General features: G+C 39.1%; 2 protein-coding genes across 8 annotated transcripts; both read right to left on the bottom strand.

The window, feature by feature from the left end:
• Window positions 1–225: 225 nt before the first annotated feature.
• LOC131678281 (metabotropic glutamate receptor 1-like) lies at window positions 226–52,648 on the bottom strand. 7 transcript variants are annotated; one of them, XM_058958322.1, is made up of 14 exons: window positions 52,497–52,648; window positions 37,399–37,840; window positions 27,279–27,551; window positions 27,093–27,191; window positions 26,398–26,587; window positions 26,113–26,192; window positions 25,704–26,039; window positions 17,848–17,935; window positions 15,176–15,345; window positions 15,001–15,080; window positions 12,744–12,909; window positions 2,359–2,491; window positions 1,711–2,305; window positions 226–1,654 (listed from the first exon to the last, which is right to left on the bottom strand). In XM_058958322.1, exons 2-14 carry the CDS (start codon window positions 37,699–37,701, stop codon window positions 646–648), a joined length of 3,522 nt encoding a protein of 1,173 aa, XP_058814305.1. In that variant the 5' UTR covers window positions 37,702–37,840; window positions 52,497–52,648; the 3' UTR covers window positions 226–645. The 7 variants fall into 7 exon arrangements, with proteins under 7 accessions (XP_058814305.1, XP_058814331.1, XP_058814312.1 ...); XM_058958348.1 differs by having other exon boundaries at window positions 37,399–37,836; window positions 52,497–52,645; XM_058958329.1 differs by having other exon boundaries at window positions 52,528–52,644.
• An 8,426-nt stretch (window positions 52,649–61,074) lies between these two features.
• Window positions 61,075–63,542, bottom strand: LOC131678323 (nose resistant to fluoxetine protein 6-like). The gene is made up of 4 exons (XM_058958388.1): window positions 63,267–63,542; window positions 62,867–63,212; window positions 62,191–62,806; window positions 61,075–61,868 (listed from the first exon to the last, which is right to left on the bottom strand). The coding sequence occupies exons 1-4, from the start codon at window positions 63,508–63,510 to the stop codon at window positions 61,086–61,088; spliced, it is 1,989 nt and encodes a 662-aa protein (XP_058814371.1). The 5' UTR covers window positions 63,511–63,542; the 3' UTR covers window positions 61,075–61,085.
• Between the last annotated feature and the right edge of the window lie 8,547 nt (window positions 63,543–72,089).

A 72,089-nucleotide genomic window follows, 5' to 3' on the forward strand; every position in this document is an offset into this window, starting at 1 on the left:
TAAAAAAATAAGCATGGAAAAGGCTTAACAATATTTTTTATTCTATTCCTTGAAAGTTTGAAAACGATCGGTTGAATGAGTGAATTTTGACGAACCTTTCCTTGTGACGCAGTTTGATTGCGTACCAAGTTGCGTACACACTTTACTCCCTTCTCTCTTTGCTTTCTTTCCTAAATGAATTGGGGAAATCTTTTAAAATACATTTTATTGACAGAGTACTATGATTCATACAATTATGCTAAAAACCGTTTATGTCACAGCACACCTACATCACATCCTAACACAACACAATAACGAAATGCTTCTACGTAACGACGCTGAATCCCTCTGGATAAAGGTACGTCATCTCTATCGTTTGTTACCATTTATCTGTCAGTGTCATTCCAATCTTCGGATCGAATGACAGGTCTCGTGCTAGATTGAAATGATAATTACTGAAAGATAAATAGTAAACAAACGATAAAGATGGCGAATCTATATCCAGAGTAATTCAGCGTCTTTACTTTTCCGAACTATGGTGTAAATCAGATGCCCGACTCTACTTAATCACAATCACTCGAAAAAAGCAATTCGTAGCTGACACATTGCAAACCTCAATTTCACGAGTCCTTGAGCCGCCCAACACGAACTCTACCGGGTTCCGTATCAGAAATAAATTACCTGCTGTCCATTGGTCGGCTTCGGTAGCTTGATGGTGATGCTCTTAAACTTACAATCACACGACTCCGACATGGTACTAATCGAACATTCGGACAGACTTTCTTCGCTGATCATCGTCTTCGCGTACTTTCCGTAGACTGTTCGATTCGTTCCTCCATTACCAAATTGACCAGTTGAGTTGTGGATCAAGTAAACTCCATTCGCAGATGGTTGTTGCAAATGCTGATTATTCACAGATGATTCGTATTCATCAGTATCCGGATCGACTAGATCGTACTTGCTACGAATAGACTCAAGCTGAGAACAATGGTAGCAACTCTCCCGAATAGTAGTTTTCTCGGAAAAGTCGCCTGCGTCTCCGGTGGAAGCTTTTCGAAAACAGTTCCGATCAATGTTGTTATTTAGCATGTCTCCGTCGGCCATTAGAAGATGTTTATCAGTTCTCGGAATTTTTCTTGCAGTGGTCTTCAACGGAGAGAGGCTGTAGCGCACTTGTTTAATGGTAGACGATATTATTCGTTGACGTGGTGCCGGGTTAGGCTGTTCCGGTTGGCGTTCCGTTTCGTACAACTGCATCTCCAATAGTTTGTTCAGTAACTCGAGAGACGTTTGACAGGATGCCGATCGAATGATCGGTTTCGTAATCGTATCGAAACTGTAGTCTCGGTAGTCGTCTGGTGGGCCACTGGAATAAGAAGACGACGTCTTGTGAGTGATTGCTGAGGCAACGCGGGAACCAATGTGACATCTTATGGTTTTGGATGTAGTGAACAAAGCTCGAATGTTCTTTTCCGGTCGGATAAGAATGATGTACAGTTTTGGGAGAAACAGGAACAGCAGTGTTACCATAGCTGAAAGTGAGATACAAATGCACATTGTGATGATCTTCGATTCGGAACCGAAGTATATGGGTACGAAGGCTACCCAAATGACGCAGGTTGTGTACATAGCGAAACCAATGAACTTCGCTTCGTTGAAATTTTCCGGCACATTACTGAAATTAAATTAAAGCCATTATGGAACGCTTATCTAAATGTCACCGCATCTTACCGAGTTTTCCAGGCGTACAAAGTACACAATATGATCAGCAAAAAGATAAATGCAAGGGGCACCAAAATTCCCTGTCTGGTTGTGTTACAGGCCAACACCGTTCGTTGTCTCGTTGGATACTGATGTTCCGTATTGGGAGGCTCTAGAATTAGCATAAAGACAGCTATGGCAATCTCGATCGAAATAAGCAGCCCCGTTATGACCAGTTGGGCTGTGGCAGACATGAATTTTGGTTTTTTGGTAGGAAACCGTTTCTTGGACCCTGCCAGTATTCTAGCTATTCGGTTAGTTTTCACCAACAGTGAAGCGTAGATCATCGCAAAAGAAATTCCGGGCATTGCTCGACTTATGAGACAGGAAAATGGCGAAGGTTTTGCTAGGATGGCGAAGATGGTGCTATGCGATATGATCATCCCGACCAATATGAGATAGCAAAGTTCTCTGGTGGACGATTTCACTACAGGTGTGTCGTTGTGGCGAACAAAAATACCGAAGACCAATCCGGTACCTATGAAACCTAGCACAGAGAAGCAAATGGCTACGATTGCCTCGGTGTCGCCCCACTGAACATGTTCGATCGGGATGTGCAGACATACTGAAATAATATAAATTAGTAGAAATTATATGATGGATTAATCGGAAACAAACCTGTTTTGGACTGATCCGGCCAGTAACCCAAATCGCAGTTTCTGCAGTGTGTCTCGTTGTACAAAAATTGGTGCCGTTCGCACGGAACGCAAACCCAGCAGCACTGCTTCTCCTGGCCACCGGTTTGGAGGTTCTGAAATGAATTTTGATGATCAGAGAAAAACACGTCTGCTGTAGTTTTAAATACAGTCAATTCTGTTTAGGTGGGACTATTAGCGATAAAAAGCAGTAATTGCATACATTGGACTAATCGCATAATAACGGTAAACTTCAGAACATCGTATTGCCTTCGATTAAAATATATCACTTCGCACAGATCAAAATAACCACAAGCTAACGATTTTTGGTTGAACGATTCTTTACCCATACTAAAATTAAACAGATGATAAACGGTGTTGGACAATTAACAGCCAACATCCAGTAGATTTTTTCTGGCCGCTCTGCGTGCGATGAGTTCAGCGCGGGAGTAGTTTCTCCGGAAAGGTCTTCCAGGAAGGTTGAAATCAAGCTTTGCTAATACCACAGGGGAATCTTTATTGTCTGTAAGTGCAAGACTCGTTGCAGAATAATTCACCTTTTTCGCAGCACTGATAAAAGCGCAGTCTTCTTCGCATGGAGGCAGTTGTAATCGATCTTACCAGGGCAGTCAAAGAAACGCAAACCTGACGAAATTCTTCTGTACCCATTCAATATGATTAATGCGGACGGTGTGACACGCTGCTCAAATAATAGCTCCGTATTCATTAAAATGACGAGTGTTGCGTTTGATGAGTGTAAGTACAGCGTAGACTTTAGCTATGAAGAAATATATGCGATAAACCGTAGTTTACGGTCGAGAGTGATACCTAGATCCTTGACGGATGCGATACATTGAACAGGATTAGAACACATCAAGTATTCGAAAACAATCGGCGAGTGTACTCGTGAAAAAGTGATTATGCTGAATTTATTCTAAAGCGCTTTTTCGCACTCGCCAGTAATGAGTACCGCTGTTACAATAAATTGCTGTACAAAGGATATGTGAATCGCATCCAACAAAACTTACGACGAAATCCGAAGGGATTCTGGGCTTTTGTTAAAACGAAGAGAAAGGAAACGGGTCTTCCGTCTAGGATGGTCTACAATGGCGAAGTAGCGACTACAACGGCGGAAAAATGCTTCCTATTTGCCAGTTACTTCTCAAGTGTCTTCACGACTGATGTGCCATCTGCCATCGAGCTCGAAAACGCGACCCGTGATGTTCCCATTGGTGCGGTGGATATGGATGTATTCACTATTTCAGTACAATCGGTTCTCTCTGCAATACGGAAAACGAAATCGTCTTATGCTCCAGGACAAAGTGCTATGCCGTCTGCTTCTGAAAAAATGTTCCGATATTTTAGCGATCCCACTGACGCACCTTTTCAATGTGTCGCTTCAGCAGCAAAAATTTTCCGATGATTGGAAGTTTTCAGTTATGTTTCCGGTACACAAGAAAAATGACAAAAGCAACATCGTGAACTACCGGGGAATCACTTCGCTGCGAGTTGAGTCAAAAATCATCGAATAGCTTATCAACGAGGTGCTGTTTTTTGCTAGTAAACATTACATAAGCCCTTATCAGCACGGATTCCCAGGTCGATCGGTAGAGACGAATTTAGATAGCTTCACATCGATTTGCATTGAAAACATATTCAGGAAACTCCAGGTGGACACGGCCTACACTGATCTCAAGGCCGATTTCGACACAGTTAACCATGGGATACTGCTAGCAAAGCTTGATAAACTAGGATGTACCTCGAGATTCTGCCACTGGCTTCGATCCTACCTTGTTCACTGCGAGTGCGTCATGCAAATTGGTGACAACGTGTCTGAATCCTTCTGTAATAATTCCGGAGTTCCCCAAGGTAGTACACTAGGTCCATTACTATTTTCATTGTTCGTGAATGATGCGGTCTTCGTTCTAATGCGTGGAGGGAAACTGTTTTTCGCCAATGACTTGAAGACATTTCTTGTGATAAGGAATGAAACCGATTGCCGTGAGTTACATTTTACAATTGGTGTCAAAGATACATGTTGATCCTTTGTGTTACGAAATGTTTTGTCATCAGCTTTCATCGTACAAGAGACATGCTTAATTTTAACTACAACATTGCCGGAACTCAGCTGCAACGCGTTGACCACGTAAAAGATCTAGGTGTTATTCTCGATGAAAGGCTAACTTATACCAATCACCTGTCAGCGACTATCGACAAAGCAAATCGACTTCTAGATTTATGTGCAAAATTTCTAGCGAATCCCGGGATCCTCTGTGTTTTAAGGCTTTATATTGCTCACTGGTGCGCTCTCAGTTGGAATTTGCAAACATCGTCTGGTGCCCTTATCATGCAACGTGGAGTGAAAGGATTGAAGCTGCCCATCGCAAATTTATACGATATTCTTTACGTCAATTGCCTTGGAATGATCCGTTGAACCTGCCACCATATGAGAACCGTTGCAGACTATTAGGATTACATACTTTGCAAGAACATAGACATGCTTCGCAGGCCATTTTCATATCAAAGCTTCTGTTGGCTGAGTATGATGTTCCCGATCTCCTTGGGCAAATCAACCTCTACGCCCCAACCCGTGTTGTTCGCCCTCGGACATTGCTACACATCGAAATGCGAAACACTAACTACGCTGCTAATAGTCCGATTTTAGCGATGGTTCGTCGCTTCAACGAGCTTGCCGAACACGTTGGCCTCAATTATAATTCATCACAATTTCGTCACCGTTTGCTGTTACATTAGGTCAATTATTTTTAGTTTAGTTCATTAAGACTTAGTGCCAGATGAACACAAATTTTAAATATAAATACAAATTTCTGAATGTTCATACTCATTCGTTTTTGTCATATCAACTCATGACTTTTTCGAGGTCCGTTTACAATGGGAGACAGTCTAACATAATTGTTATAACACAATACATATTCAAATCATCTGCATACATCTACTTTAGACGACCACAATTCACTGCAGAGGTCGTTCACAAAGAGCACAAGAAGAAGTGGTTTGAGATGATTTCCTTGAGGAACACCCGATGTAATGATGAATGGATCGGAGAGTGTAGTTCCGAGTCGCACAGAAGTACTGCGATTTGAAAGGTACGATGAGAACCAATTAGTCAGCCAGTCTGGAAATGCATTATGCCTCAGTTCTTCCACAGCAAGCTGATAAGGAACACGGTCGAAAGTTTTCGAAAAATCTACACACACCACATCGATCTGTTGCCGTTTTTCCATCAGCATCAACACGTAGCTCATTAGTCTAGCAGTTGTCGAGCGCTTTGTTACAAAATCATGCTGGTTTGAGGCCTTCAAATGGTGAGATAACATTCTACTCACTGGTTTCCTATCTCATGCCACCACGGGAGTCTATCGAGCACAATTAGTTATTAGACTGGCGTCGGCTGGGTGCTGTCCGCTTTCTAAAATTTTAGTAGTTGTAGTAGTGGCATGAGAGGTACCAACGAGCGGGCCTCTAAACTCGTGCCGTAAAAATTAGGCCCCAATCCAAAGTGTGACACGTGAGCACAAATCGGAAAACTGCTATTCGTGGGAACAAATCGGAAAACTCTAAGAACACTGTAAATATGAGTTTGGAGGAATAAACCCCAACCGAAAAAGACTAAAGGGCATGATTCTAGACAGATCCAAAAAACTGAGCAGCGCACAATCTTCAACGAAATGGACAAGTCGTACTCTATGGCTATCATTCCTGATGGGTAGCCTGAAAATAATCTCTGCCACGAATAGCTGAATGCCTCCATGCACGCTGATCGATAGCGTCATGGAGCAGAGTTCAAGCAATCCAAGACCAAAGTTTAAGAAGTGCACATATGCACTTGCAGAAAAAGATACAGCTAAGTGGCTGCAAGATGCCACAGCTGCGATCAAGCCCCGGGAAGCCTCTTTATCGGAAGCCGTCGTCGCAGATTCCAAAACAGTCGCTTTACATCGGATATTTTCCTGACAGCATCGATAGGAAAAGGGAACATCCTCCGCCCGGCGCAGAATCAGAACGACAACATATACACAGGACGCTGGAGGATTCAAAAGTGAAACAAGATCCTTAAAACGGTAGAGCTCCTGTTGGCGGTAGATGAGGCTTCAGTGAACCTGATAACCTCCCAACACAACCAGCAGAACTACGTATTGGGAAAGACTAGAACACCAGTTGTAGGGTGCCCGGTCTTCACCGAAAGTGGAAATTCTAGGAAAGCATGGCCTGAAAAAGCTCTTGTAGGTGACCTGACACGGAACACTTCACGACAGACTTCTGATCATAGCAAGCCTGCAGCAAAGGTAACAAGTGCATCGGTGGCAGCCTTCTCACGTGCTATACACAAAAGTAACCTACCGTATGCGGCTGCCGAACTGATACGCGAGGAGAGGATCGAAAACTCCCCGTAAGCGAAGGTACAAGAGCCAAAACATATACTTGGCCAAAGAACGCCACTGGAATGCCGAGCAGCACACAGGCTGCAACTAGCCGAAATAAAGAGGACGAAGTATTGGCCCCAAAAATCGACGGCAGAAAACCACCGAAACAATGAGCAGCATTCGCTGCATCTAAGTGCACATTCATCACGCAAAAGTTACCACAAGCGTCATTGTCGGGAGGTTCACCAAAGAGCGCCGAGACATCGCTCTTCTACAGGAGCAGTGGACAAATAAACGCAAAATCTTTGGTTTAAATTCCTCAGGTCACAAGTTAGTATATTGTAAAGACCAGCCAACTCCAAGAGCTGCCGTTTTGCTCAATGGAGCATTAAATTCTTTCCTATTACAGGAGTCATTCAACGTGACGTCGTTACAATAACAGTGGAGGCACCGACGACTAGGGGCAAGCAGGAGATTGTGATCGCATCTGCCTACAAGCCTGGCGATGCGGATACAGCTCAACCTTCCGATGCCCTCATGAAGTACTGCAAAAGCATAAACGAGCCCGTTATCATTGGATGCGATGCCAGTCGGAACAGTCGAGAAGAACAGGGAGTAAGATCCAATCTGCAGCTGATATGGATAATGCCCTCTTGTAACGAGATCTGTATGTCGTGATGTTCTTTGGTGGAACGAAAATATAGCAATACTTAGAAGGGAAGTTAGGCGTTTGTTCAATAAAGCAAAGATTATGGTAACCAGTCCCATATGCACATCGCACACAATGTTCGCTCACGTAAACACGTGCACATGTTCGCCTGCATAACCTAACCCCATGTACGTACACGGTGTGCGTACACGTAGGTTTGAGGCACTAGTTTTCTCTTTCTCACTCTCATCATCACTAGCGTTGACTCTTTTTGTCTTGCGCAAATCGTTCTCGTGTACGCGCCCGGTATACGTACACGGATGTTTGAACTAGAGTTTGTACACCTTTCGCTTGAGTTCGATGAACCTGTACATCGAGACGAATGATGTTTGAGGTTGAACGCGTGCACGAAATTTTGTACACAGGTACAAAATTGTCGATGTTAATTTTCAGAAATCGTTACATAACTTTTACAAATTATAAAATAAAAGAAATCCCTCTCGTCAAAACATAGCCAACGTGACTATGATTATAAAAAATATTAGTTTTCTGATTATAGATTATCCAATTTGCTACAACTTTACTTAAGCGGACCCATACAGTTGCAACATCAGCATCATCAATGATGTTTCAAGGTCGCGAGATTTGTCTTTTCGTCTTCAAAAGTAAAATTGAAAAGTCAAAACATGTATCTTCAAAATATAAAAAAATCTAAATCCATTGAGTACTTTACAATTTATTCCCAAAAAGTGCTCAATTGTAGGCCTCGCGAGTTGAAGACCCACTTAAGAGCCATAATACTCAAAGAAGAGCAGAGGTGGAGGAAGAAAATTTAAAAATTAACGCAAGCGACTATGTGACGTTGCTACTGAGGCAAACACAATAGTGGTATTTTGAATATGCTTTACATTCAAATATTCAATACCGTAATATCAAAAATCAAGAATTAAACGCGTACTTTTCGTTACACAACATTTTTGTTGAAATTTAAAAGTGAACCCCAATGTCGTTGCAACATAAAAAGAAAAAAATGACTCACTCATAGTCGTTAACCTTCCAACAGTCGCGCTAGTGCACTGACTGCACGCTGATCTAAAACTCTAGCGAAATCGTCATAAAGCAGCTGCGGCTGTTCGTTCAGTGAGCCATTTGCGCGACTTCCGAAGGGTTAATCAAAAGTGGAAAAAATATAATTGCTTCACACTACAATATCTATCCATTCTTTAATCATTTGTTTTTCTTAATATGCAATTCGCTGAAATATGAAACGCAATCCAGAATGCAAATAAAAAATTAAATACATAGGCTGATGTAAAATTTTACGAAAAGGATATGAAATCACTCCAAAACTGATTGGTGTCCGTCATAAGGTGTACGGTAGGAGAGAGTAAGGACACTTGATCCTTGGGGATATTTGATTCCCTCGCCATATCTCCTAATCTATCCGCATAAAGTTATCACAATATAAAAAGAAAATGAAGTATTTTGTAGTTTATGATGTTTAAAAAACAAACCTGATGTATTACATTTGGTTTGGAAAAGTTGTATAATATTTTAGAAAATATATGTTTAAATCCATCTTGAAGACCTATTCACAATTTTTTTGAATGGTTGTATGAGATCGTAGAACTCATTATTTATAAATATTTTAAAGTACGAGAAATTCGTAACTTTTGTACACCTCATACAACAGGTACTTTTGATCCCTGTAACACAGGCTATTCTTGATCCCTATCATTAATTCCCTCAAAAATTTTCGAAATGTATAGAAATAGAAAAACATCACTTTCGTATCTGTAGGTCATAGTGTGCTTTGTTTCTTTAGCCCTAGTAGGCGGAGGATCAAGTTACCAAACGTTTTTACAAAAACCTCGTTTTGGCATGATTTTCAAAACTGTTCATATTACTGACAGGACATAATATTCGGATTTACACATTATTCATAGCTCTTACAATTCGAATTGACTACAAGATGGCGAGTTCTGCAATTCAATTTTTTATTTCATTGAAAAGTTATGAGAAAAAAAACAAAAGTGGGATCAAGCGTACCCACTCTCCCCTATAGGTGTAAGTCGATTATTTCAAAGAGATTGGCCGTTTGTCAGGTGTACCAAATAATTGCAGTCATTTGATTTAAACATGGTTGTGGATCTAATTACACAACCATTAGTTCCATTGGAGGAAAACGATGGGTTACATCCATATTGATTTTTATAGCACACTCGATATCCACTATAATTCAGCAGAAACCGCGTGGAGTGAATCAAATTGATCACCGCTTAGCGAGGTCTCGAGCCGAACCGTTTACAGTTTGAAACCTAATGAAAACGCCTTCTGTATAAGTATACCACAATCAAATTGTTTCATTATCGCTTCTGTAGGGACATTACCGCACTCTGCTTCAGTCAATCGACAGCGAAAATTGCATCTTGTTCGCGAACGGCCGCAACGGAAACAAATCAACTTATTCAGTCAATAGGAAATGTCGAAAACTTTGACGTCCACAGCTACCCTCGTGGAGAACATAATTTTCCGTCGGAAACCAAGAAGGAAATTGTCAATATTTAAATTATGGTGTACAGTACCTTCGTTCAAATCTTCGTTTATTTCTGAGAAATTACTTTTCACGACATAAATATAGCTCTGGTGAAATCGAATCTATGTAGATTATTCGATTTTATCAATATTTGAGTGAGGACTTTTGTCTTAAATCAAGAAGGATTATTTTTACTGTCTTAGAAAAAAAGAGTAAACATTCGCTTTTGGCGTAGCTTCAAAGTTTCTCCCGCACTACAAGAGGTTAGCCGCGTTATAACTATATAATAACTAAGTTACAACTAGCATAAAACCCTATTTTATGATGCCTTTCGCAGACACGGGCAATAATAGTTTTCCTCTACGATCCAGTAGATATAAAAAGCTTGTAGCCACCCTCTTCAACGGGATAAAGTCGTCTGTCAGCGAAGGCGACACCGGCAAAGAGATAATTAAATCATTTGCATATTTGAAACCCGTTAGTTGCCATACATTCGCTTCTCGTTTCGTTGGCTAATCATTTTACACCTTGGATGTGGGTAGGTATATCTAAAAGATCTCATCATGTAGTGTGACATTGTTTTGTTCATACATTGTTTTTTTGCTTCATTTCGATTGGCTTTAACCTTTTTAAAACCAACCAACTACAAGGTATAGTTGAAATACTCGTATCTTTCTTGATAATCGATAGCAAATGCTTTTTATTATCATATACATAGTAGAATTAAACGGAAGACTTTGTCTTAAGTGTATTAAGTTAGTTCGAAATTTTTTCGGTGTAATCAAACCGGAATGATAACAGAATGTACAGGCTCACCGAGAGTGGGGTTTACAGGGGCTCTGATTCTTTTGTGGGTGTGTCGCTGTTTTTTATATAGTGTTCCATGTATAGTCCTATCTTTGAAAAGGAACTGCGTTGGTTATGTGACAAATTTGTATCAAATCTTATTTCATTTAAATGAGCAGTAGTCTTGCTTTTAATATTTTCTAAATAACACATTTTTGTAGTATAACATTTTAAATGTTCGTTGATCTGAGGGAATTAGGGGGGATAGCCACCAATGGACTCAAATTGAGTTGGCATTTATTTTAACTGAGCAAACTAATTTCTTTATCTGTTTAGTGTTTATTTGGCTGACTAGAGTACTATCCTTAAGATATTTAATGTGTTTGGGGAAGACGCATGGTATTGTCTAAGTGGAATTCAGCCGTGATTTGCTGGTTGGTCCCCACCCTCTGTATAACTAGCGAATTTGATCCACTAATTAGAACGACTGCACGGAGCCCCATTTTATTAAAATACCACATTCGGCTTATATCCGTGTTACTCTTTAATCCACGGAAGGACATACTGAAAATGTAGATATAGATCGTCTTAAACACCATAACACTAGCGGGATGCATTGAAAAGTACACATCTTTGTACTGGTCGGCCACCGGAAGAGAGCATACGTAACGGTCGGTTCTGTACAGTATCTGACACAGTATCGACGGTTAATATGCTCTCATCTGTAAACACTTCACCAGATTTTTTTTAATTTAGGAAGTTCTAAATATTTGTACTGCGCTCGACTCGTAGTTCTCGTATTCGGATAGTTATCATGTGCATTTTTTACGTGCCCTCGACCTCTATTCGCAATCTTCCTTCAGCATCTTCCGTTCCGTAAAGTCGTTGATCCCATGTTCCTTCATAATTTTCGCGAGAGATAAGCCCGAAACTTCCTTTTGATGGTAGCGATAACTATCAGAATCCGAGCTGATCTCGGATGGCCTGTGGACACCATTTCGGATAGGTGTCCTTTCTTTTTTCTGTATAAAACCCTTCTTACGGACCACCGACACACTTCTACCACGATTGAAATGTCTTTTAATCCTCCGGAGGTCGCGCAAATGGTTCACTGAACTAGCAGCCGCTGGTGGACTAAGACGATTTCGCTAGATTTTCAGAGCGGCATGCGCACAGAGCACTAGCGCGAGTGACGAAAGGATAACGACGCTTGCGCGCGGGACAATGCACAAATACCACTTCGTCATGATGCAATTATCTAACTAAGAAAATCGTTTTCTTATTCACAGTTTATAATGGTTATAGCTAAAGACGCTAAATCCCTCTGGATAAAGACACGCCATCTCTATCGTTTGTTTACCATTTATCTGCCAGTGTCATTCCAGTCGAACACGAGACCTGTTAAAAGCACGAGCACAAGACCTGTCAAATCCGAAGAAAATCGTTTCGAATCCTTCTCGAACGAGGGTCATTGATAGGTCTCCTGCTCGATCGGAATGACACTGATAGATAAATGGTAAATAAACAACTGAGATGGTGAGTCTTTACCCAGAGGGATTCGGCGTTATAGCTACACGCATGCTTAAAACACAAAGGATTGTAAATATAGCTGATCTGAAAAACCGTATGATGGTACAAACAATATCACGCATACTGTACATAAACGAAACGTCATCGGTATTCGTTTTCATTAATATTTTCAAATATATCGTTTACAGTCCAGATTATAGCCACAGACTAACAGACATAAAACTCGAAAACAATTTTCGCCCGCTTTAACAGCCATTTTAAATATGCGACGCTGACATATGCACAATTATATGGGGGATAAACCACTAGTGGAAAATTGTTCCCGAGCCCGAGGGTAAACCAACCAACAAATGCGTGACATTGTGTAAAAGATGATACTAGTATTCTAGCAAAATTGTCGGATCAATATTTGTTAGAAAAATTTCTTCATAGTGTTATGTCTGTTTGTTTCTACTATAGTAGTCGTATTTTATGAGACACACCTTATAATATCCGGGAAGACACGGTTTGGAGCAAACAGATTCTACCGGACCGGACTCCGAAGCCTGTAAATCTCGGAAGAAGCTAAGAGATCCGTTGTTCCACTCTCCAACCTGGACATAATCGTAGGTTCCATCACTTTGTAGTTGGTAGTTCATGATGTCGTACCTAGTAAGGAAAGAGATGAAATTATTCCGTGTAGCGTAGTGAAATTCATCATATCGAAGGTTAGATGTTGGAGATAAAAAAATGCTATGAGGTGGAAAATATTACGTTTTTATGTTTATGTAAAGCGTGGCTATTAGATTGACACAGATGTCAGGTAACAGGTCAGGTAATCAAAGGTTTTTTTCGAGTTTAAGCTTCAAACCTTGAGTTCTGTTTTACACTCTAATTTAATCAAAGTAATTTTTTTCCTGCTGAATCCATGTTTCTAAATATATCCAAAATTTTTTTAAACATTTTGGCAGGACAGTCGTAGAGTAGAGTGGGGTCAAGTAGGTTAATGTTTTTTGCAAGCTTCTGCGGCGGTATTTTTGCACTGCACTCTGCACTGCACTCGTTGGAAAGGGTATACATCTGGCAACGTTTTGGCAATAAAGATTTTAAGCATGGATTTCTCTAAAAAGGGTTTTTCTAACGCGAGAAAAGGCGAGTGATCATAAGCTTAAAACCACCCGCCAATTTATAGAACAAATTTATAGAATCACCTGCCACTACTGCAGGATTGTGAACTGAAAGAACTTCTATTCATGCTTCAGAACATATAAAATTCAAAACAAATTTCTCGACACGATATTTGTCATGGACACAATTTGCTGTCATAATGAAATTGTTTATAAAAACCATCAAAAAATCTGTATTTAAAAGGATTTTGAGTTGAATATCTTCAATCGGCCGGTTGCATGATAAGGAGTGTGGGTATTTGACAATACTGCGTTATTTCCAAGGGAGAGATTATAATCTTTTGACGAAATGCTCCTAGGCGGAGGGGAATCGATAATCATTGAAAACAGGTTCTATTCAATTACAAACACCTTTTTCGTCTTAGTAGAATGGAATGTAGAATGGAATGTCACAATTAACACACTAAAACTGATTTCTTCCTTTTTATTCCACTATGTATATAATATTAAATTGCGCTTCACTATCAAAACAGTGGAGTGAAGCGCATTTGCCTGCGAAATTCTACTCATCAATCATTGCATTGCTCTAAAATTGATTTTGAGTCATATTGTATCAATATAGTAATTTATATTGCTAACATTTTAATAAAAAAAATGTCTGGCCTGATTTGAAAAAGTATTTAAGAATTGCTTTTAGCTATTTAGTAAAGGTTATCGATAGCTGGCATAATAAAGACTAAGGCTTAGTGGATTTTATCTAAAGGACAAGAGTGTAGTGCATCACGACCAATTAGTTTTGTTTTGATCCGGAACCTCCGAAATGTATTGATAAAAATAATTTTCTCAATAATAATGACATTACACGTTTATATACTAAACCTGTCAACCTTACAGAAACTATTAATAAATTATGTCACGCAACTCACCCTTCAATCACAAATTGTCAGAATTCCCTTTATTCTTCATTACTCGATAAAGAAAAGTAAAGAATAGGGTGATGAGCCTATTTTCACCATACTAAGCAAGGTGCCTCACTAATTCGGTAATTTCTTGCCTTACAATCAATGGAATGCTTAAAAATTGACATGAACAGCTTTGCTTCGTTGTAAAGAACCAATACAATAACACAAATGCGTTGTAAACAGTAAAATTCTCGTGTTTGAGCACAATGAAAACTCGAATCGAGTGCCCCTATTGTTGCGCTACCATTTGACTCAATGCGTTGAACAAAGATGGCAGACACTGCTCTAACCAACGGCTTCAAATGGGTAGGGTGATAATAGAAACATGGTGCAAATAGGCTCATCACCCTATATTGTTTAATTTTCTCATGATTGTCCTGATTAACCGTGGAACATAAAATTAATTTTTGGTGGTTTTAATTTTCCATCAAGTATCACCGCACCTGCATTGATTTTGATTCAGCTTTCACGATTTTTGGTTATTTTAGGTACTTTCCTTTGTTGTTGAACATGGTAAGGTATATATATTCCGGCCGAAAATCATACTTTCTATGGAAAACTTATTTGGCGTTATGAAAGATTAAACAAAAAACAGACGTTCGTGCGGAATTTCGGGCCAAAAGGCTGAATGGAAAATTTTAAACAATTTCTCAGAATTCTTTTCTCCTTACCTTCCCGGAGGATCCCCTCTGCTGTCGAATTCTACGGTGTCGCCGGGTTCGTAAATGAACGAGACATTCATAAGGTAATTCTGTGAAAGATAAAGGAGGGGGAAAATACGAACAAAGAAGTATGAATTTAATCTCGCCCATGTTGGAAGGATTTTCTACAGTACACAAAACTCACAAAAAATTGTGTTCCATTGAATGGGAACATGGCTGCACAGATGCCAACCGAGTTTCGACCGCACGAGTCCTGCTGAAGCGCGTGCAGGGCATAGGCTATCGTGTAGATCGCTTTGATGACAAAGCTCATTTTCGGTTCCTGCTTGTAGCGATCCGATAGTTTCTCATTTCCTGTTCCGATTGTGATGTTTTAATATGTAGGAAGAAAAGACAAGAGAAAATATTGGAGTTTCTTCAATAATATTCCAATGGGTTGAATTTTTGATTGTAATCATCTGTAATCTAAACTTAAATAATTTTGCTTACTGAATATTTCATATAAAGAATCGATATAGGGTGAAGTGCCTATTTTCACCATACTAAGCAGGGTGTCTCACTAATTCATTAATTTCTTGGCCTACAAGCAATGGAATGCGTAAAAATTGACATCAACAGTTTTGCTTCGTTGTTAAGAACCAAGATAATAACACAAATGCTCCGAAAACAGTTAAATGCTCGTGTTTGAGCGCAACGAAAACTTGAATCGATTGCCCCTATTGTTGCGCTACCATTTGACTTAATGCGTTGAACAAAGATGGCAGACACTGCTCTAACCAACGGCTTCAAATGGGTAGCGTGATAATAGAAACGTGGCGAAAATGGGCTCGTCACCTACTTTCGTGAGTCAAAAAATGTTCACGTGTTTATTGACCTAGCGCTGTGAAACTAATGTCAACGTCTATTCTTGCTGTAAGCTATTTTTTGGGAGGAAAACCTACATTTATTGGAATCATTTTTCTAAGACTGCGTAAAAAATTGAATAGAGTTTTTGTATTTTTTCTTGAAACTATTATTTTTGTTTAGTAGTTCGAACAAAAATCGTGATAGCAACAGTCTTTTTATTCACATTTCTAGACAAACACGTGAAAAGAGCATAAGTCCAAATAAGAGTCTCTTTGTTTACTTTTTCTTTCGTCTATCATCCGGCCGCTTTTACATTTGCTCCTTAACTCTTAACATAATATGCTAGACGACCCCGGAGTTTTTTGAAATTTATTGGAACAATGTTGGAAAGTTTTGTTATGGCGCCATAATAATCGAGAGAGAAGGTAAACACAGAGAAACTTTTATTTGCGCTTATGCCCTTTTCACATGTTTATCTAGATTTGTTGTGAAATAATTGAGCTTTAGCTTGTGCGACCAACCCGGTTGCTACTGTGATTGATAAGGACTAGTTGAAATTGCACAGAGCTTCAATAGATGATAATACCCAAGAGTAACAAATCATCCCTCAATGTTCAACTGATCAACAGCGGCGCCGGCCAGACCCGAATATAGATCGCAATAGGACAGGCAAGGAATGTTAGTCCTACAGACACTTCATGCACAAAATTGGGGAGACAAAAATAGTAAAACTAGCAATCATGAATGTAAACTGGCATCATGACAGATCCCATAAGCTTTGCATGGGCTTCCTCCACGGGGGTGTCACTCCTGTCATCAGATATGGAGATATACAGACTTTGACAGTAGTCAACATATTATGGTATATTCGCGCCATACAGCATGAACCTTCCAATTTACAACCGGAAGGACTGAACGACTATATCGGCTTTCAATCTTTTGTGGTGGCTCGAAAAATAATGTTTATATGGTTTAGTTAACGGTCATTTCTTTTTTCATACTGTCGGGAGTTTCTCCATATATAGCAGAACCCGGATATTGGGGTTCGCGTATAGTAACGCATATCTACATAGCTTGGAAGCACACAACCATCGACAGCCGAGCCAGAACAAATAGCCCGCGGAAATTTCTTTCGTCCTCTTTGTCAGATGATTGCAGTTCTGTCTCCCCATTGCCGCCACCGTATGCTTTGATTACGATTCCTTTAATACTGCTGGCAATGTGTAGGTTTGAAAAGTACTAGTTTCGGTACTGAGAAGTCTTACTTGCCGTCAATAGTCGTTACATAAAAACGTATACTCAGACAAAACGTATACCGTATTCGCAATTGCATTTACAGTTTTGAAGAAGATACGAGTTATTTTGTTGCAGTTATGGATACAGTTATGGAAGGGATTTGTTCGTTTTACGATAACATTCCGACAGTCGTGTTATTATCTACATTGAAGACGATTTCGCTAGATTTTCATAACGATACAAAAAAACTTTCTAGAATAGCTTTGGTGTCAATTAACCTACAGATGAAACAGAGCTTGTTTTTAAATACAGTGAAGACCCGATTTTATCAGCATACGATTTTATCAGCCCCCGATTTTATCTATCCCTGATTTTATCAGCTTTTTGACCCGATTTTATCAGCTTCATATGAAAATTGATAGTTGGTAGTTTGATGAGCTCTAGCAGACGAACCAAATTGAATTCGAGTAAATCCTTTCTTGAGCATATTTTTCTTATCTTAGGGATTCGAAATATGCAAAAAAAAAATTTTTTTATTTTGTTCTGTCAGACCCCCTTAAGGGAAGTTTAAGCTAAATAATCAGAAAAGGTTATGAGGCTATATCTAGGGACTAAAGAAGAATATTTTAAGAGCTTCGGTTTCTTAAGAAGAATGAAAAATGTATGTCCCGATTTTATCAATGTCCCGATTTATCAGCCTAAAATTCACCAAGGGGCGGATAAAAACGGGTCTTTACTGTATTGTATTTGATTCCTACTCACTTCAATACTCACCTGTACAAACTTTTTCTTCGCCTGAAACTGCGTTATGTCTTATGTCTAATGATGCTTCGTTCACTGGAAGACGACAGTTGAATCTAGACTGCAAATCATACGCGAAATGAATGTTAAATGTTAACATCTTTGTATTGAGTAATGTTATGTAAACATACATGGTGCTGAAATCTTGATCTGATTTATAAAATAAGTGAGGATTCGTCCGAAAATAAATCATTGTGTGTGTCACCAAAGGGACGCAGAACTGCCAAAAGTCCACAAGACCACGCTATGGCTCTTCAGTCCCATTCAAACTTATTCACAATAAATAACGTTGTTCTCAAATGTAAAGTAGACAGAAGATAACGAACGTGTATGAGTTATACAAAACAAAAACTTCAACCGCAGTGAACTCAAATCTAAAAAGCAGCGATAATTATTGCAAACTTTATCGCTCGTTTTCCTAGTTTCATAGAAACACAAGATATGACAAATATGTGGCGATGGGCAGTAAAGCAGCCAACGCCTTAGCCCTTTGTGACGCGATTTTTTAGCATAATATAGGTTTTCGGGGTCGCTGATACTGATTCTGACGTCGAAAATGTAAAACCCAAAATGATGGATCCAATATGGCGACTGTGCTTTGCTAAATTTCATGTTTTTTTATTTTGGCCTAAAACGTTTTACAAGAAGGTTTTCTGGGTCGCTGATTTTTTATTCTGACGTTAGAATTGTCAAATTAAAAAAGGCGGATCTAATATGGGGACTGGGTTTGGCCAAAAAAAAACTCGAGTTTTATACTGACTGTAACAAAATTTGCCAATTTCATAAAAATTGTTGCCATTTTGTAAGTGCCATTTTGAATTTTCGAATTCTGACATCAGAATCGTATTCAGCTACTCAAAAACTCTCGTATATCGAGTTTTATGCTCATCGTAACAAAATTAGCAAATTTCGTAAAAAATGGCTGCAATGTAGCCGCAATTTTGAATTTTCAAATTCTGTTATCAGAATCGTAACCGACCTCAAAAACCACATAATCTATTCTTATGCTAGTTGAGCAGTTATCCTTGTCTCTCAGAATCTTTGATAGATCAACATAATAATAAACTCCTTTATTGCATATTTTGACATTTATTTGACATACGAAAAATTCTGCAAAAAATCTATTATTTAGTTCAATGTTTGATATACTTGCAAAAAAATTGTTAGATCTCTAGGACTTTTAGTTCAGACACAGACACGAATTTATTGTAAATAAAAAAATATTTTCGAGTTGTAATTGTGTATTATTAATAAGCAATTAACAAATTCACATAAATTTTGTGCTAGTTGTACGCCTTCCCTAACAGTTGATTAGAAGAAAGAATTTGTATTTATATGTCAACGCAAACTAGAAATTCAATAAAAACTTAGGAGAAGTAGGTGGGACGTAAACGTCTCGCTGCGTCGCAAAGGGTTCAAGATATAGCAAAGATCGTGGAGTGAGCCTACGCCGTACTGTCAGAGTTGTAGTGTCCTCGGTGCCGGAAGGAGTTCCGCGATATCACAAACTTGCCGGTGACCATATTAGGTCTAATCAGTCCTGTACTAAGTTGAATCTCTGGGTCACATGTCAGTTGTGATTTTGTCACATTTCTAAGACTACAGCTTTTTTTGTTTCGGCTTTGTGTCAAAACTTCCTCGAGCGGGTTTTCAAAGCAAAATGTAAGCCTTTACAAGGAATCTCATCTGCCTATAATTTTAAGGAACAGTAATAGATGTCCCCACGTAGGGATTGTCAAAGTCCCACTCTTCCTGTGTCAAAAGAGAACAACAAATGATTTGTTGTGGTGAGTTCTGTAGCTATTTTTTAGTATTTTTGCAAAGGAACGCGTATTTTAAATGAACGCTTTACTGCCCATAAAAGCATAAGAGTCCTATATGGATTTTTGTCGAAAATGAGTTATATGCTGGATGGTATTCTGTAACACCACTGAATCACAATGCGCAAATAAAGTCACCTGGTTTGTTTAGAAAATATCGAAAAAAATACCAAGACATAATTGTCCCATCCATAAGGCTCAATGAAAATGTAAACAGCGTTTTCTCGGCTTGCTGTTTTTCAATATGGGACTCTTGCTTTAATGGGCAGTTCATATCTATCACCGTTTGTACGCGAAGGATGGTAACAGATCATGTTGACTCTCTCTACAGTAGGCAAACTTTTTAGCTTTCCCATGAAAAGTCAAACTCATGAATCTCTCCGCAATTGTCATGCCGAGTTAGTTGGAGTTATGGACACGATGACCCATTTGCTTGTATTTAGTGCAATGCTGAAATACACGACACGGTGTTAAAATAGCCGAACAGTGAGACGATCCTTGTCCAAGAAACGCAAAGTATTCTCACCAAAGATCACCTGATATGAGTTTTGGGGAACACAAAATTTAGTTCTGTTCAGTGTGAGTGTCATTCAAAATTTTCGCTCACTGGAGCAAGGGAGTCTTCAAATAGCCAATCCCGTGCATCAGTAGATCCATATATGACCAACTCGAATCGGTGACCTCATCGTCGATCTCAACTTGTGAGCGGGCATCTAGACGTCTGTTATGAATCGATTTATCGCAAGTAACATCATTTGATAGCTTTAAACAGAATACCACAATTACGAGCTTATCTGGGCGAACTTTTGATAACGGTCACTGCTGAGTATTTCTGCGCTTGAATATTTCTACATTAGTTATTTCGAAATATTCAGAATAATTAGTGGATTATCTTTTAGCCAATACAGATCAAATATGATATGGTTGAGCTCAATATGTACGATTTTAAACCGGGGATGTTAGAGTCTTTGGTGACGAATTTTGTTCGACATCCGTTTTACCCTCAGTTGGGTATTTTCAGGTGAGTCTATTTATGTGGGGGCTAGAGCTCGTCGTAAAGTGAAATCTTAAAGATTACGAAGAAAGAGACAGAAATTACGTAAGCTATAATAACTTGAAAGACAAGTCAGAGGCTAGCAAAACAAAAATTTGGTCAACTATCTTCACTCGATATGTAACTGAATGCTACCGGTTTTATTAACAACTGGTAGTTCAAATCTAAGGCTATGCACCATAATCATACAATCCACCAACAAAGTCACAACTCCTAAAAGTTGCACCCTAGGTATGTTGCTCTTGATATACAGTCCTGAAGAGATGCTCCCTTTCTCGCCTTTAAACACCTAGCGTCAAATGATTTCATGAAAATGCAATTGCACGTACAGTCTCCCTGAACGTCCGTTGCCTTCAAATACCAATGAAACAACGTCGATTGATGTCACAATGTCTTACAAAAAATGATCCGTCCGGGACCTCAAAACAACTGACTTCGAATGGTATTGGGGACCATTCATAAATTACGTAACGCGTTTAGGGGGAGGGTAAGGGTAAGTGACAGTGAATCTTCAGAGGGCATCTCGAAACAATACAGTGTGCACCATAATTCAAAATCTCCTGTACCAATCGTTTTGCACAGTTCCTCTTCACACCATTGCCCAGGTAACCACAAGGGATTCTTACAAAAATTTTATTATAATTATATTTTTTTCGATAATATGTTACCCGATTTTTTTTAGCAAAAATCGAGTATTTGGCTTCAATGTGCTACAAAAAAAATCAAAAATCTAGTAAAAATAAAGGCGTATTACCTGGAGAATTATGTTAAGAAGAACCAAAGATAAACTCAAGATAGAGTGGTCCGATGTTTCGCATGTACCATCCAAAAGCGACCCCTCGATAAACCCGGTTCACCGTCAGACTGACAGCTCAATAGTAAACTGAAGCGAGGCCTTGCGAAAAAGAAACAACGTCGATCTTTGCGTCGTATCTATGACAATAAGTTATTGCGAAAATAACAAGGAAATTTTGGGCAGTAAAATAAACAAATCTCGAGCTTTTCAAAGTTCGGTAATTATGTGATATGTGAAGTAATATAATTTTTTGCTATTGATAAATAAATTAGTGAATTAGTCTGCCAACTAACAATTGATATATTTTACGTCAGATTCAGCAAGAAAGTCGGTAGAGTGAAGTCGATGGTAAACTGCGAATTTTCATAGTTGGAATTGTTACGATATTCACCTGCTTAGAAACGGACTCGTTCCCTTTAATAATTTCGGCCATAAATGCTCTACAAACAGAGCTGTAATATGTTTTATTGTCCATATAGATTACATGTTTCTTTCATAACAAGATTGTCTATAACTTTGATTTGATTCGTAACCATAGCATTTTGTCGACGCGTGCTAAAAATTATCGACGCCTATTAACGAGGGGTCAGCAAAAGCATACTATTAACCAGTTCACCGGTTCACGGTTGCTGAACCATTTTTTGTTAATGGTTTGTATGGGACCTAGTAATCTTGAGTTTATCTTTGGAAGAACTGTGCAAGATCTTAGAACGATTGGTTGAGTATATTTTGAGTTATTATGTTATGTTTTGCCGTGTACCAAATTAAGATTTCGACGGTGCGCCTTCGGAGATTCATTCGCTCAATTTTCTGTATTTTGCAATGAAATTTTGAGAAAATATTGCTCAATTGAGACGTTTTTACATGAAAATTGTTAGTGTGGGTTAACACACTCGACCCAACTAGCTCAATTTTATTTCTCTCAGGGTCGGCAACCGTCTAAGGGAGGACTCGATCAACCCGAAACTTACCCTGCTTCTAAGTGGACTTTACCGAGAGACAAATATGAAAGGAATACTGGCTCTAAATATAACAGAAAAGAATTTACATTTTAGGTTTTTTTTAGTTTCGGATTCCGGATTATCGGATCAGTACTGTGCACAGGAAGCAATCCATGCACTGATAGTATATATTCGTAAATCTCTAGAAATAAGTTTCGTACAGAAAGTTTTCATAATATATACAAATTTTTCGTACATATTATGAATCGTTCGTAGTTCCATTGAAACACTTTTATTTTTTATTGCAAGTTTTTCGTGAAAACCACGAAACGACTTTCGTTGACTTATTACGAAACAGCTTCGTTCGGCAAACGAATTGTTCGCTGCTATATACGAATATCTTTATAATATTTACGAGCACCATTCGTCAAACCGTCAACGTCAAAAGAGCTTCAATAGAGGTTTAATATGGAGTTATTGTTGATATACGTCAGATAAATGTTGATCATCACGACGGTCTCGGTCTATTTAGTAGCCGTATCCGTGTCTGCCGGTTTCAGGAAGATTCTGAACCTCTTTCGCTTCCAGTTGATCCAGAAACTGGAGCAGTGCGGATTCAGTTGAGCCATCACGAACTGCTCGTTGGTTTTGTATGAATAAGTTTGAGTTTTTCTCTGCCGGCGCAATGTCAAAATAATATGCTATTAAATACGAAAACTTCTCTTAGATGAACGAAAGGAATTTGTGCGACCAACGAAGTCGTTCGTAATATACTCAAACATTTACTGAAATAAACGAATCGTTTCGTTTCATTCACGAAAAATAATGTCGTTGTCAACAATAACATTCGTTCCATGTACACTAGATAATTCTTTACAAACAATCTTGAAGGCGAGCAGGTTGAAATAAAATCGATTTTGCCAGATCGATCCTTTTAGTTAGTTAAAAAATCGTTGTTGCCTCTGTTAAACGCCGATCCTATTAAATTAAAATTAAATGTGTAAAATTTACGAAAGCTTTCGTTCGCCAAGCGGCCATTCTTGTTCATGAAATGAACGAAACCTAATATTTACAATGCACGAAAATACTTCGTTGCAGAAAACGACGAATGAATTCGTGCATTGCATGATCGAATTCATTATATTTACGAATTTATATTATCAGTGTGTGGCCCATTGATGATCGGCGAAGTGGGAGAGGGGAGGGGCCATACCTGGTAGTTTTGTCGATGTGCTGCGTTGCCTGCCGGAAGATGGTGCTGTTCGACAAGATAGTCGATTGTCTAACTCCCCGTTCCATCGATCACCTGTTCCAAAATAGACGGTGAGATGTGCGTCGTTGGTTGTGGTGACGAGGGATGCCAAGCCGAATTCTGTTGGAAGTGGCGGCAGGACGACGGGGTGGTTTAGTCCGATTCCGAGCGTAAACGACTCCTTCAATCACGCACTCGTTGGCGAACGTTGTGTCCAGTCGACGTTGAGTTCCAGTTTGTAAAAATGATGTTATTTTTTCGTGACCGACACTTCTTCGATACGGCGGTGTTTTTTCTAACCGAAACGAACGAATGTGACTATTAAAATGTCCTCGTTGAGAAATACTCTTTCGCACTATTTTTTCGGGCTTTTAAAGTTTTTTCCTGTTTGATAGCTCTGAAGGTCTACTATCGATTGACTGTTCCTTATCTTCCTTCTTATCTATCTCTTTCCTGTCCACACCTCTCTATTTTTCTATCTCTCTCTCTCCCTCTCTCTCCCTCTCTCTCTCTCCCTCTCTCTCCTGATCTCGACGATGACAGGATGCAGTAGTTGTGAGCAGCCAAAATATCCCCAGTAAGTGGTATAGTTTTGGCTGTTCAAATTTTCGGGAACATTTTAAAGGGTTTGGAAATTGATGCGTTCTTTTTCCGTCTTTTTCTTTTGCGGTTTTTACGTTACAAATGTTCGTGATAATTTTTATATTACCGTTTGAGAAGTACGGGTGCTTTTGACCTCGGCATTTCATTATGACACCTTAATGGAACCTTTACTAAGCCCCAACACCTGGTATGGATGTTCCGGGGTGGACGCAAAAGGTCTCTTTTAAAGGCCGGGGTTAGGGTACTGCAGTGGGTCCGTAGTTTCTCAAACGGTAACGTTCACAGAAGTAACTTTTCCGAAAATTTACGTTGCCTAATTAGAGGTTTATTATTTATTGGGGTTAGTAAACTTATGCTATATTAAACAAAAATACAGAAAATATTACAACAACAAAATTATGCAAACAACCATATAAATTTTTACAGAGCCAGATGAACAAACAGAAAATTGCTTACGCTTACACATTAATACTTACATACTACAAACAAATTCCAACATAGATGCCTCTCAATAGTTACAAACCAAAAGGGACGGTAACAAAATTTAATGAATATACTTTCTGTATCGCCAGAACAAATTTAAAAAGTGTCCCTTTGCCGGAATAACCTTACACCCCCCCCCCCCCTCGTTGAGAGAACGCCGAAAGCTTAAACTGCTTTGTTAACTAAATAAGGATAAGTTATAAAAAGTCAGGATAAGTGCGTCATTTCCATAAACAAACTAAATTATTGTTCAAAAGTCGAATGGATAAATTAAACACGAAAAGGGCGCAACCGGAGACTCCGCCAAAGGCGCCAGAAGACCACACTACAGCCATGCCGATGGGGCATTCTCACATAATTTAAATAAGGTACAAAGATACATTCGCCGAACTCGACGAACTGAATCCAATGGTTCCTCTACCTTTCAGACCTCGTATAATAATTAACGGGTGTTTCAATAATAGCCAAATGCCTTTAGAAATTTAAGCACAATATATCTACGTTTGAGAAGGGGACAGGGTCACTGAAATAAGCGAGGTGAAATCTAGGTAAACATTTTCAACAATGTGTTTGTAATTTCCATCAGTTAAAAATTACCGCATTCTATACATTGTCGTAACAGCATGGGATTTTTAGAGTCTGAAAATGCCGGGTGGCGAAAAACTTTCCCTAGTATACCCAAAGCAATCACTAGCCTGAGCAAGCAGAGATAAGCAAAATAAAAGCCTTTATTGCATATTTCCGAACCTGGGAAGGATATTGTAATTTGGAAAACAAATAATGGTTGTATTTTACCTATTGATAAAAACACTTAACAAAACAGTGAATGAGAAGAACTTTCTGTTGTAGAAATTGCCTTCTTGCATCCCATCAAACTTACCTCCCAAAACTCCTGGAACCACGGATTTCGTTTGTTGGTGAACGGATTCAGCGAGAAGTAGTAATTATCGAACGATTTCACATACGGGCTGTGAATTCGTATCGATATCGACCCGAGTGCTTGACGTTCATAGTTCTGGACAACATCCGCCCTGTCCGCCCAGCCATCGCTGCCAATCAGCAGGAACCGATCGGTCATATTCATGCGTTCCATCGCCTTCAACAGTCCACGAATGGTCATTCCTTCACAGAAACACACCACCACGTTGGCATTAAGATCCTGTTCGATGTTACGTAGCACATCGGAGAAGGATTCATCATCCGCGTTGCTAAGAATCTGAATGAAATGATAAATTCGTTTAAGCCACTTTTCCTTTACGTGCCTCTAAAACTAATGGAAAAAATATTACCGAATCTTCTCTTGCTATGCAAACACCATATTTTTCTGCTAATTCCCGAAATGCTTGAATTCCTGATTGTCCATAATTTTCTGAAAGCAATCATAAGTGTCACTAGAACGGATTAACAACCTTCGATTAACGAAAAACAGATGAAGAGAAACTCGTACGGTCAACTAAAATTGTCCACCCCTAATGCCTGTGGATGTAACTCAAACAGAACGATTAACATTAAATTGATGACGATAAAATAAAACTCGAAAGTAAAATTTGTCAACCAATCATGTCCCTACTCACCATCGGTGTTGATGGCCGAAACATAGGTCCAATTAAACTGCCGCACCACGTCGACCATCACCTGTGCCTGGTAATAATCCGAGGGAACCACTCGCATAAAAGTGCTGTACCGTGCCTTATCGGATAGATCTTTCGATGTCGTTGAGTAGCCGATTTGGGGAATCGAAAAGAGTTGCAGCAAATTTTGAACCTGACGTGGTTGGTGTTTTGGGTGGTCAACCGAGAACGAGATGCGGAGGTTTGTTTGAGTTCATTCGAAAGCCACTTTGGGCATTATGAAGAGGGACAAGAGTACACTGATACTGGCGTCAAAGATTAAAGTTGAAAGTTGGGATGAAACAGTTTGAAAACGGTGATGAAACATTAAAAAGTTTAAACGGTTCTTCAGAATACGGAAGTAAAACTATGAGAACAGCTATTTTAAACGTGGTCGTATGGATGCTTTCCACAGAACCGTTTTGTTTCGTCAAATTGAAAATTTTCTATTTCAAGCGCGAAGAGTCGACTCACAATATAATATGATCTGCTCAGTAGCTTGAACTTTCAAATGAAAAGTAAAATAAAGCACCATTGAAGTAGCTTGAAAAAGAGCTCAACGGTGGCCGATTACTCTCATTATTCGCAGCGCTCAAGAATCCTTTCAAGGGTCAGCATCACAGTACTTTTGTCCTACTCTTATCATGAAAGGCACTTACCTGCAGGGCAACTGAGCTAGAGCCGGGACCGATGACTCCGACCAAAGTTTGACGAAATTTACTCGGCGGTTTCCTGAGGGATGTATTTCGGCTTATAGCCTAGATGAAAAATAATAGTTCAAAGGAGGAAAACTGTAGTATTGGTGGTTCCGTTTTATTTTTTTATATTTTTGTACTCGCACTCACCAAACAATAATCCTCTGGCAGAAAACCCATTTGATTCTTAGCAACAGAGGCCGCGTCAATTCTCCGTGGCGGGGGATTGTTTATTCCAGACGGTGGTGAGATCGAATCCCTAATCAGTTCAATGCTCTGCTGGAGCGCAACCGGGGCGTACCAGCATGAGTCTCTGATTTCCACACCCAGAGTGATATTCGGTAGCAGTGACGGATTCTGGTTGATTTCGTCGATAGTTTTAAAAGTAACCTCCGACCGTTGGATGCCGTAGTGCTCACGAACCTAATGCAATGTTGAAAAAGCAATAATTATTTGAAAATATATTACCAGAAGATCGATAATCTTTCTATCTAAAAAAGTCACACTTTTCTGTAGTTAACAAGGGAATCGATTATGTTCATGTAAAGTGAATTAACTATCCATAGCTAGAGATAACCTGCAACGAGGTAGCGATCATCGGTGGGTGGTGTTGATAGGGGAGCTGGGCAATGGCTAACATTGAGTGGCAATAAAACTAGCATAAAGCCTAAATTGTTACTAGGAACGTTGTTTGACTGTGGGCAGATTACTGTGTTGCCAGGTTGCAACTGATAGATTCCCATCGAGCCAAAGGCAGATCACCGTACATAGCAGTTAAGGACGCCTTGGCGACCACTACATGATTTCTATTTATACCTTTTGGAGATCTAATGTTCAAGTGCTTTGCATTTATCCTTCTCTCATTCCCGGCAGGGCACTCTCAACCTTTCCCTTTATCTACAATATGGCACCACAATACAATATTACAATGCATATCTTCCCAAGCGAATGCCGTAGAAAGCATCAGCATCAGACAGTCAATAGTATTACAGCATCAGAGTATCAATAAATAACAGCATTATAGTGTGATTAAATATCTGAAATATTGACCCTACCATCGTTACTAAGACTGCCCAGAAATTAAACGAATTTTTGAAAACTCAATCGGCCCACCCCTGAGTCGATTCCTAGTCCTACCAGGAGTGTCTGCTTCAAATTTAAGCCAAATCGGTCAAGTCTAGCTACCGCACATGTGTTCGAAGTTTGTATGGGATTTTTCCACATTTTTCATAGAGAAAGTATACGAAGTTGTTTTTGCACCGCTAGGTGGCACTATATACATCAGTTTATCACTGCAAGTGAAAATAAGAAAGACAATTTTATTGCCTACAACTTTGTTGAAGGTTTCAAATCAATCCTTCATCCATAGGATAAGTTATTAAATTTTTAATGAAGTAATGTCCGAGTCAGTTTTTCATGGGGCCTAACATAACATGGTTGTGAATCAGTAGTCGATTTCTATGAGCTTTATTTTTTTTGCGAAATAATGGTTAAGTTTAACTGAATAATATGCTTGAAAGAATTTTAGTACATAATATCAGTCATCTTTTAACTACACAATTTTAGTTACATATCCCACCGCGTAGAGGGCGCCAATACTATCTTTTAAGGGAAGAAACATGTTCATAAGAATTATTAGAAAAGACGTGTTTTATAACTTTGTGCAAAACACCATCATTCTATCTCTTTCCGTTGAAAAGTAAGAGTTGGTGCCATCTATGTGGTGAAATATATAACTAAAATTGTCTAGTTAAAAGCTGACTCATATCATGTGGGGTAGACGAGCCCTTATTCATGTCATTAGTAAGGATGTCACACTATTTCGATTGTAACTAAGCTTACAGTGATGGGATTGCGCTTAAATAGGTGCTTCGTCCTTAAGAAGCAGTGACATAAAAAATCTGACTTGGACAATATAAAATACTCGCGGTGCAACGATGTGAAAAGTTGAGTACAACGCACCCTTATTCATCCTACCATTTGACCTAATGCGTTGAACAGAGAGAGCAGACACTGCTCTAACTAATGTATTCAAATGGGTGTGATGAATACAGTAACTAAGATGAATTAGGGCACAGTAACCCTACTGAAATTCTTTCAAAGATACTATTCAGCCAAAGTCAACCATTGTTTCGTATAAAATAAAATTCGTGGGGAGTGACTACTGATTCAATATGCTGCTTGGCCCCATGCAAAACTGACTCAGACATTACTTCATTAAAAGATTAATCACTTCTCTTAAGGTTGTTAGATTGATTTGCAATCTTTGACAAAGTTGTGGGCAATAAAATTATCTTTCTTATTTTCACTTGTAGTGATAAACCGATGCATACAGTGCCACCTAACGATGCAAATTCAAGTTAGTGTGGTTTCTCCAGAGGAGAATTGTGAAAAAATCCTGTACAAACTGCGCACACTTTGGCCCAGTAATTAAACTTGTCCGATTTGGCTTAACTTTGCAGCAGACACTCCTGATGGGACTAGAAATTAACTCAGGAGTGGCCCAATTGACTAATCCATGTGCAATTGGGTTAGTGCGTGATTGAGGCTAAATCGGGTGAAATTTTTGCTAAATGAAGTTAAATCAGATGGAGAATCGTACACATAGCGTATACATATATGGATTTTTATATACTGGCCCTAGATGAACAATTCCTTCCAATTTGGTTCAAATCCATGAAGGCCGATTTCACGCGCCTTGATCACTTCGCGTGGAATGACCCATATGGCTAGACGTCATATAAGTCAATCACTTTTATTGTCATTCTTTTGTACAAGCTGGAAACCACTACACCAAAGTTTTTTTATGAAGTATGTCCGTCGCAACGATCGGTCAGCCATCGACAATGCCAATCAGTCAATCCCACTTCCCACCCATTCCTTTACTTGCGTAAGAGAAGAGTAAGCCGTCCCTAACTACGGCTTTCCGTTCGCCCACTAACACTAACGGCCATTGGGCCTCTAAACATATTTGTAAAAAAATGCATGGAGCCATTAAAGTGGCAAATCTCGAGTACTTTTTCATACAGACGTATCAAACATTGAAAAATTCTCTTTGTTTACTTTCTCTTTCGATTATTACTGCATCACTATAAAAACTTTCCACTAATTTTGCAGAACAGATCTAAAGACGGCGGTTTTGAGTAGCATAATATGCAAAGAGGTAATGAATAAATATAAAAGCGACCGAATTATTAACAAAAGAGAAAGTATACATACAGTGAGTCATTCATTGTTAAATACATCTATTTGAAAAGGTGCTCGAGAAATACTCATAAACTTGTCCAGCTGCGTTGGTTTTTTGCCGTTTTGATACCTGAATTGTTTACACGGTGAAAAGGGAGCCAAACAAACAGCTTCTGGACGTAAGGGGTTATATCTACTTGGATCTCAAAACAAATAGTTCATTTATATTTTACAATTCTTATCTTGTTTTGTTATCCTATTTTGCATATGTTATAATACATGGTTAAAGGTATTTGCAGCAATTTTTATATTGCAAAAGCTTGCAAACTGACAGTAATATATCTGTTGTCACGAATCACCTTATTTTGAACCTCATGTGCGGTGACAATTATAAATCAAAGACGGCTTATCTGCAATGGTAAAACCAATAGTTTTTCGTTAGTACATGCCCGGACACCCTTCGTGGACGAAGAATTCTACAAAATTTCTTTTTTTACAAAAAGGTAGGGGACGGTGGGGAGTTGTGAACATAGTTTTGTTTTCGGGGCCTAACTACCATAAACATTGGTCGATTTTCAATATCTGAACTGGTATTTGTAAAGGACTGCTTAATACATCCACCGGCTGAAGCAATTGAAAAAAATCAATATCTTGTTTGAGATATAGCAGATTGCGCGGAATCAGTATTTTTTGGGTTCGTGGGTGGTTGTGAACCATCATAAAAAGTAGGAGAAATGGAATATTGTTGTAGTTTATTTTTATTAGGGCTATAGACGATAAATTTTAAGATATTTCTAAACTAAAGATGAGTTAGAACATGATCGGATTCGCAATGTATAGGTGACAATATGATTCGCCCCAAACCACCTGCATTCGTGGTTGCGGCACATAGCGTTTAAAATTATGGTAGAAGAATCCTGTTCTTCACATAAAAATGCTTATGAGAAAGTGATGTCATCACAGTAGAAACATTTAACAGTTTCAACATTTTTAGCTTAGCGGGTAATGACGGTGTTCACAACCCCCCCCCCCCCCATGGTTCAAAACTCCCCAGCGTACCTTACTATTTCTTGAAATTTTTATTTCAAATAAATTAGAATATTAATTTTTTGGTCTAAAAAATAGAAGTATACTCAAAATAAAAATTCCTACGTGCATAATGAAGCCATTGTGATAAGAAAGTAAATGGTGAAAATTTTAAATCGATCGGTTTAGTATGTGCCGAGTAATCGTTGTCACCACGAAGCCGTTTTCGAAAAAAGCGGTTTTGTGATAATTGCGTTTGAGGTTTCAAGTCAATATTGTGTAATGTTGGTATGAGTTATATTGGACCTGCATGGAGTTATCTATTCCGGGGCCATACCGACTACCTTCTGAGGCCACAGTTGCACCAAGAGTGTCAATTTGATATTAATGACGTGCCATTCTTCCCTCTTTAGTAACTTCTTGCAAGCGCTGCCCAGCGATCGACACGCGTCTCTCGTCTACGCTGAAAATGCAATCGGAAGTGGAAGATGCGAGTTCGACTGATAAAACACCTCTAGGAAGATTCTTTGGACTAATTTCCCAGATAAATTGATTATAACTGTTTTAGGTGAATTCAACAACCCATCTTCCAGGCAACTCATTTTTCAAAAGATCATTAATGCACTAACAATAATATACATTCTGACGAATGCGACTTCCGGAATGAACAAGTATTCGGTACGCATTACAAATACATGCGAATATGTCACTCAGGACACCTTCGGCTATTTAGTGCTGTAACTTCAGCTCTTATTATCAGATTCTTTTGCAATTTTGGAGAAACACTCTTGAGAGAAGCTGCATTAAGAAAACAAAGAAATTTCAAATTTTCAAATTTTTTACTCACTTACGTAGATATAACCCCTTAAGGGGAGGGCGGTAGTATAAAAATACGCGATCTCGGTGTGCGTATCTTAAACATCAGATATCTCAATAATGGTTTACTGGGATATGTAACGACAAAAAACTTTAAAAAAAACTAAAAGTGACAACAAATGTTTGACGCTATTTCGTTAATGTGTGTGAGGATAGGTTACTGATAGATTTAAGAACTAGGGACAGATCATTTGTAACGCATTTTTAAAAATCAACGAAATTAAATGCATTTACTTTCCATCAAAATAGAAATTTGATATATATTTTGCGTTGAGTGTAAGACGTCAAGAAACTAGCTCTCTACATCCAACAAAGCATCAAACGAAGTAGATCAGCGTAAGACGTTTGTTGAACAAATTTGTTATTAGGGAGTGTTAAGTTGATGAAAAGTTGAAATGAATTGCATTTTTTCAAATTGAATGCAAATTTGTTATACATATAATATATCAAAACAAACTACACCGTGATTTTTTTTCGTTCTATGGCTTTTGGAAATCGAAAATTTCTTTGTGATGCCAAAATGTATAAAATGTTTGATGGTTTGAAAATTTCTTTCTAGCTTTGGATTGTTTGTGGTCATATATTTTTTAAATAATCGTTTTTCATGGGACATAAACATTTTTTAACAATCTAATTCTCTTATTGGACTGGACTGGGGAGCACAACAAAACCAACATTATCAGAAATTCGGGCTTCATATTAAATCGTTGTCAACAAAGTTTTGAAAAAAAATGAAACGGAGATTCACAGTTTAAAACCAAAGTTCGCGTGAAATTCAAAATAACGCACGCTACGCTATATTGCTTTCTGAAAAATGTGCAATGTGAAGAACACAACACTATCTTATTTAGTTATGAAATTTGTGTTTCGACATCTCATCAGAATGCTAACTAAGCTAACACTGAATATAACTACGCAGCAGTGTATATGCTGTCTGTTCAGTCGGGGGTACATTGATATATGATTGCACTTTGCTTCGTGCGAATCGTCCCGCATGGGTGGATCGTCTCATGCGAGACCCCTAACATTGGTGGTGGCGGTTATCACATGCTCTCGCAGTAGAGACTGAACCGAAGGTGTGTATGGTGTCACGAGTCGATGCTCGTTGGTTGATTGTCCCAGCAGAGAAGGTGATGGGCGAACCACCCATAACTTCGCGTCAATTAAAAATCTTCCATGACCGCAGGCTAACTACGGGATCAACGTAATATATTGCTCTTAAAATGGCCAACGTGGCAAAAATAATTCGATCCGCATAACGTTCCTATTACATTCATCAGCGCCTATGGCCACTAGAGTGACAAGAAAAAACTGATCCCCCTCTTCCCACCCTGAGTCGATTCATAGTCCCACACGAAGTATTTGCGCAAAATTTGAAGCAAATCGTACAAGTCTAACTACCGGACCAATCTCCTGAAGTTTGTATAGGATTTTGGGACAGTTTGCATGGAGAAAACTCACTAGCATGCATTGTCACCGCTAGGTGGCATTGTATGCATCAGATTATCACTGTGAGTGAAAATAAGAAAGGTAATTTAATTGTTTTCAAACTTGGCGAAAAGTGCTAATCAATCCACTAAATAATAATGACTGCAAAGAGGGCGCCAACTCTAACTTTTGAACGGAGAGAGATAAAAATTGGGTGTCTTCTACAAAGTTGCAGAACGAATATTTTGCAGTAATTGCTTATATTTTTTATGAATTTTTGAGCATTCAATTGGTTTGGAATTGAACATATAAACGCAGTCTGCTTCGTCATCTCGTACAGATCAGAAGTCAAAAAGTGCACTGCTTGCGAACAGCACACAAACAAAAAATACTACCCGCGCTGCGCCACTCTAACGTGTACGTGTAACATATAGGCACAGCCAGGCTCCGTAGCCCCCAACTGCGAGTGAAATAAGCTAACCACAAAATAAATTTTGCCCATTACAAGAGACCACAATCGCAATAGACTTTTCGCAGATCCATCTAAGACCTACAATGCGCGAGGTGGAACCTCCAATCAAGGTGAAAATGGAACATGTTCTTTCAGATATCTGGCACATACATCATTCGAGACAAGTAGTACTAATAGCATTTCACTCCTAAGCCGAGGCAAAAGGCTTCGTAGCAAGGAACAATATGCAACACAACGTCGAATATGAAAAATGATTGTGATCTAACAGAAATTCGCCTACATGATTTGGCACCTCGTACTAGCACAGATTATATTAAAAGAATGATGCCAAAGTATGGAGAAGTGGAATCCGTCCACAACGACATTTCGCGAAACTGGCATTCTCAACGGTGTTCGGGTGGTACGAATGCGGCTGAACCAACCTATCCCGTCTTACTTGACTTTCGAGGGCATATCATCTCAAAGTGTTAACTACATACAAAAAACTCTATGCAGACACTCACGTGTCAATTATGTACCCAGATGTACACTATAGTAAGCCATGCGCCAAAATAACTAAAGAAAAATTCATCTACTGCAACCAATACCATCAAATAGCCTTCGACATCTGCTGATACACTGCAGACAATCGGCCATAAAATAAATGCGGATAAACAATATTCCACGGTATCCCCAAGTCAATAGTTAACATACCTAGGGAATAAACATGAGCATACGAAACCACAAAAAGCACCAAACATGTAACAGCGCAAAACAAAACTCTAGCGACGACGACATGGCATAAGCGATGGAGAAATCATGCGGAATGATCAGCAAGTGGAAGAGGATGACGCTGGCCATTGCTCGCTACCAAAAAAGAAAATTAACACGAAAAGCAATGGGCTCTGGATAGTCGACAAAAATAATACCCGATTGTTTATTTGTTTTTTATCTATTTTGAATTATAAATTGAATCATATTTTTGAAGTATACATTATTTTCAAAAGGTGGATGATCCTCTCTGTTAAAGTCTTATTACATAAGTAACAAAATAACAAGCTGTAAATGTTCGATCATTGGTAATAATCGATAATTGTCTGTAAGGCTCTATAAACCAGTATAATTAAATTTTATTAGATTGAATCAAAATGGTCCTGTCGTCAAAATATATTGTAATAAAACAAGTTGCATTTTTTGTTTGTCGATTGTATTCCATCTGAATTACACTCGATTACTAGAAATACAATACCATCAAAAACACTGCATTGTTTTACGTTGCTTCTCAGTGACTGAAATCATGTGTGAATTGCATTTTGTCATCTACCCAGCCAAACAAGCAATTGCTCGCACTGCTCTTTTCATGCATATCTGGTATGGGTGTCACTTTTCAATTTACCAATCCACTTAACTTTGTACTGCAACAGAAAGGACATTACTGGACCGCATGATTGCCATCGCGTTGGTATGGCGCTGTAAAGTTTTTCTCAGCACCAACTCTGCTTCGTGAAGGCAACGATGAAAGAGCGAGAATCACATGACCGCTTGTGCTTCTTTTATGATGTTTATGCCAACTATGGTCAAAATTTGCATGAATATGTAGTCCAAGAAATGTTAACAGTTTGTAAACTTTGGTTCGGTTGGAATAGAGGTAAATTATCACTTCTACTACAAGAGGCATGTGATAGCTATTCCAGCGAAATGAGGCGTAATTTAGTTAACAGCCGCCTAAAACAGGCATCCATGAACAATCCTTCTTCAACTGGCACCACACTCTGGAGGTGATGGAAAGCGGATAGACTCAATAATCGAATCAGCTTATCTCGTAATGACGTTGATAATGCTTAGTCAATCTTTGTCCCTATTATACACTTTCCGCGGTCACGCTTCGTCAACAAACGGACTGGGATGGAAGTTATAGAAAAGTGCTATGGGTGTACAATCAAACCCATATCCATTCACCACATCGTGGGACAAGTGTCATCGACTGATTGGCATGGTGTGATATGACTTTTGCGGAAAATAAACTGATTCAATTTGGTATACTTCTTTGTTTCGCTCGGTTATATATCGAAGTCTCATGTGATAAATGAAATCAATCCTTTTGAGACCAGAATAGCTATGTCAGTTTAGAAAATTTTCTCCAGAGATCGGATGGATAGGATCGTCACCTATCAATGTTTGGTACGTGATAGTCTACATATAAGTTCAACTTAGCGCGGATTTAGCTTGGAGGCGAAAGTTATTGCGTTACACTTCGCACGATGTTCTTTTCCAAATCTGATCCGAAAAAAATCGGTATCTTCAAAACCTGAGAATATGAAAGGAGGCACATTTGGCTGAGAACATTGATTGCTCTTTAAAATAAAAGAAATATGATGGACCAAGGAAAAAACTCTGAGCCCATATCTGGAATTGTTTTGAGAAAATGTCGGTCCAGGCACCCCCTGCAACTGATTAATATGACAAGACACACGTGTATTTTTCGACTAACTAACTAACAAACTAACTAATAAAATAACGTACATTTTCAAATGTACAGCTAGTTGGACAATAATTATAACGTCCTGAGAGGCGTCCTCCCGTGCCCCCAGAAGAGTATTATTCAAAGATATGTAGACTATGTCAACTAGCCCTGTATGTGCACCTGGCTCAGTTTTCCTTACTGTTCTCCATAACACTGCAATTAGACATTTTATTTCATGCGAATGATGGATCCTATAACGTTCCGGTGTTGCCTTAAATAAATATTGATAACCATAATGGTACAACCTATTAACAGTACAGCTATCGGTCATTTGGTAGACTCAATAGGGCCCCTTACACGCGCAATAAAAGTGTCATTACTAAGTAATGACATTACTAGAATTGTATGGGATTTACATCATTACTCGCCTTACACGTTCATTAAAAGTGGCATTGCTGCTCAGTAATGACATTACTAACGCCTCGTGTACGGGCCCCTAATAAAGGGACATTCGTCAGAATGAGACCATTGGTGACAGTGAACAATCATCGTAACTTTGCCACAAATCACGCTTTCGAAAACGAATGATAATTTTTAGATTTTCGAACTATACTCAACTAAAAAAAATCCTTACAGAAAAGGCAAAATTTTAACGAGAGCATTTGATAACAACTCCCAACTATTTCGATAAATATCAATTGCTCTTAACCCAGATAAATATTTCAGATGCCTATCCGAGAATGAGGCACCACTTTGTGCGATTCATTCGTGCAGAACAACTATTTCTTCAGTCTCGACAGTACCATTGTTCGGAAAAGGGGAACCTATGCTATGCTTACCTCTCCGCAGGCCAGAAAGTGATTCGGACCGGTGCGCTTCTGTCGCGGTAGATGGTGAACTGAGAACAGGACACCGATGATGAAATCACCGGATATGTGTGCGGATGCCCGTTTGGATGCATCTTGTTGAGGATTGGAATATACAGCCGTGGTTGCAGTGTTGTTGCTGCTCCTAGTGACGGTGGTGGTGGTGGCGTTCGCTGAATCTGGTATGTTCGCTCCGATAGACTCAATCAACCAAGATATGAGACACGTGGCTACAACCAGCACTGGCAGTTGCAAGGACCTTATAGTGGAGTGCATTGTTTACTTGTCCCAGCCGGTCCGGCACATGTACGATATTATGCTGTACAACAATGTCCGCCACTTAAGCATGCCGTGATATTTGTTCATATTTGTGTCATAATTATTGTTTCGGTGACTGTTGTCTGTTCATAGCTTGCTTTGCATTTAATTGGGATATATTTGGTTATTATAACAATAGTATAATATTAAGTATAGGTATCAAGAGCCATTTAACATATTTGAATCAATTCAACCTTTAAAATTACACCAGTTCGGTTTATGGGCTCAATATAATACATACTTACAAATATATTTTGGTTATGTTTTTGACGACCGGAATAAAATTTGTATTTGGCAATGTTTGATTTTTAGCTTTTTAAGGGGTTCAGGAATCAGAACATTTCGGCTCAAATGGCACGTTCCCCGTATGTAATCTGGGATGTATCCTCATAATTTCTCTAATCGGATGGAAAGAAGAAAGAGGAGGGAGGAACTAGATTTGGAGGAGAAGTAAAAACAACAACATAAAGACTAATAGCAAGTAAGTTAACCGTTATGTGTCCGACGCGGTACCCGGGTACCTTTTTAGGTTTCAATTAATGAAATTGCCATGTTTTATCCATAGCTGGAAATTAAAACTTTGTGACAACTTAGAACTTTACTAAGTCAAGCTTTTGGGTTAATAATATTGTTGATATAGTAAGGGGGAGTGAGGAGGGCTTCCTGATTTTTTTTTGCTTCGTAACAGGTCGACGTTGGTACCCGGGTACCCACAAAACTGACATGCCAATAACTAAGGTAATTTCAAACCGATTTTGATACTTTTAGGTGTTTTGGATTCAGGAACTCATCCACTTTTAGACTTGGTAAAAATGAATCGAGTAACTTCATTCGGTTCCGGGGAATCCGGATTTCCGGAAGCATGTTCCAGTGCTGGGATACTATTTGTGAATTTCAATGGATTCTGGATCAAGCGAAAGAGGTTCAGGAAATCTTCCTGAAACCGGCGGACACGGATACGGCTGCTAAATAGTCAGACCGAGACCGTCGTGATGATCAACAATCATCTGACGAATAGCAACAATGACTCCAACAATGACGTTGACGGTTTGACGAATGGTGCTCGTAAATATTACAAAGACATTCGTATATAGCAGCGAACAATTCCAACATGGGTATCAAAATTGTTGGAATTGCATCATTAGGTTGCATCTCGTGGTTTTGGAACCATTTGGTGATTTGACCCCGGAACGGACATTCCGGAGTAGGTTCCCGTGAGGCCGTGAGTGACCATTCCATTCCAATTCTATTTTTCAAATTACCATAGGGTCCCGTAACAATACATAACACACTTCCGAGAAAATTTGAAGAGTTTTGATACTCATATTACTAGGACATTATTAAAATTCACAAATACCCTAGTACTGGAACATTACTCCGGAAAATCTGGATTACCAAGAACCAGATCCATTCATCCGGTTCAATTTTACCGAATCAAATAGTGGACGAGTTCTCGAATCCAACACATCTGTCCAAATCGGTTAAAGGAAGCCATAGTTATGAGCATTTCAATTTGTGGGTACCCTGGTACCCTCGTTGGCCTGTTAAAGGTGTTTTTGTTTTGGACACATAACGGTTAAATTCACAAGTAGCTCAATCGTAAAAGCGTGAAAGCCTATAGCTCTTAGGGACTATTAATAAATCACATAACGCGTTCATGGGGGAGGGGGTACGAAAAGTTGTGACATATGGGGGAGGGGGAGTAAGTTAGATCGTTACGTAACATGTTTTTACTGAACAAAAATTGTTCTTTTCGAAGCATTTGTTACGTAATAGGGGGGGGGGGGGGGGTATAGAGTAATTTGTGACAATTTGTTACATGGGAGGAGTGGGGAATCAATTTTGGGCAATTTTCGCGTTACGCAATTTATGAATGGTCCCTTATTGGATAAGCAACTTTAGTATGGCATTGAGTTTCAGTCGTCCAAACACGGTGAGGTTTATGTAAGGACAGCAGAAAACTCGAAATCGCATTGCGCTACTGCTGGGCAGTAGCAAATGATATGAGGTTGCGTAGTCGGATTCACAAAGATCACATGAAAATGACTCAGCGAGCTGAATAGTTGCCGTGCGTGATAATTGAGTTTGCAGTTGCCGGTTAAAGTCCTGGTCAGCATGCCGCAGTGGTGCTTCGAAAAATGTAGTAGGTAGATTTTTTGAAATAATACGGCGCGGTTGTTCCAGGAACGCCCTTGTTTGGCGACACGTTTGTAGTTTTCTCCAATAATTGCGGTGCTCGGACGAAGTCCAGGACCGAATTTTCCTCTTATTTAACGTGTCGAAATTGGAATGGCGAGCTCAGGACCAACGAAGTCAACCGCTGCATCTGCCCTGGCCAATTCGTTAGCCCATTCATTTCCAGTATTGTTGCTGCTCCGGGCACCCAGACAAAGTAGATAGTGTTGACAATGCTTAGTTCTTCGACTCGGGTTCGGCATGCGATCACTAGCTTGGATCGTGGTTTCTCCAAGCTAAGGGCCTTGATTGCAGCTTGATTGTCAGAGCAGAAGTTTATAACTGCATCAGACAAGCTCTGTTGAAAGCCGACTGTACCCAGCAAATAATCGCTAAGATTTCTGCTTGGAATATAGCACAGTATTTACCCAGCGAGTGAGACTGTTCCACTCTCATTTCACAATAGTAGACACCAGCACCAGCACGCCCTCCGTCAAAGAGCCGTCAGTGTAACAGGGCTCTTGCGTTAGTTGGTCTCTCCATATAGTCAGACAACCACACCTCTCGAGAAGCAATCTGCATATGAATGTAATATCGCTGGGAGCAAGAATTTCTTCTCCCCATGTATCCCTTTGTAACCATAGCAAGATCAACATGGTTACTGCTCCAAAAATCAGTAACCTGTAGTCTGTATGTACATGGGAGTACTTCTTGTTTAAGATGTATGTGTAATGGTTTGATATTTAGAAGGGTCTCAAGGGCAGCAGTCGGAGTCGTCGTGAAAGCTCCAATCAACGCTATGAGCACCATTCTTTGCAGATGGTTTAGCTTCGACTGAACTGTCACCACCTCTCTCATTTGCCTCAAACAAGGCATCCGTATGATAGTATTGGACGTACAATTGTCGTATAGTGTAGATCCAATAGATGTAGATATTTCGTCTTCACTGCCCGTAGGCCATGTACGCTTTCTTGATTCTGAACTCAACGTAAGCAGGCCAGTTCAGTTTGAAATCCAATATAACTCTTTGATATGCACACTCTGTAACTCAGAAACAAAGAACTGCAAGTACGAACCTTAGTTGTTATTCGATTCTTCGTGAAAAGAACCTTTGAAGTTTTGTTTGGGTTAACTGATAATTGAACTTGTCGACACAATTTATCGACAGCTTGTTTCATTAAGTCAAAGATTGTTTCGATGCAAAGTTCAATAGTTACAAATCGTCGGCAAACCCGTAAGTTGGATTTTTTTATTTCGATTGTAGAGGTTTTAACCTTAGGATCATTCGTCTCTTCGGGTTAGAAAAATCTCCTAAGAAAAATCTCTAACCTTTTGTACGGGGTTGGGACTCAAAACCAGGTGAGCTACGTACAAGGCAATCGATTTACCAACTACGCTATGCCCACCCCCGTCCGGTTGGGAGTCTAAGCTTATTAAGTTTCCTCAATAAGCCGTCGGCAATCATGTTCCATAACAAAGGTGACAGATCGCCATCCTGAGGACAGCGTTGATCCAACCCGAAATATATTGAGATACTCCATGACCGCTCGTCGCTTCCAGAATCCTGGAACTAAGCATTTTTTTACTGTGTTCGTATTCAGTATCTCGTTAGCAAACCAGAGCATCTGTGCTTGGCTGGACACCACTCGGGACCAATCCAGTTGTTTTAGTCATTCACATAACTTGTGTGAACGGTTTGGATTTTAGATCTAACTGGTGCTAATTTGATGTCAGCTTGGATTGTTTGTCGAACTGATAGCAATTTATTTCTCGCCATCATTTTGGGATAAACCCGCTAACAAAACTGGTAAGCATAATATTTTTCAAGATATGTTCGAGAATATGAAATCCCTTTTGTAGCAGCATGGAATAAATCCATCTTTTCCGGTCGATTTACATGGAACAAAGCTGTCAACTGCCCACTTTACCGATTCAGTAGTAGCAAATGTGCGTGCTAACGCCCACGAGTCCGAAGAGACAAGTAAGAACATCTGTTCCATAAACACCATCTCTGGTTTAAGGGAGTTCATCTGAAAATCTTTCGTTTTTGAGAGAATTTTATTCAACCTACAATCCTCGTTCAAACTAGAAAATTAGTGCATAGGTTTTGCCAGCCAGCCCGCTCTACAGATCTAAGCAATTTATTTTATGCACTACGAGCTGACATGAAAGCCCTGGAGTCACGCTGACGCCGGTTACAAGTTCTTATCGTATCTTTCTTCATTCCTTCAAGCTCAGCCTTCCATCAAAGGGTACCCTTAGTCGATCTAGCTGCACGAGCGAACAAGCTTCTTCGCAGGATGCTACTATGAACGAGTTTGTTGTATCCACGACGTCATCCAAGTCATCTAGTTGACTAATTGTTGGAAAATATCCATGACATTTAGTCGCCAAGTTTCCCAAAAAGAGGTTCAAGTTTGTAGATTTAGGATTACGATATGTCACCTCATTTGGTGTGACATCAAGACGATCGAAAAAAAAATTATTTATTATCAGATAGAGACGGTTCAGTTTCATTTGGAACCTGCCGTTTTGTCCAGCTCATGCGAAACTCTTTCAGAGCAAAGTTTTATGTCCTCTCTTCCAGACCTCGCAAAAGTTGGTCAGTTTCCTACATTCAGAATATGTAGATTTGTACTACTTATATATTCCATCAGATCAGAGCTTCTCAGATTGGTATCAGAATTGCCAAAATGATGTGATGAGCATTTGCATCACTGCCCATAATGATCCGAAGCCCATTTCTGCTACAATATGATACAACGCCTTTGAAATGATCAGAAGGTGAATACTCATTATGCGACATTTATGGCGAACAATATATGTACTTTTTTCTTATGTTACCAACAGTCAGCGTAACTGTGACAGTACAGATATCGCGAGTTGTGAGTTTCGATGACGCGTGTGGCATGTCAATAGCCCTATTTGCAATAATACATGAACGAGTCATGCCTGTCTTGTTGTAAGCAATGAAGGCAATGTTTGGTAACTATTCAATAAAGAAGTTTCCTTAATAAATTGCATTTCATTAACCAATGCTATGGAAGCTCTACGTTCCCACATAAGTCGACATAGATTCATAGTTGCTGTTCGTTTATGCTGGAAATTGATTTGTGTTACTCAAACCATTTATAATTATAAACCTTTACATTATCTATTTTCAACGTTGGGTTATAAACGTATATAGCAAACTATACCGGGTTCAAATGAGACACGATCATAATTTGTTTCCCACGATTTGCGAAGAAACAGCGGTCCCATATGTGTCAGAGATTCGCATAACTCAGCAAGCACAAAACTCATTATGCTCCATGAGCGACTGGCATATATTAGACCCTCCAGCCATTAAGTCCTCGGCACCTCGATTTAGGGACATCTGTTGTCAGTGGTCTTCTTCGATACGGGAACAGGAACTCAGTGGATCAAATCTTGGATGAAACATTTAAACCCGCCGGATGTCACACGGCATCTAGACAGGTTCATCGGTATTGATCTGTACTGATGATTATAACCAAGCAAAACTTCACCGATCTTCCACCCGCCGAAAATTTCAGCAAAACCCCAACCAACAAAAATCCTCACTAAAAAAAGGTGTGGAGAGCGCACAGTCCGCTGCAGGCTTCGTACTGGAAAGTGTGCTACTATCAATGCTCCGTTCGCGATTGAAAATATTTTAAATTCTCTCAACAATTTACCAAGATCAGGGTTACCTGTTTGGTGAATTTTCACTACCCTTGGTGGAGAAAAATTTAGGTAAAAACTAATTTTGCCCCCACTAAGGAGAAAAATGTTTAAAACCACCTTTGCGCGTTAGGGGCACAAAACATATAACTAAAAAAGTTATGGAGGTGCATCTCGAGATCCTCTCATCACAATCCGACTCAGTGACAGGACTAAGCTCGCGCCGGATTGATACTAGCTCCAAAAAACGAAAACAAAATTGTGTTTCTGAGCAAACCCCTGTTTTTTCCATTACCTTTTATTCAATTTCATAGCCATATCTACACATACCTTCCTCTTAACACTGCTCATAAGATCTTGTACAACTCTTGGGGCAACTTGTTTTTGTTTGGAAATCAACTTTTTCATCATATCTGCTTCACATTTCACTTCCTTATGATGCTTCCGGAGTGCCTGATTCATGATGGCCCATTATTTCTTAATTGGCCGTCTTTTACCACTCCAGAACATTCTCGACTAACGGCACGAGGGTAAATTCGACCAGGAAAACGCAAGACCATCGTGAGACCTTACTAAAGGAAGTTGACGCTTTTGAAGGCCATCATTCAGGTACTCCTGCTAATTAACCGTTTAGTTTGTCACGTGCGGGGCTCTGCTTTCCGCACGAGCAAATCGCTTGCCAAATAAGGTACTTTTTGACAAACTTAAACACCTTTTTCTTTCTAATTTCCTCAGAAACGTCGAACTTATGACGAGCAGTAAAAAAGGAAAGCTGTCGTAAATTTGCTTTCACATAAGTCTCTTTATCCATGACGAGACAATGTGGTTTCGTCAACAGCTGAGTGTAGAGTTTCCGCGCACGTGATGCTCACGCGCTGTATTCTGTCAATCATCGCGATTCGGCGCCTTTTGGACTTTATATATGCGTTTGTTAAATTTTGCACCCAAGTCTTGCTTGAGTGCAGTTTTTTCGACACGTCTCTCACTGAACTATTGAGATTGCTCTTGGAAGCTTTGATTACCCACTTATGACCCTTCACACTATACGGAGATCCATTTTCCATACCTGCGCAAAATTCGTATACGCCGCTGATATTCTTCTGTCTACATTTACGCAACGGTTGCACAATTACTAGTGAAACTTCAAAATTAATGCAAACAATACACATTGAACTAATACCACACAAAATTTCAAAAGAAAATACCTAATGGAAAATGGTTACAGCAATTTTATAGTGTTGTTGATTCCACACATCCTTTAATCAACTAATATAACTATAGGTACTCTAGCATCCACCGTAACTAATTTCATACGACTTTAATGAATAACTCTGTAACTACAGATACTTTGAAAAGGAAGCAAATTAATGGCAATTAGTGCAGCCTGCCTGGCTAACTATTTTTAATATATGTAGTTCAGTTTTTCACAACTTTGCTTGAAATTGTGCATCCTAAAACTATACTTCAGCGTTCTCTCGTGCACATCACATGCAACCGAATTAAAAACTGAAAATTTATTAACAGTTTCTTTTGCAACACTTTCCCTATTACTTTTTTTGTCACGAATTTCGAACTTTTTGTCATTCATCCAACTCCGTTCAGTAGACGGGGGAAAATAACTAATTGCACCAGTTTGAGCAGCAGATTCGCCACAGACAAATAGATGTAATGAAATAAAACTCATAAATTTGCTAAAGTTACCACAATGGGTGAAATTTGTGGAGAGGGGGGAGGATACGCCATTACAACTGCAAGTTACTTCGAAAATAAACCTTTTAAAATCAAGTCAAAACTATGAACTTAAATTACATGTTTCGAATAAAATCCAAATTAGGTAAGAATTCTCCTTGTAATAAGTAATAAGCGATGGTGGCGAATAGTAATCGTTTGAAAAAAAAATCAAAATAACTTTGGAGGATAGATCCAAGTGAAAAACATTGGTTTGCATAAACGAATCAAACGAAATATATAGTTATCGCCGCCTTCTTTAGGGAGGGTGAAAGTAGTTATTTTGTTAGGGGAAACTTTCCCACTGCGACCACTATTCAGATTATTTTTTGTGTCTAAATTGTTTATAAACACTGAACTGATTTAATATCCTAATAACCCTTATTTTACGAAAATAAGGTCTACATCTAAGACTCGACCTTGCACTTTCACAAGACATACAGCACAACTAAATAAGCTAAACGCGGAATATCCGAAATAATTCATTTGCTCATGATTTTCATTTGTTTGAACATTATTTGTTTAACAAAAGTTTGGTTCTTTTAATTGAAAGATCGCGTTAACTAGCGACTCACTTGTTTTGCTATGCTCATTATGGCAATGCCGAAAGAGGGTTACATGCAAAGAAGAAAGAACAAAAAATCACTTTCAACACCGCCGAGGTTGAAATTAATTTATTTGAAAGTGTTTGATGCTCTTTGCAGTCCGAATCCGCTTCGCGTGTTGGGCAGGGTATGTGCACCTTTGAGCATCTCAGATACTTGAAAAATACGATTCACTTTGGATAAACTCTATAACAACAGTTAAAAAATCTTTCGTGCTAAGTCTCACTATTGTTTTTCTATGTGTTTTGTCCTTAAATTGAAATTACTCAAATTAAAGGTTTTAGGCACTTTTGAGTGTTATCCAGCAGTAAATTTGCTTTATTTTTAATTCAATGGTGTATTCAAATCTAAAAACTGTTTGCTCGTTTCATACTGAAAGTTGAGTTATTAAAAGAATTGGGGCAAAACCAGTTGACAAGATTCGTACGATCATTCTTACTATCTGCAATCGATTCCCTGAAGTATTTTATGAAAGAAATATTTTTAATCTACCGCATTCAGTCAATTTTAGAAGTCCCACCTAAGTTACAAGAAAAGTGGGGTAATACGGGAAAACAAGTTTCGTGCGGTCTTCCTAATTACCTTTAATCGATTCTCTGATCTTTTCTACAAGCAATATTAGCCGCGCCCAGCTTTCTTCCGAGTCTTAAGAATTAACTCAAATAAAACAGGGAATTAAGGCAGGCGAGCATGATAGCGAAACCTGCGGTCAGTATGAATACTAAAAATTACATAAAAACATGCTTCTTGGTAATGTTCATCCCGCCTCCATAGAAAAGTCGCGTTTTTTATGCATAGTTTCCCACTGTGTGGGTTGCAGAGAAATGCAAATGAATATGCGTGCATTGTACTTTATTTCTCAATCGATTTACGCTATTGAGTAAGAATACTACATGATAATAGGAACTGGGATGAATTTAGTAACAACTCCCCTATATCGCGGTGAGCCGTCAGCCGAACATAGAAGCGTGACGAAATGATAACTAATGTTCGAATAATAAAATTTTCTACATTTCCACCAGAGGGCACTCCCAACCGTTGCGTTGCTACTTTGAGAATAGGATATACCCGCAACTAAAAAGCTATTTTGCCTGTTCTAGATTCTGATCCTGTGCTCTACCCAAAAATCCTGCCCTTGAGTGATTGCATTAACGCGGCTACATGGGTTAGTTTGTGGCATTGTTCTAGCTGGTCCCGTTGTGCTCAAAAAATTAAGCAGTTTACCAGAACGTTAGTCCATCGAACCGTTGAGATTTTTGAACACATTTCTACAATTCACATAGGGTATATTATCATCGTACCCATTTGAAGTCCTGTATTAAAACACCATCTTTATTTGCGTAACGTATTTGCTCAAATGGTAAGATGGAAATTGCAGCATTCGATGCGAGTTTTTACTTCGCACAAACACGAGTATTATAATATATATTCAGGCTATTTTTGTTATTATAACACTTTAATAGGAACGAAGTTGAACGAGATTGGAATGAATGTGTCCTCTCTAATAGAGGATTATTCATAAAGTACGTAACGCAAAAATACCCCTCCCTCCCTCTGTAAAGAATTTCTCCATTCCCCGTTTCCTAGTACGTAACTGATTCTTGATAAAAAAAATCGTTACGTAACGTTCTAGACTACTCCTCCTTTCCCATATGTCATACTGTCATCACCCTTTAAAAATTACATAATTTATTAATGGTCCCTAGAGTCAAAATACACATATAATCTAGATAATAATATTCCACAATTAATTGAGGGGAGAGCTTCTCTTATCATTGACTGTTTAGTCTCATCGCGCCGAATTATTTACCATATGACGTTCGCATTCAATGTTTTCAACAAAAATATTCCACACCCATTCGAGAGAGAAGTGAATCAAATGTAGCCTTTGATTCGCTATCAGCATTACACGACGATCCTGACGGAATTAACATTGCTTACTATCAACACCCTGTATACCAGCAGTTGATTGCATTGAATATATGATACCAATAATACAGCTCACGTTACCGTTCAGGAGCTGTATTGCAACCAAAAACTGTTGTAGTATCAATCAGTAGGGGAAAGTGAGGCAATATCGCCAAGAGGGGCGAGTCGAGTTTTTACTTACTACCGATAGGAAGAAATTTGGGATTATTTTTTGGTTTTGATAGATATATTATCATTTGACCTTAGAGTGCTCAATTCTGCATGCATCGAAGTACGCCCTTTTCGAATGTTAAGCAGCAGTATCCAACTTTAAGGTTGCACAGAGAATGCGCAAAATTCGCAAACGAAAAAAGCAGTTTTTTCCACACCGTATGTCAGATCTTCATAAAAATCAATCAGCAGTACTGTAACAACATTCTACATACGCTGATTGATTTTTATGAAGATCTGACATACGGTGTGGAAAAAAACTGCTTTTTTCGTTTGCGAACCTTAATCGTTAATAAGTCTTTAATAGTGGGTTGGATTGTATTGCAGTCTTCGATAAATTTGTTCAGCATAACCTTAAAAGCTTAATTCTTTCCTAGGGCCGAGTGCTGATGTTTTCAGCGACCTCTAGTGGCGATTTTGTGAGCTGCGAGTGTTTTCCCATACATTTTGGCCAAAAATCCCATACAAACTTTAAGCTCTTTGAGGGAGGGGTTAATCGATTTCGCTCAAATTATGAGGGGTGTTTTTTCATATAAATCATTTTCACCCTAGTGCTCACTTCCCCCTACAACATTTTTATCATACATTGTGGGGATAGGGGAATTACGACTAAAACCTGAACTGTTGCACAGTGGAGCATCCAATACACCAAACCTGATCAACATTATTTTGAAGGTTTTTTGATTAACAAAACACTTATAACTTAATAAAACGTAGACTAGAGAATTCTGGAAGAAAAATTGTTCGAATTAATTCACCCTGAAGTAATATTTTATTTTTCTCGTTGTTGAATTAATCTTTTTAGATAAATATACCTATGAATAAATAAAATTATATGGATAATTCTCTGTACGGTACTTTTCGTAAGGATTCATAACGTGGCTCATATTAGAAATCGAAAAGGGGGCCGCGACAATCCGAATGAATTGGCTCAATTTGCACATTGCCCACGTAGTTCGGAGGTTAAGTAGCACGTCTTAAAACTTTGATGAGTGTTTTGTACAATATGATTGTATTGGAACACAAATCAGCTTTTTCAAATCAAATCAGTTTTATGGTAAATTAGGAACAATTTCCGGGACGTTTAGAAGTCCCTTGACATCCGGGACTATCCTGCCCAATACGGGACGTCTTGTCACATCAGAGTAGCTTCTACAAAAAAGCAAGGTTTGACGACACTTTGGAAAAATTTGATTATATTGACCAATTGTCCAGAGTGCAGATTTGGTCCAGGTAGGTCATCAAATTTCAATGTTTTGTAAACGTTTTTGCGTGATAAGGAAATATTCTTTCTTATAACTGGTTGCCTCCCATTCCTACTTGAAATCATTTTCCAATGGCTTTGATCTTTTGTCCTGGAGGCCAGAAAAAGGATCAATGGCCTTAAATATTTTATCTACTTTGTAAAATCACTTGCATCACACCTTTCTGAACATTCCTCCATTAAATCAAAAAGATGCTTTCTTGTAACTATGGCAACAGTTCGCCATATACTGAAAAATATGCTATTTGATAAAATTGCCTAATATTTTCAAACTGGTTTAAAATGCGAAATCGGCCACATTCGGCACGTTTTATCTCACCATTATAACAAGGAAGAGCTGGTCTTTCATATGATATATTTTATTCAACCGGAAACTACCGGAAATCAACTTTTTTAATTTTAAGTGAACTTGAAAAATTTCATTCTTATATTTAATACATGTGTCCCTATGATGCTCGGTAGATGTTAAGGTAATTTATTTGAATTAGAAAATTAGTATGATTCTACAAGCCATCTTTTACAACCTTAATGGTATTTTTGAATAAAAATCGCTTTTGAATAAAACTCACAATATTTGAGGATAAAATGCAACTCAAAAAGAAGCTAAAATCGGTGGGGGTAGGCATAGCGTAGTTGGTAAATCGATTGCCTTGTACGTAGCTCACTTGAGTTCAAGTCTCAACCCCGTATAGGGTTGGAGATTATTCTTAAGAGATTTTTTTAACCCGAAGAGGCGAATGACCTTAAGGTTAAAACCTCTATAATTGAAATAAAAAAAACTAAAATCAGTCGATTAATACCTCTTGTAACGTGGGTAAATTTTTAAATTAAACATTTAAAACCCAACAAAATCTGCCAAACAATGCGGAAATCATCACACTACACCATTAAACAGCACATAACAATGGTAGCTTAATTTGAGATTTTTGGCTTTTGATACGTTTTGAATTAATTCACTCCTCTGCGCACAGTAGTGGGGTGCGTTGGTTATCTCCTTCCAGGAGGACGTGAAATACACAGACCCTGCCATTGCGGTTGAGCGTCAGGTATGTCTCGTTGTCCATGATTACAACAACGTTGCGCTTTGCAGGAAGGGCACCTTTGACGTGCGACAACAGTCACTGGTTTTGGGTGGTCGCTTACGCTTCCGATACTCGATCCTCCTACTTTTCTCTAGGAGCGCCAAGATCTTGAATATAGGTGCTGTATCCGATCGACACAAAGTGCGCTACGAAAACGGACTTCATCGTTCCCGGGTGGAGCCAGCGGTACTTACAAACTATCACCCGCATTGTCTTCAATGTTTTTGTCATGGATGTCGTAGACGAACTGAGAGAGCAGTCAATTTTTTTTCTGTACATAGCCTACACGCAAAAGAATCAGGCCTTTTTGAAACAACAAAGCGTTTAGTTGAACTTAATGCCAAACGATGACTGTTATAAACTAAAATTGCCGTTTCTCGAAAGCATGTATTTGGTTTAGTTCAACTAATACTTCTGTTTGTATTTTAAATAGGAACATGGTTGGGACGAAATAAAATTTGTTAGATCTAACTGATCCCTCTGTTAAAAACCAACAGAATTTTAGTTTGATTTCAACTAAATTTGAGTTGTTCTCTCTTTTGTTTAATACTAAGGATTTTTTTGTTTCATCGAACTTGTTTGTTCGGTTAAACTTATCATGATTTTATTGTTTCAAACGAAATATTTGTTGAAACTATTGAAAAGTCAACAAATGAATTTATTGGTAATTTCAGCCAACAGTATTGATTGAATCAAACCTGAATCTACTGATTTTACTGTTTTTTTTCTGCGTGTACTTATATTTATTGGCGATTAACCGCTGGCCTCACCAACAGGAGGCAGTAGAATCGCATGAAAAATCGGTGTACTTTTTCTTTTTTAATGCAAGCGTTATGTGCTAAAAATTAGCTTTTGTTTGGTTAAAACCTTACAATCTAGCAACATCCAGATGAGCATTAATAGTTCTTTCGTATGTTTTGATTATTTCTATGACATTTGACGTGTCGATCTAAGTTCCATTTGTTGCGAAATGCTAAAAAAATTCACTACTAACAACCTGAAATTATATAAAAATGATTTCACTCGCAGTGTCGGTTTTACAAATAGTTCCCCTACTGTTATTCTACCAGAGACTATAACTAAAATTGTGAAAACTTTCGGTTTTCACAATGTTAATCATGATAAAGAAATATGTGACCATGAAGCACTTTGTTTCGATGAGTTTCATTCGATCAAACAGCCTAACGACTGTCAATTAGAAATAAACTTGCTTGAAACGTCCTGATAGGAAGAAATGGGTGTTTTTTATTTCCATGAAGTAGCTGATCCTGCCTATTTAATTTCGAAGCATTACAGTAAGTTTTTTTTAAATTCTACCTTGACAGAACATTCAAGCAAAATATTTATTTCCTGCTTTGGACTAAATACTTGAATTGAACATTCCTATTGATGGGTTAGATTTTTTTAGAAGGTTTGGAACAACCTTAAAATTCAATTATCTAAAGATTAATATACACATCACAATTCTAAAAACATTTAACCACCCACAACATGTTTAAATTGCATTGTATTGAGCCCGACGAACAAAACGATTTACTGTGGCAGTCTTAACAGTTCACAAACAACGCGCGAGACCTTCACAGCACAAATCCAGAAAATCTACTTCACCGAATGTGACAGCACTTTAAAGTGTTTACAGCTCAAGCTCGCACCATTGGTCCATCCATCAACGACACTTCTTTCCATGTAAGCCTGTGCAACGACCACAAAACAATCGTAAATCTCCTTAGAATGCAGCAAATCATTTCTATATTTCATCTCTCAAGGACCAACATAAAAGACAGCTATCCAACAATCTCACCGTCAGCCCTAGTGATGGTGTAAAAATAAACCACACCACGCTGCTACTACTGTCTGTTTCGTGTTTCAATCACGCCGTCTTATTGCCTCAGGACGAACGCATCCCCGGCCTCTATGTCATTGCCCGAACATCAGCAGCAAGTTCTAATCCCAATGCAATGTTGTTTGCCTACTTGGCGGTATGTAACTGCGGGTTGGCATGTAGTCACCAGTCACCACACTTTAACTGCACCATTCATTCACAATTTCCACTTTTCATACAATGAATATTTTTACTACCTCCGCCGGCATTCAGCTCCCAATAACCCACCAAGTAATCCACAATTAAAGACCAACGAGCCACATATCAGAACAGAACTTATGCACTATAGAAGCGACCCAGTTTTTAACATCCACTCCGGTTGAAATCTCGCGGAAGACTGCTATCGTGGATCCGTACGGTAAAAGGATTAACCACATAGCATCATTCTTTGCCGATTAGAGCTGATGGCTTTCCCAGTGAGCGGTGTTCAAAGTGCCGATAGTACACTAGATAACATACAGAAACGGCGAGTTTTTCCTGTGGGAGTCTATGAAACACGATTTTCACTAGGGGTGATATTTACTCAACAGAGGCGAGGTATACGTTTAGGGAAATGATTTCCCGCTGGAACGATAAGGTATGATGCGTCCCCATAACTTTTTCGGACCGATGGAGACAAAATTACATATTTCGAACGTTGTTCATTTACGAAGTATCTGTGAGTTCGACAATATAGACATTGCGATTGGTATTGCTTGTTAGAGATTGGAAACTGTTTTTATTCATAAAATGCTTAGACTTGTTTTATTTCCGTTTCGAAGTAACAGATTGATTAGTGCGATCAGGGTAATGAAGATATTAGTCATAGAAAACACTTACATTCTCATATAATAAAACAGTTTGTTCAGTGGCTTTTGCAACTGGATACCGTCCCAACTAGCCGAAGTATTGCAATCAACATGCCCATCTCTATCATAAACAGCATAGTAGTATTTTTAAACGTAAAACATCCCCGACGATACACAACCGCCAAAAACTGAAGTCACAATGTGCTTCCGACAAACAAACCGAACATAACTTCGGAGGACTTCTGCGCAGTTCTGCATTCGCACGTGCTATCTTCCGCCGGCTTACCGAACATGCAAACAGCTGACTGATGATGCCGATATTCTACGAGGCTCTTTGTTTACAAACAATTATACGTGTTCAAGTGACTGGAATGGGGTTACGAGTCTTTAGGGGATATTTTTTACTGCCTAACAAGTGCATCACTGCAGCGTATACAACACGAAGTGCATTCAGGTAAACAAAACAAATTTATTGATATGCCAAGGAAAGATTCTATTGTACAAAAATTATAAAAGCGGTTAAAACTATGATAATTTTTTTTTTCTTCGAAAATTCATTGCATTCCTTTATACTCATATTTTAGAGAACACATTCAACATTCTTGAATTGTCTCTAATTGTTAGAGAAATATTAAAATTAACAGAACTAACTTGTTGATAAATGTCTGGTCACAGCTGCCAGCGACATTGGAGCGGCAAGGACACGCTTACAATGAAACGGGTAAAAGGCGACACCCGATGCTTATGAAATAGCCCATCCTTAGTTAAACGCGTTACGTTCACAGGATAGTCGATCCTACCGATGCAGCTTGCTACGATGGTACAGCTTTCCACCTACACAATCCATTAGGTGAATTAATTTGCCTATATTTCAGAAGAAGAAAAGGGCGACGATTATGGAGTTATGCACATCTGGTCTAAAAGCAGAGCCAAGTGTTAGTGTACCAATTTCTAGATTACATTAGCATTAGCATGTCAAAAACTTTTTTTAGGTTATTATTAATCTCAACCATTCGCAGAAACCTTGTGAATAAACAAATGTGCACTCAATAAATTGGCAAAGTTTTAAATGTGCGTGTTCTGCATAAATATCATGCACATAAAATCAATTCATTTCTACTATAATAATAAATTCATAATTTCCATAACTTGTACAAGCCACAATTGTGTCTCGGATTATACCATTTTGGTTGTAAATGCATAGGTGAGAAATGACGCATAGTTGAATCAGATGGTCTCACCTCATACTTTCATATGGGTGTGAGCTGAACGATTTATCTAGAATAGCAATTCTCAACCTGGAGTCCGCGGACCCCTAGGGGGGGGGGGGCGTGTAGCAGTTACTAGGGGTCCGCGAAGAAGATAATTTATCTCGGAAGAAGCATTTTAGTAACAGACTAAAACAGATAAAATGGAGGCTAAACTGAACTTCGATATCTCATATGAGGTCCACATAGTCAGATATGGGATGTAGGAGATCCCATACTACCTCAAGGTACAATATCATCCTATACGGATGGTTCTAAAATGGGTGAGCTGACTGGCTCGGGAATCTACGGACCAAGAACTAAAGAAGCGATATCAATGGGAAGGTCGCCTACAGTTTTCCAGGCAGAGATATATACAGATACCTGCTTGGAAGTATGTAGGAAACGAAGCTGTAGGCTCGCAAAAATCGCAATCTTCTCGGACAGTCAAGCAGCACTGTTGGTATAAAAGTCGTCGAAATGTGAGTCCAAGCTGGTTTGGGAGTGCATCACATCTTTACAACAACTGGTAACTCGGTACCCGGCCACCAAGGAATCGGCAGTAACGAAGTGGCCGACGAATTACCCAGGTGTGGTTCATCAAACATGTTTGTTGGACCAGTACCATTTCTAGGCATATCTACCTGCGCCGTAAAATTAGAACTTTCGGATTGGACAAGAGCAACTACTAAACGACTGGCGCACAGTGGGGCAGAATGCTACGTTCGACGCTCAAAACATATAGCGCGCTGGTTATGTATGCTGGAGGATTGGTGTCTTCGGCAAAGTATATTGGATTGAAACAAGCACTATTTAGACAACCTTGGTTTTGATCTAGATAAGTAGAAACTGATCTAGATCAGTTCCAGCCTTTGAAAGAGGCGTTCTACCAAAAAACTTTCTTCGGCAAAGTTGTTTGTTTTGATATTTTTAGCATATATACCAGACACTTATACTCTATAACCTGTGTAGATGGTGCTACATGACATTTAAAAATATACGCGAAAAAAGTTAACTTTAACATTTGTTTGATGAAACAATCTCTGGAAGAAATTATTTTATTTCTAAATCTTCAAAAATATACATCAATAAAAAAGTTACACAGAGTGATAAATGTTATCATGACATTTAAAGGGTGTTTTCATCAAAAATATTAAAAAAATATGTTCCACAAAATTTGTAATATCCCACGAAGCGGCATAAACCTTTTAAATGTAATGAAACAAGATTCAGAAATAAAAAAATTCTTCCAGAGATTTTTTCATCAAAAAAATTTTAAAATTCATTTTTTTGAGTATTTTTTTAAATGTCATGTAGCGTCATCTACATTAGTTTTAGTATAAGTGTCTTTGGCACATATGCTGAATATATCAAAATAAACAACTTTGCCGAAGAAAGTTTTTTGATAGAACGCCTCTTTCAAAAGATAGAACTGATCTAGATCAGTGTCTACTTATCTAAATCAAAACGAAAGTTGTCAAAATAATGCTCATTTCCCTCCAAGATACTTTGCTTAAGATACTAATCCTCCAGGATACAAACCCAGGGCGCTATATGTTTTGAGCGTCGAAAGTAGCTATCTGCCCCATTGTGTGGCGTAACGTAGTGGCGCTCGACAAGTCAAGAAATTCATACATCCAGATACAACGAGAGCCAAAAAACTAATGGATCTAAAACGTAAAGGCTTAACGGATTGCTTAAATTTACAGAGAGCTTTTCCTTCAAAAGAGTCTAACCAAATAAATTTCAAATAGGGTGACTGTGCCCTAATGCCTACACTACACTCAGATGATATATTCGTTAATGTGCTACGAATAGGTTTCATATAGAAAATTTTCGTAAAATTTATGATTTTTTCAAACATATGACGAATTATTCGTAGTTCTGTGGAAACGTTTTTATATTTATTTCGAGTCTTTCGTAAAAAAAAACAAACTTTCGTAAGCTTATCATGAATCTGTTTGAATAACCAAACGAATCATTTGATGAAATAGACGAAAGTCTTTCTAATATTTGCGAGCAGCTTTCGTAAAATGAACGATTTTTTTTTTTGAAAAATGTTTTAATGGCCGTAAGGTTCTACTGTATCGATTTTGTTGGCTATTTTCGGCAAATTAAAGCTAAGAGAAACGAAAGTAATGAAATTAAAAGACGGATAGGTACTCTAGAGCGAATCAGTTATAAACTTAGAACCGGCCGGCGTCGACGGTAAATCATGATGATGAGTTATGTTCTATCAACGACAATGCGGTAGAGTTGGGTGGATAGCCCAACTCCTACCAGCAGAAGGCAAAGAATGCTTCACATTTCCTTTCGATCCTGTCCATATGAACCTGCCTAGTCCTAGTTTGCCGTTTTAAGTTTGTAACTGATTCGCTCTAGAATATTTATATTTATAGTCTTAAATTTTCCGAAAATAGCTAACAAAATCGATACAGTTAATTCGTCTCAATCGATCGACCAGGGAAGAATCCGTGCTGACAAGTTCTTATTTAATGTTTACTAGCAGAAAACAGCTTCTCAGGATTCGAAGATTTTTGACTCGACTCTCAGCGAAGTGATTCCCCGGTAGTTCGCGATGTTGCTTTTGTCATTGTTCTTGTTTATTGGAAACATAACTGAATATTTCCAATCATCGGGAAATTTTTGCTGCTGAAGCGGTGCATTGAAAAAGTGCCTCAGTGGGATCGCCAAAATATCCGAACTTTTTTTCAAAACAGCTGACGACATAGCACTTTGTCTTGGAGTATAAGACGATTTCGTTTTCCGTATTGCAGAGAGAACCGATTGTTCTGGAATGGTGAATACAACCATATCCACGAGAACATCACGGCAGATATCGCATCAGTCGTGAAGACACTCGAGAAGTATCTAGCAAATAGGGGGCATTTTGCCGCCGTCGTAGTCGCTACATCGCCATTGTGGACCATCCAAGACCCGTTTCCTTTCTCTTTGTATTAACAAAAGCCCAGAAGCCCTTCGGATTTCGTCGCAATGGTCCTGGTTGGTTCAAATCACCAAGGATTATTATCGTTTGCATCGGCCTAAAAAGCGTGCTCTATACACAGCAAAAAAATCGTGTAACTTTACGTCTTGCCAGATGCACATAAAAAGAGCGTCCCAATTCACATAAATTTACATTTTATTACATGTAAAAATGTGAGATGTTCGGCTTTTTCTAGGTCATTCAGTCTGAGTTTTACACCAAAAGAGTCACAATATTCAATTTTACATATCATAGCATGTAAAATCCTATTATCGTACAGAAAAATACGTCGCTGCGTTGTTTACGTCAAATGTAATTTTCATTTTTTTCTAAGAGTGTAGAGTTTAGTTGGAGCTGTGTAATAGCGCAGTCCAGTCGCTTTTCTGTAGGAATGTAAACAGCTTAAATAAAGTAGTTCTTCGTCTGTGCAGTAATCTTTGTCCAAACAGCTTAAATGCTTGATAAATTATCCACTCCAAATCCACAGGATGCAAGAGTGGTAGAAATACCGACCGAAATTCGCCGCCGCGACCATGGATGCTGTTACAAGCGCTTCGAACCGCACTATAAACCGCGTAAGAATCCCCGAAGAGCTGCATCGATGTAATATGATTATCAAAACAAGTTTCTGTTAGAACGTACATATCGCAGTCGCTGTCAACAGCAGCCATGTAGAAGTCCTCGATTTTCGTCCTTAGCCTGGCCTGGATTTTGTGGTATTTTGATAGTATAATCGCAAACCGTCAGCGCTACGTGCCAGGTGTCCCGACATATTGCAAGGACGTGTTGCATACGATAGCATGCTAGAAACCAAAAAGTGTTTTCAGGGAGCGGATCGTTATATATTTTATATAAATATTCACCTGAGTAGGGAGTTCGGAAGACCCCCTCACGACCTCCGAACGCAGGTCCGGGACGACTGAGCTGGTCGCTGGCAGGTAGTACGAAATCGTCGTCATTGAACTTGCATTGCTGTAACTGTGAGAGCAGAAAACTTTTTATCATTCTCTCTGTAACAAAACATCTCAGGATCATTTACAATACGCATCTCATATCCCTAAAGAAATGGATTGGTGTGCTCTCCTACAATCAGGGTTGCCATATTGAAATATGCATTTTTTCGTATAATCTAGAAATCTGCATCGCGGGTGAAAAATTCTCTAGGGAAAATCTGTATTCAAAAATTATCTAGAAGCATCCCAAAAATAATATTTTGGCAAAGGAAAATTAACAGTGATAACCAACCACATGTATAACAATTAGATTGATTTTAGTCTTTATCTGGATATCCAAATTAGGTATTTTTGTTCCGCGCATTAGTGGCTGCTCAAGATCTGAACTGCATAGGGTGCTTTTTAGGTGTTGTTCGAAATTATGATAAGCTGGGTAATCTGTAAAATCTGTATTTTAGCTAAAAATCTGTATTTTAGCTGCAAAATCTGTATTTTAGCTAAAAATCTGTATATCCAGAATATTGGTCGAAAATTATCTAGAAAAATAAGTAAAATACAGAATAATCTTTATATGTAATAACCCTGCCTACCATGTGTGGTCTGTATACATCTGGAACACGAATTACATATCAAATCGGCCCAACTGAAAAATGCTATACATTCCAATCTACTATCCTACTACAGTGCTGCCCAGCAATGTTAGTAATGTTGGTGTGTAATTCTTCGAAATTGATAAGATTCCAATTTTTTATACCTTTCCGAAAAGTACTCCTGACGGAACTTTACCCCATGAATGAATAACTGCAACAAAATAAATTAATTCAAAGGTACATAATAGAAGTCTGAATAATAGTTGGTTTGTATGGCCCAGAGTTCGCCGTTCTTATAGGCTGTTGACAAAAACTACAATTGTTCAAGGTATAATCTGTCACTTAATATAGTTGTAGAATCGTTCAAGTTTCAGCTGGATGCTTGATTTCCAAGATATTCCAATAAATCTAAACGTGTACTTCGCACACGCAAAATGAAAGCTTGAGAGACATTACAAATTCCTCAAATGTCTAAGAAATAGTCGAACCACTTCATGCCGAAGAAAATTAACGGAATATCCCAAACCGATATAGGGCTCATCTATTCCTTCCTTGAAGTACACTGAAGTCTTTTTATGCGACTTTTTTTATGCGGATTTTCAAAGTTATGCGGTTTTTATGCGGATTTTCAAAGTTATGCGGTTTTTTTAATGCGGATTTTCAAAGTTATGCGGTTTTTATGCGAATTTTCAAAGTTATGCGATTCTTTTTATGCAGCTTCCTTTTAATTTCTAGGGCATCACCTGAAGCGACTTTTATCGAAAGATAGATCCTCGTAAATGCACATGCTTAAACAAAAGACATAAAATGTTCATATTTTTATTTTAGGTTATAAATTACTAGTCTTTGGGTTAAGGATATGAGAAGCATTCTTGATGCAGTGAAAATAAAAACAGAAAATGACTGAATACTTTTTTACCTTTCTCATAATAAAACTTATGCAATCGGTCGGAATTTCGAGTTTTTAACCTAGGCCCGCAGAGCCGAATCTCTTATACCATTCGACTCAGTTCGGCGAGATCGGAAAAAAGTCTCTGAGCGTGTATTTTTTTACTTGGTGATAAAGCTTTTACGCCGACCCGGCACACGTTCAGTAGTTAGACCATACTACCGATTTCGTCCATCGTGTGCCAGAGTGAGGGACTCTGAACAGAGAAGATAACTCTGAACCCTATTCCTCTAAACTCCACCAAGAAGTTCGACATTTGCCTGATCCCCCGGATTCCATTTGAAATGACTACTTTGGGGGGAGGCGTGCTAATGCACTTAACTTGATTCCAGGTCTAGCTGGTCTTGCTAGATTTCGCTTGTCTTGTAACCGCCATATTAGTCCTGCACAGCACGATATTCTACATGCCTTTCTCTCTACGTTGACCAGTTAGATGCCGTGGTCGATCTGGCGATTCCGGTTGGAGGGTGGCTTCCGGTTCACTGGTGCCCCAACGACCAGGGTCTGTCGCGTTCGGTGCTACTCGGCGTAGCTCCCGACGGTGGAGCTAGCCTACCACGATGGAGAGTTCCCCGTTATTTTTCCTTAGATGCAGTCCGGCAGAATTCCGAGGTCAGTCCAGCGATTCCCGGTGGAGGATTGCGTCCGGTTCACTGGCGCCCCGATGATTCAAGCCGGCGATTCGCTACGGACTACTCGGAATAGTCCCCGACGGTGGATCTTTTCTACTCCGACGAAGAGTTCCCCGGCAGTGAAAGACTCAGACAGACTCAGGTGATTCGCATTTAATGCCAAGAGATCCTGACTCCTGCGTTGCAGAAGAAAAAAGAGTTAGGTAGCCGGGAAACTCCAAGATTGCTCATATGAACCTACTCCACGCTTTTCTCTAAACTTTCTTACCTCAAATCCTTGCTCTTCCTTAAGTACTATGGCTCTTAATATTGAAAAATATTTCACACCTTATGTGTTTTTATGCGGATTTTCAAAATTATGCAGTTTTTTATGCGGATTTTCAAAGTTATGCGGCTTTATTTTATGTGGATTTTCGAAGTTATGCGGTTTTTTATGCGGATTTTCAAAGTTATGCGGTTTTTTATGCGGATTTTCAAAGTTATGCGTTTTTTATGCGGATTTTCAAAGTTATGCGGTTTTTTTATGCGGATTTTTTATGCGGTACGTATCCCCCGCATAAAAAACTTCAGTGTATTGATACTGATAAGACCCAGACCAATGGATAAGATAAACACGCTTTATTCCATCAATGTCACTTCTTTTATTGGCGTGATCTTCTAATCAATAGGCAAACTTTTTTCTCTAATGCCACACACGGTCGCTCAATGAACAGAGTCCAGACGAGGGACGCAGCCGCCGATAGACCTACAACTCCCAACATAATATACTGCACGTTGATGGCACTAAAATGAAATGGTTGACGTGTGACAGCTTCGAATGTGACCATTATTACAACATAGTGAATCAGATACATGCAGTAAGATAACCGAGCGACCGGTTGCCAAACAGCCCAACTCAGGAAACTATCCAGCACACTACCGTATCCATTGACGCACATGAAGATCAGCCACATATGACAACCGACCCACGCGACTCGGTGCAACGACTCGTAGAAGGCATCACCTAGTGGATCAAGTGCACGTGGTTTGTAGATTTCGTGAGCTGTATACATAATGAATCCTGAGAGGGCCGTTGCAAAGATAGATACCACTGTAAGCACGGTCACCGACCACTTTACCTGCTTTTCGCGAGTCTGGAACAGAAAGTAGCCAAAGCCAATCCCGAAGAACCATACTGACATCCGAGCATGCGTTGCGTAGTACGTAGATCGCAGGCGATGCATCTCCCGATCATCGGCCATGGGAGGATTCAACCAAAAATCGTTATACGTGAAGGTGGCGAACACACAAACGACTGGAATGAGCACCAACATCGCTAGACCGGGTGTAATTTGCTTTCCGTATCGCCACAGCAGATAGATGAAGATCGGTGAGACAATGTAGAGCTGCATATCAACCGAAAGGTACCAGGTGTGAGGGAGGCACTGTAAAGGTAAAATAATATAAGAAGTTCATTTGGAAGACTTTATGTTTCGACCATGAAATTTGCAAATACAACGCCCTCTAATCACTCCTTACATGTGTCAAATGTGTAACAACAGGATTAATTGAATTGTACGATTTCTATCTAACGTTTACAAAAGTGTATCAAATGAACTTTAAATTAAGGACAATTTTAAAATGCTAGTATCTTAAGTAAAAGATAAATAAAGAACAAATGCCGGATACTCAAGATATCACCAAAACATCAATGATAACTCTAGAACTTAAACTTAAATGTTTTCGGAAACTAAGCCGAACACTCACCAATCGATCCGGATTCACGTAATTCTGTATAAACAATATTGCAGACCACCAGTTGTCAGCGCATGCATCAACTGTCGGTTGAACCACGTGACGATACAGAGGTCCCTCGCCAAAGTGTTCCGCAAAAGCCACAACGAAATATATTAAAAATCCATATGCAGGTAGAACGCGGACGATTCGATGAATCCATATCCTTACTATACCAATCTTACCAGCATTATTTGTAAGTTCCCTCATGACACCATACGTGAGTAACATCGCACTCAGTACTAGGAAAATATCGGCAGATAAAGCAGACACACGGTAGCTTAAAATTCCAGGAGCCGTTTCAAAATATTCCTCTCTGGAAAGATTGTTACTAACAGGTAGGTTTCGGAGCGCATCGTGTACGTGATGGGCTATAATTTGTAACATCAATATCGATCGTATTCCATTCACACAATCCAGGGTGTCCGTTTTCTGCTCGGCTTTGGGTTCCGTTTTGAACAAAGTGGCCAGATTGTTGTACAGAGAAATATCTTTCAGATATTGAGGTACTGGACGTTTGAACAATAAACCGAATACTTCAGCCGCTGTGCTTGCCACAACTCCGGCAGCGATAATACTTAGTATCACTCTAAAAAAACATTATTAATTAATTAGTTAAACACAGACAATAAACAGAACGCGATCGTACATGGCACTAATAGCGACTCCTCCGAGATTCTGGCTCGGCTCATTTCGATAACAAAAATCAGCTTGAAGGTAGTCATTGATAGGATCCAACCCATTCTCTAATGCAAAATAATCCGCCATGAGTTTGATAAATCCTGGCTCGCACGAGTCAGGCAAACAAATACCCAACCAAACTGGAGATAACGGAAATGCTAACGTATGAAAACCAAAACGCACCGTACAATGTTGACTGTTGAACCACCTAGCAGCATTTGGTCTGGTTTGCTTTCGACACTGCTCGAAGTTCCCTGGCATGAAGTAGTTACCTTGAAGCAAACCAGCAGGAATTTTACCCCAAGAATCGTACACTGAAACAAAGATCTAGTGTCACTATCACGAAAAATACAAGCACACGTACTCACCATTTAGCGCCCACAGTGCATCACTTTGTAACGCATTTCCAAACTGTTCCAAATCGAACACACACACTTTGTCCGGCAAATAATCACCAATGGTGTGATTGCTGGATCGGAACTGGCCCAAAAACTTTGCAAACGAGAACGGAATACTCTCTAACTGTCTAACAACGACGGAGCTCTGAGGCTCGCTGGATGTAGAAAGTCCTGCACAAAGCAGTCCTAAGATCAGCCAAAAAAACTGCCGCATACTGTCGATTCAAATGACCGAGAACGATTGAATAATTGGTTATTGAACTATGAGCAGATTTAGACTACTGCTTCATTCGATTAGCTACACACGATAAGATTGAACCGTTCAAATGTCGATAAGGTTTGTCCCCACAGGGGGTCATAAATTCGGTGATACCATTCCGTTGTTATCGTGAACTGTACTGAAGTAACCAGGGTTGCAACTGACCGAATTTGTATATTTATTAATTTGTACAATATTCATCTGACAACTTGGTCTTAATAAAAACAAAGCACAGCGGTCTTCATAAGGGGGTATATTTAGAGGGTTGAGCCAGGAGAGATTTCGAAGTACGCACACACCTAGAAAAAATCGTGTAAATTTACGTCTCCTGACCCTGACATATACCAGCATCAAAAATGTCTTAGTTTTACGTTTGATTCCAATTTTACATGACATTGAATTTCGTAGAGCACGTAATTTTACTTTACATATGGCGTTGTTCTGAATGGTAGTAAGTGTAATTTTATGTCATTGAGCATGTAAAATATATGTTTCATGTAAAATCAAACGGAACACGGTTATTTTTCGTCAATTAGTGAATTACGGCTTGTTAAATTGTGTCATGTTTGCAATTACGTCAACGATAAAATTCAGAATTTTTTGGTGTGCATCTGCCAAACTTGCGTTGAATAAATTTAATTCTTGCGATCGATACAATCTCGTAAGGACATAAAACAACAGGTACATATCTCGATCTGAAAATCACACAGCACATAGGCACAAGGGATCATTAAAATCACGAGCAATTTTCAAAATGAAACCTACATTTCGGTTAGCATTGTCGACTATGGTGGAGTTATGCATCTTACAGTTGCACCTGCAAGGAAAACGATCCAGGAACTCTTCATGATATCTCAAATCAACTTCACGCTGTATGACAAGAAAAAATTTCGCGCATGTACGACGTATTGGGCTTGCGAAAAGCGGAATCTGCGCTTGTGGTGACGGTTATCACGATATCGAACATATTGTCTGGGCATACGCCGAGTATTGTTCCGCCAGATCTCAACTATTGGATTCCTTTCAAGCCCGAGGAAGAACATCCAACGTTCCGTTTCTGGATGTACTGGCAAGCCGCCATCTCTCATATATATCCCTCGTATATACCTTATTAAATACCATCAACATATAGAATTGATTGCCCGTTTTCCTTTTTCTTATCATTTTCAGAAGTACTCTCTACCGCCTGTAGCGTACACCATCGATGGTTGGTGCGACGTCAAGGTGAAATGAAACATCTCTGTCGTATTAGTTAATAAACACGGGACCTACAGCACAAACATCATCACGCGTAATTCGGTGTTGCCTATCCGCATCTTAGCCGTACTACTAAATAAACTGGTGGAAACCTCCCTCAGCTCGCGGAGGACCGCCCGACGTTCCAGTTAATTTGGCTTCCTGATGAAGGACTTCCGAGTCCATGTCGCTGATCTTCCGTTGCATCAAACTGAGAGTTAATATTTTACTCCCCCTGTTATCATTATTCACCCTCACTCCCCTGTCTCTGAAATTCTGATGCAGGAATGCACTAATCTCTAACTATCTTCCCAAAGCATATTTGCCCTCTCGGTCATTTCTAATATTAATTGTTAAATTGCACAAACTCATTAAGAAATGCCCAACTGCACTACTACTCGTAAACATAGCTCTAATTGACCCTCCTAATCTTAATAACATTCAACTCCCTCTAGCTATTCCTAGTTTTAAAATGGTTGAAAAATTGATCTCTTAGTTTAATAATTAATTGCTCAAATAGTTTCCTTGCTAGAAAATCCCAAACTGTATTACTATTTATCAAAATAGCTCTGATTAACTATCCTAATATTAATAAAAGTATACTACCCCTCTTTTATATCGAAATGTATCCCTAGCATTAAGAAAGCTGTAAAATTCCCTTAGCTTCATCATAAAAATATTCAATGTGTAATCCTATAGTTTCAAGTAATTCAAAATGTAAAACAAAGAAATTGGCACATTTAAGCTAACGCAAACTAGAATTGAATAAAAAGAAAAAAAAATCAAATCGTTAGCGTAAATGAGCAACCACCGTTAGCCAGGAGGATTGCAACATCGTTGAAAAACAGTTTGAACAACAGAGGACCCAGATTGCTTCATTGGAGCACGCCGAAAAGCCGGAAAAACCCGGCAGTATCGGTCGAATCAATTTACATTCAGTTGTCTATAACTTAAGTATGATTCGAGCTTCCAGATGTTGAATGAATTGTATTATTTACGGTGTCAAAGAGAGATTTTATATTCATGTAAAGCGGTAGACCTGCGCTTCAATATCCATTGCAGGGGTGCAAAACGTAGTAAACTTGCATAGGTTACCGTACACCTATTGTTTAGAATAAAATCCGGGTTGACAAGAACTGACATGATTCTTGCACGTACTGAAAGATATCTCATTGATGATGGTTTTTGAGACACTGAGAACCAGATGACAGTGACCTAAATTCACCTGAGAACTCCAAAGATCTGATCTTTCACTTTGTTCTGGATCGTGAAGGAGACGGAAGAGGATTCAGGTTTTAATCGTTTAATGGTTACAATAATTTGATCGTGAGATTCTCTACATCAGTTTTGCCATAACTTAGATTTCCCTTCTCAATTCCAACTCCAAATACATAGTGTAATGGCTCCTTGCACAACATAACAGTAGCCTAGAAAGCCGATACTTGCGAATTAAGGTAAAGTTCGAATTGAAGGCAGTGCAGTGCGTGCTCCAATACCAACCCGTCGTTGGAAGCGTATCTTTTGTGCAGCTTTATAGCTGCAGAATCCCGTTACACAGATTGCCATATGTTATCAACCGCTTCCGACCCCTCCGTCTAACTACAAAGATCTCCGTGCATCATCCGGAACAGCGACGTCCGTCAAATTTCCGCTAGATGAGAAGCAGCGCCATTATTGGCATACATTCAGTTGGCCTGGAAACAACAAGCAACCCACGCAGGCTACGTGAAACAGCGATCTTCATCATGTTAGACTCTACTAGCAAACAACCGGGTAAATCGTTTGTGGCAACAGGATCAACACCTTCAGCGAACGGGATCATCAGCGAATCACGTAAATCCATGATAGTATGAGTACCCGTATGAGTTTCGTTGACATGCGCATGATCAAAATATTTTAAATTTACAATTGCCGCTTCTTGCGTTGCGTTGCGAAGCACGGTGCTGATAGATCGCATACTAACGATTATCATGTTGCTTATAGGTAGTTTAACTCATCTTGCTTGTGAGATAAATGATCAGGAATGAACTTTATCTCCTTTGAGTTCAGTGAAACAATAGCATAAGAATCCGGCCGGCCACGACAGTCTTCACCGATACTTCGGATATGGTAGGAAATGTTAAGCAATGCCACCGACTCAGAGACGCTTCCATAGGTATTACGGAGTTGAATTAATTAAGCAATTTGAACACCAAACAGCCGGCTGTGGGAGTAGAGTAATTACGGGAGAGATGCCGCACATTTCTAAAAATCAATCCTGCATCAAAGTAAATCATACAATATATGATGAAATCAATTTTATCAATTGCCGCTTCTGTTGAATAAGTAACCACCTTTATCCCGACGAGCTCAGAAAGTCAGAGTTCGAAACCCGCTTTTTTGTTAAGTTCCGTGAAAATCCTTCATCAGCGATGTAACCCTTTGTTACTTTACTAGTGCCTTTACTACGCCCAAAAAATTGTGTCAAAATCGTTCAACACGGGTCCAACGATGGACATCTGTAGAACGGTTATTTGGACGTCGTCCAACGTTGGTCCAACGAATGTCCTTCATCGGACGATTTTGAAACCAATCGTTCTTAGAGGGTAATGACGAAGTTGGCAGCGTAATTAGTGTTGCGCATTTCAGTTTGCAGCAGTGCTCGAGGACGATGGACACGGATTGGTGCGTAGAGCTTAATTGAATGGCTGCCGTCCAAAAGAGGCTAATCCACATTTTACATTTTTTACAGGAAATGGAAAAAACTTTCGCATTTCCAAATCAACATTGTTTTTATTGTAAAAATTCATTATTTTATTCACCCATGTTGTCTAGAAAAAATAAGATCATTATATGTACTACTTTTCAATTAACGAGCATGTTTGTAATTCGGAGGGCTAACCCCGGGGGTACCTAGCGTCCAAAAGGGGCTAACCCACAATTCACACATCCTTTCCTTATCTTTCGTTTTAGAGTTATGGTGTCTTTGGCAAAGTTGTTGTGTGACATCTAGTTCTTTATTTCATCATTTCATATTAGTTAGGAATTCAGTCGTTAGGGCGGTGCTGTTATCAACTTTTTAATGGAACAAGATAGAAAGATGGTGTCTACGGCAAAGTTGTATGTCAGGTAATTAAGTATATCTGCTTAAGACACCAACTTTGTAGGTCCTACAGATTTTGAAATGAGGCGCATTTTTTTTTCGAGAGTTGTCCTACTGGAGCTGTAGAGCTAGGTTCTCGGAAGGGCTCCCCGTCAGAATCACATACTACAATTTGCAGACGAGACAGGCAATGTCGCCCAATAAAACACTGCAATAGGCCAATTGTAGCGGGCCGTGATTCTGAATGTGATATTCTTTGTACGGTTCAGGCATGTGCGGGCGTAGGGACTCGGAATCGCGTGTATCATCGCGAAGGGCTCGAATATTTGTACGTTAATGTGCTCGATCGCGTGTGCGTTTGTATGTCGCGTGTGCTAACGTGTAACTTCGCGTGCATAAATTCTATTTCATAACCGTGTGCCTTTCGCATATTCGCGTGTGTTCTAGAATGATCGCGCGCAGACCGTGAATCTGATACTTAATTTTTTGTGTACGGTTCAGATTCCAGAAGGAAGTGGGCTCTTCCATATCATTAGAGATCCCAATCATGTCGTCGTAGAACGCGTGGTCTAGTGGATATGAGCTTTATTTTTTTTTGATTGGTCCAACTGAATGTATGGACCTAAATTGCTAGAATAAAGGTTAAAGATTTCCGGACGTGACCGATTCATGATCGCGCATTTGCGGGTTGGCGTTTGAGATCGCGTTTGTAACTTCGTAAGTACTAAAACGTTCACACAATTGCCGCAGTGTTATCAAGTTTACGCGATCGCGGGCATAGGTGTGCGTAGATGATCGCGAAGGGCTTAAGCGTTCGTATGTTGACGTGTTTGTCCCGTGTGCTCGCGTGTATGTGACTTCGCGTGTATAAATTCGTTTTTGAAACCCTGCGGCGATTTATATATTCGCGGACCGTCATTCTGATCTTTAGTTTTCAGTGTACGGATCACATTCTGACAGGGAGAGAGTTACCCCATATCACTAGAGTTTCCGGTCATGTCGCCATGGAACGTTTTGTCTAGTGGATATGGTAGTTATTTTTCAATTTTATTATTTTTTTAATAATTAACAAGGACCTAGATTGTTTGTACCGAGGATAGATACTTCCGGACGATCCCGATTCATGATGGTGCGAGCGCGGGAGTTTGTAGGTTGACACTTGAGATCGTGTTGATAAGTTTATGAGTGCTGAGATTTTCACCTTATCACCGGGGTGTAATCATGTTTGCGAGTTCGTAGGCTGCTTGGAAAATCGCGAGGGGCTCTAACGTTTGTGCGCTGACGTGATTTTGTAACGTGTGTTCTTGAATGGTTGCGCGAACCGTGAGTCTGATATTAAATTTTTAGTGCGCGGTTTGAATTCTGGCAGAGAGTGGGATCGTTTATATCGATAGGGTTCCCGGTCATGTCGCCATGAGACGTGTTGTCTAATAGGTATGGGCGTATTTTCTTAATTGGTCCAGCTGAAGGCATGGACCTAGGCTTCTAGGATCAAGGATAGACTTTCGGACGTGACCGATTCGTAATCGCGTGCACGATGGCATTTTTGTAGGTTCCCGCTGAGACCGCGTTTGAGAATGTGTGAGTGTTAAGACGTTCACTATCACCATCGTTGTTGATTCAGCTGAAGGCGGGTGTAGAATGGCAGTATAGGACTCGAAAAGAAGAAATAAAAGACAATATATGAGAGACGTAATAGATTAGATAGGTACAAGATACAGCTGAAGTTATGATCATCACATGAGACATACATTAGTACTTCAAACACTACTAATACTTGAATAGCCAATCACCACACATAGCACATCCTTTCTCAATTATCTATTTGTTACTGGTTGATTGTTGGTTATGAGCTGGTGAATAGAGGAAAGGTATAGAACACACAAAAGGCTCATATCAGCCCTCCCGGCCTCCTCGACACACCACTATCGAGGCGTATTGTAATCAACATCTTGAAGCGAGCTTCTTATATAAATCAAATCCTCAGTAGTCATAATGTTTGGTGGATTATTTACATGAGAACTAATTAACCTCTAGTAGTAGAACTTGGTGCAAATAAAAACTAAAAAGAGCGAAGGTCCTTATATTTAGATAACTCTATTGAATATATTGTGGCTTGATGATGTTTACAATACCGTCAATCCCATCAACCTGCGAGAGGGAGATTTTGAAATGAGGCGCATTTTTGAAAACATAATCTGTAAGTAAATGTTTTAACCAAAACCTTCTCTATCTGGAGACATACAGGACCTACAAAGATTGCATCTTTAAAATATATGTTTAAAATGATAGGACCTACAACTTTCTCGAAGACACCACATTTCTATCTACATTCATTAAAAAGTTGATAACAGCTCAGCCCTAGCGCCAGCCCCCTGAATTCCAAACTAGTGTGATTCAACCAAATAAAGCGCTAAGTGCCATACAGCAACTCTTCCGAAGACATCATAACTCTATAACGAAAGGTAATAATTGATGCCACGATTTCTAACGTTCCGACCACAATGTACCGTTATTCTCTTAATCCCTTATTGCTCAGTGAACTTTCAATGTAGAGACATCTAGCGTGACAGGTGAAAAAATGACCCCTATCGGCCCACCCCTGAGTCGACGCCTAGTCCCACCAGGAGTACTTGCACCAAATTTGAAACAAATCGGACAAGTCTAGCTGCCTGAAGTTTGTATGGGATTTTTCAACAATTTACATGGAGAAAAACCACTAGCTCGCATTTTTGCCGCTAGGTGGCACCGTATGCATCGTATTATCACTGTAAGTGAAAATAAGAAAGATAATTTGTCTACAACTTTGCCGTAGACTGCTAGTCGATCCGGCTTTGTTAAAAGATGTTATGAAACGCTCTGGTTCAATAAAACCATCATTTTGTTTCCCAGCTAACTAAACCTACATCTTGCCAAGAATTACACATTATTTCGAAAAGAAATATCCTTGTAAAAGTTTGAACTTAGCACGGACAATGTAACAAAAAGAGGAAAAATGTCAAAAATATCTAATTTTTCAAATAGCTCGCATTAAAAAGGAGCAATTATGCGCAAGTTTTTTTTCGTCGATCTAGTAGTATTTGGGTTGAACTTAATCAGGGCACTAGAGTTTCCACTGGGACGGATTGGGAACATGAACTTTTTCAATTTTGAGAAGTAAGAAAATGGCGGATTTATTTTTCTTTGTATTTAAGTTCAATAAGACTAATATTTTTTCGAGTATATGGATCCATCTACACCAAAATATGACCCTGACCTTGGTTTATTAAAAATATAGGATATTTGAGTCAAAACAATTCGAATCACTAATGCTTGAAAAATTTTGTTTCCACGCGCAGATTTAAATCAGCCTAGAGTATTAAAAACCCCTATCTTGGACAGTGAACAGCGTTGCCAAACTTTAGTAAATACACGCAACGTGGTTGCCATCTAATGCAGAAATTACTAGCGAATATCATGATATAATATAATGTCCTTGATAATGGTTTTTGAAAATATGACTTTCGGCCAGCTTTTTCGGTCAAATACTCCTCTGTGCGCCGGCCATTCAATTTGTGATAGGAGATCGGGAACATCATATTCAGCCAGAAAAAGCTTAGACACGAAGGTAACTTGCGACGCGTGTCTACGATCTTCTAAAGTGTGTAGTCCTAATAATTAACAACGGTCTTCGTATAGTGGCAGGCTCAGCGGATCATTCCAAGGAAACTGACGTAACGCATATCGTAGGAGTATGCGCTGGACGGCTTCAATTCTTTGGCTACAAGTAGCATGCTATCAAGATACATGAGTTCAGTTGAATTATTCTGGAGTCAGAACTCAAAAATGCATAGTCCCCGCCTATAAGATGGATCTCAAAAGAATTATGGTCTCCTTAGGGAGGGGGCGCAGCCATCTGCTAAATATTGATTTAGACTCCGGTACCAACTGTCTCAGGTTACAAGGTCAAGTTCCGTTACGGAATGTAGTACCACGGCGTTTTTGATTATTTTTAAACGAGGGGATTGAGTTCTATCAATAAGAATTCCACGAGAATTTCAGAATGGACTGCATTGCAAGGGTTACGTCAACATTTCACTGATGTACGTAAGGAAGTAAGGTGAGCGTACATCGTTCTCCATTGTGTCTTTATTTTCTTTTATTCAATTTTAAACAATAAACGCATTTTAGCTTTTCTTGTCACACATTTAAAAATAATATATTTCCGATTTAGTAT

The sequence above is a fragment of the Topomyia yanbarensis genome, chromosome 1 (assembly GCF_030247195.1).
Source record: "Topomyia yanbarensis strain Yona2022 chromosome 1, ASM3024719v1, whole genome shotgun sequence".
In the NCBI taxonomy this organism is placed as follows: Eukaryota; Metazoa; Arthropoda; class Insecta; order Diptera; family Culicidae; genus Topomyia; species Topomyia yanbarensis.

What these genes read in the sequence shown, in the direction of transcription:
- LOC131678281 (XM_058958322.1), bottom strand. Translation starts at nt 37,701, where the DNA reads ATGCACTCCACTATAAGGTCCTTGCAACTGCCAGTGCTGGTTGTAGCC. An exon ending in ACTTTCTGGCCTGCGGAGAG is followed by an intron (nt 27,552 to 37,398) that starts GTAAGCATAGCA and finishes ACATTGCATTAG; the next exon opens with GTTCGTGAGCACTACGGCAT. An exon ending in TTCGGCCATCAACACCGATG is followed by an intron (nt 26,193 to 26,397) that starts GTGAGTAGGGAC and finishes GATTGCTTTCAG; the next exon opens with AAAATTATGGACAATCAGGA.
- LOC131678323 (XM_058958388.1), bottom strand. Translation starts at nt 63,510, where the DNA reads ATGCGGCAGTTTTTTTGGCTGATCTTAGGACTGCTTTGTGCAGGACTT. An exon ending in TGCACTGTGGGCGCTAAATG is followed by an intron (nt 63,213 to 63,266) that starts GTGAGTACGTGT and finishes TCTTTGTTTCAG; the next exon opens with TGTACGATTCTTGGGGTAAA. An exon ending in GGAGTCGCTATTAGTGCCAT is followed by an intron (nt 62,807 to 62,866) that starts GTACGATCGCGT and finishes ATGTTTTTTTAG; the next exon opens with AGTGATACTAAGTATTATCG.